This window comes from Acanthochromis polyacanthus, chromosome 21 (assembly GCF_021347895.1).
Source record: "Acanthochromis polyacanthus isolate Apoly-LR-REF ecotype Palm Island chromosome 21, KAUST_Apoly_ChrSc, whole genome shotgun sequence".
NCBI classification, from domain to species: domain Eukaryota; kingdom Metazoa; phylum Chordata; class Actinopteri; family Pomacentridae; genus Acanthochromis; species Acanthochromis polyacanthus.
In genome coordinates, this window is record NC_067133.1 from 18,834,752 (window position 1) to 18,895,699 (window position 60,948).

General features: G+C 39.6%; 2 protein-coding genes and 2 pseudogenes across 4 annotated transcripts; 2 read left to right on the forward strand and 2 right to left on the reverse strand.

Moving 5' to 3' along the window:
- The first annotated feature begins 6,607 nt into the window (after positions 1-6,607).
- LOC127530238 (myosin heavy chain, fast skeletal muscle-like) lies at positions 6,608-18,359 on the forward strand (annotated as a pseudogene).
- Positions 18,360-23,198: 4,839 nt separating this feature from the next.
- On the forward strand, positions 23,199-37,172 carry LOC110962430 (myosin heavy chain, fast skeletal muscle-like; annotated as a pseudogene).
- LOC110962417 (uncharacterized) lies at positions 36,765-44,240 on the reverse strand. 2 transcript variants are annotated; one of them, XM_022210379.2, is made up of 14 exons: positions 43,447-44,240; positions 42,946-43,089; positions 42,713-42,853; positions 42,460-42,598; positions 41,974-42,128; positions 41,408-41,557; positions 41,098-41,242; positions 40,822-40,991; positions 40,501-40,659; positions 40,127-40,280; positions 39,891-40,039; positions 39,363-39,515; positions 38,125-38,163; positions 36,765-38,032 (listed from the first exon to the last, which is right to left on the reverse strand). In XM_022210379.2, exons 1-14 carry the CDS (start codon positions 43,498-43,500, stop codon positions 37,727-37,729), a joined length of 2,058 nt encoding a protein of 685 aa, XP_022066071.2. In that variant the 5' UTR covers positions 43,501-44,240; the 3' UTR covers positions 36,765-37,726. The 2 variants fall into 2 exon arrangements, with proteins under 2 accessions (XP_022066071.2, XP_051797571.1); XM_051941611.1 differs by lacking the exons at positions 36,765-38,032; positions 38,125-38,163 and having other exon boundaries at positions 39,383-40,039.
- A 99-nt stretch (positions 44,241-44,339) lies between these two features.
- stxbp2 (syntaxin binding protein 2) lies at positions 44,340-60,173 on the reverse strand. Of its 2 annotated transcripts, none has more exons than XM_022210381.2 (19): positions 60,098-60,173; positions 56,173-56,222; positions 56,006-56,087; positions 55,365-55,441; positions 55,173-55,248; positions 54,950-55,053; positions 54,506-54,654; positions 54,335-54,419; positions 53,675-53,805; positions 51,491-51,598; positions 50,643-50,700; positions 50,487-50,552; positions 50,200-50,280; positions 48,455-48,596; positions 47,347-47,453; positions 47,161-47,259; positions 46,973-47,058; positions 45,124-45,281; positions 44,340-45,030 (listed from the first exon to the last, which is right to left on the reverse strand). In XM_022210381.2, exons 1-19 carry the CDS (start codon positions 60,132-60,134, stop codon positions 44,951-44,953), a joined length of 1,776 nt encoding a protein of 591 aa, XP_022066073.1. In that variant the 5' UTR covers positions 60,135-60,173; the 3' UTR covers positions 44,340-44,950. The 2 variants fall into 2 exon arrangements, with proteins under 2 accessions (XP_022066073.1, XP_022066072.1); XM_022210380.2 differs by having other exon boundaries at positions 45,124-45,284.
- Between the last annotated feature and the right edge of the window lie 775 nt (positions 60,174-60,948).

A 60,948-nucleotide genomic window follows, 5' to 3' on the forward strand; every position in this document is an offset into this window, starting at 1 on the left:
GTGCAGGCAAGAGAAAGAAAAGATGGCGTATTTTGGTAAGATGGTCACTCCTCTCAGTTTTTCGCCCACTAAACAATTTCTATTTAACGGCCTTCTACTACCACCTTGTGGCCAATTTGAGGTACTCCTGAGAGAAAAGGCAAATTAAGGGACAAGCTCAAAATACTTTCTAAAATGCATTATGTATAACCTGAGGTTATCTACCCGAGTTACATTTTGAAACTAGTTTTGAACCAGGTTAAAATTGGATGGTAAAGAATTCAAAATTTGCAACACATCAGAGTTGGAGATGTAAATATCAGTGTCATCAGCATAAAGGAGAACAATGTGAACATATTTGAGGCAGGTCTTTAATGAAAAAAGGAAGGTTCCTCGAGTGGGGCCTTGTGGACTACTTGTTCCCACAATTTAAACAATCAAGCTGAGTACCTTAAAAAAGGAAAAAGAAGTATTTAACCAGAGAGCATTTTCAGTGAGACCAAAAGAACAGAGGCAGTGGTTGACCATAAAAAAGGCTTTAAAAAAGAGCAATAAAAATCCCACCTATCAGCTGGCCTTATTAAAGGATGAGAAAACATCATCAGTACATTTCAGAAGAGGTAGTGGAGAAACTACATCTAAAGCCAAATTGGATTAAAGATAAAATATTGATTGAAGTTGATGTACTGCAATCATTGATTAAAGATAATTTGTAAAAATAATAGAAATTGTTCCATAACTATTTTAAACAGATGTATCTCTACCTTTGAAAACTGGGATTACTGTAGCACATTTTTATATTGGTGAAATTGAACAAATTAACGGGGACAAATTCAAGATTTGAATTTTTGAAGAAATTTTGAGTTTGTCAGTGAAACTTTTGCTGGTCGGCAGGTCCTGCTGCAGTTATTCATGAGGTGCAATTTATATTAGCACGTTGTATTTTGCAGGGTATCTGCAGGTTTCAGCAAGTCAAATTTAAGACTTTTTAAGACCTTTTTAATGCCGTCTTGAATTAAATTTAAGACTGAATTTTTTTTTTTTAAAATCCTATAAATACAAGCGATGGTTAGGGATCCCGCTGTACTAGAACCTCAATGAAACATCACACGAAAAAGATCGCCAATCCCCTCATTTGAGGTGTAGGATTGATGTTTCACCACAGTGTTCAAGATCCATAACACCTCGGATTTGAGTGTTGCTGTCCCACCAAAGATAACCGTCAGGTCAGTGCTGCTAGCACCGGCGGTAGCAGCACCGGTAGCAGCGGCTGTTGTTGTTAGCTGGGGCGCTGGACCCACACAAAAAAGAGAGATGCCCGGCGTTTGTTTTTGGCTCTCTGTCGCCATTTTATGCTTAGCGCCCTGCATGTGCGATTCGACCGCTTTAATTCCCATGGTGCCGAGTTTGAAATCCTTCTTGCAAAGAATGCACCTGGCCTCCTCGAGATTGGCAACAGGTTTCAACCAGCTTTGAAACCGACTGTCCTCCAGCCAACACTGCTTAAACTTGCACTTACCCATCCTGACTGACCGGTGACGCGAAGAAGAAAGGAAAAAAGGAGTCTGCGCGCGACTGAAATTAAACTTCCGGCGCAACTTTTACGTTATTCAAAGTCCCCCTGAGTAAAAAAAACAGACCCGACAATTTAAGACCACTGACTACTGTATTTAAGGAATTTCTAATGAATTTAAGACATTTTAATGCCTTAATTTTAGATACACGAATTTAAGACTTTTTAATACTTTTTAAGGATCCGCGGGTACCCTGTTTTGAAAAGACATTTTTATTTTCAACATAATGTAACAGTGATCACAAAAAGGATCTGCATAACTCTCTGTTAGTAACAAGAGTCAAATCCAAAAGAGATAAGGACTGATAACCAACTGTAGTAGGTACACTAACTTACTCAGTATCAGTATAGTATAGTATACTACTAGTATACTATATAGTATAAATATAAGTTTTTAGCATAGAAGGAGAACTATTAAGTTACTATTGAAGTCACCCATAGTGATAATTTCATTATGTTTGTCAAAGTAGTTGACAGTTGACAGAATACACTAGATGAGTCAGAGCAGTGGGACGCCTATAAATATTACCTATAATGAAATGTTTGTGATCATGAAGAATGACATCAATAAAAGACATTCAAAATTAACTACCTTAGGGATGACAAACTCGGTAACAAGATTTGCAAAAACATACAACCATCCCTCCTCCTCTAGAAGCAGCTATAAACAGAACATTATCATCCAGGTTTTTTAAAATTCATCACCAAAAATCCTGCTGTGTAACCATGTTTCAGAAACAGTGAGAATATTTGGTTTGTGTAGTACTGCAACTCCAAAAACCAAATCAAATTCCTTGTATGTACTCACTTGGTAATAAAGGCTTTTCTATTTCTGATTCTGATAACCCAGGCTCTGAGAAGATCCATTTCAGAGACAAGACTCCTAATGTTGAGCTGAATAACCCTCAAACCATTAGCTGATTCATTCATGCCACAAGAAGGAATGAAATGTCATATCTAGAAAATAATAATAATAATAATAATAATAATAATTATATATATATATGTGATATGTTTCATTTTGAAGAAGTTGTTCAGTTATGCTACATCCAATAGAGGAAACTCCACACCGCATTTCACAAATGAACATATTTTGGTCATTTGAGTGAACGTTAGCCTGAAGTTTCAGCTTTACAATAACAAAACAAATAATGTAGATAAATATGCACAAACTTTTGAAGGAAAAGTCAGAGAGATGATTTCCCTCAATCATCAATTAGCTTCGAAGTGGTAATGTTGTCATCTGTGTGTGAATGACATGCATGCTTAACACTCATTTTGTCTTATGATCCTGAACACTCCCCTTGTCTTCAAGGTCAAAAATGATTTGCCTCCATAGAGCAGCTTCATTGAATTTTCAAACAAAAATCTATTTTACATGAAGAACCAGCCTGTCAGGCATCACACACTTTGTGAATGTCTGGGTTTTTTGCACTTCAGAAGGCAGGAAGACTGTATTTACTCAGTGGACACCACTCATTTTTATTTCATCTTGCATGCTTTAACTGTTTTCTTTACTAAAGTAGAGGTTTGTCATCACTATTATTGCTGCTAAAGGTACTGCACAGGTGTAAACATTATTTGTTTAGCAAGAGATAGTACTTGTATATCCTAAGAAAGTACCAGAAATGTGCAGAAAGTAGTTTGAAAGACATTTTTGAAGGGAAACAACAACATACTGTAAACTGTACAATGTAATGGAAAACTACAAAACTCAACTACAAAATACTAGTCTTCTCACATCTTTTGAATCATTGCTCCCACCCTCCGTGGTGCATTAACTACAACAATAATAACAATAAAATAAAATAATAGATGCAGAACAAAAATATGAAGAACATATTAAACTCTAATTAACACATGTAGGTCAGTAGTGTGTGTGCATGAACTTTACAAATGTATTTGTTATATGTGCAGCACAGTATTGGTTTTACAGTCCTTCTTGTTACTCCTGGACGTGTGAAACCATCTGATCTATGACCTGCTGGATATTGAAAACTGAAAACTGCACTCATGGCTTTAACAAAAAGAGAACTGATGGTGTTGTCATCTGTAGCACCTTTACAACACCTTTACCTTTACCTTAAGACAATCTTTTTACTCCGGTGATGTACAGATTCGATGAAAATATAAATAAAGACAATGTTTCACTTTTTCTAAGGTTGGGGTCACCTCTGGAAAAGTCATTGAATTTCAAGTTGAAAAAAGGTAATTTAGAGTATTTTCTATGCTATTAAACACAGCGGCTGGGTCATTTATGATCATTAGACAACACAAGGGGACAGTAGCACTCATGTCTGTCCTGTCTCTGGTGTCCAACTGACCCTGAATCTGAAGAAGTCCATGATGTGGATTTATTCTGACACATGAGCCCAGCCTGGCAGATGCCTTTCCACTTTGATCAGACTTCACCACCTTACCCTTTTGAAACATATGTGCAGTCATCAGATTATTTACACATGCCCATTTTAAAATCTGATTTTGTTCCACAGTAAACGCACAACCATATATGTCAAGTTCCATCAGGTTCAAAAAATAATTTACTGTGGTATATTCAACATTTTTATAGAGAAAGCAAAATGAAGATAGGATTATTGAGTCTAGAACATACTGGTTCAAATCTGGAATCGATTTTTTTTTCCAAATGCCTCAGTCTCCTCACAGCAGTAAGGTCAACTAAAAGCTAAGAAGTGTTTGCTTCCATAGTCTAAGTAAAAGCAGGTGACATTAAATGGAAATTCTAATGCCAACAATACGGTTATGTATTTTTGTCTTTGTTCTAAAAATGAGGTGCCTTAGAAAACACAGATAGTGGCATCCATATAGCAGACTGAATCTCTCTACAGAGACATTTTTTATGCTGTTCAGTCAGAATAGATGCATACAATCTGATAATGTGTTCATCTGCTACTAAGAAAGACCAAATGACAATTTGATTTTGAGAAACCAAGATGTTGGGATCATTTCATCTTTAACGTCATTCGTGTCACAACGTCATCTTGTGATCCTTCAGAACCCACAGTCTCATTTCCAGCTCATCACATACCAATGCGGGACCCCTTGGCATCACATTAAAATGCCCTGGGTACCCTCTAGTGTCATTTTTGAAGATGCAGAGTAGACCGTCAGACCTGCAGAAGTCCCAATACATCAGACGTAGATGCCATGAGAAAGTAGCAAAATGTCGTCTGCTCCTCTTGTTTTTATTGCTCTTTTTCAGGCAAGAAGCAGTTAATCTTGTTGTCATGGGTAACCTGTACCCAAACCATGGTCTTTCCTTAAACCTAACCAAGCAGTTTGGTGCCTAAACGTAACCAACCAGAGAGTGAAGTAAAAAACAAAACATATATGCATGGTCCCATACAGGGCACAAAGCTCAATCTCCTGAGTGAGAGTTCTGTGACTTATTCCACCACCTCTCTTCCACATCCTCCCACAGCAGTTTTTTTTAACTGTAAAACTCATAAACATCTATTGGCATTTATTACTTAAGTGATACCAGTGAAAAAGGACACCTTGTGCATATATCCAGGATGCAAGCAGCTTTGGCAAAACGGTGGTATTTGACTTCTCTGAGTAAGAAGGGTGGCCCCTGACACGTCTCCTCTGGCAAGCAGTGCCTTAACTGTCCAAAGTGATTAGTAACTCCAAACCCCACTAATACATCTTTACAAGCTCAAAGGTAAAAATATAGAGCTTGTAGCTATATTTGAAATCTGAAAATTACATTTTCACCAGTTTAAACATATTGTTTGACCCATGGAAAAGGGAAATTTCAATAATCCTAGTGTCATGACCTTTGCATAGTTTGACCTTAACTGGGAGGTATGCATCTTGACCTGGAGGATAACATAAGCTGTAAGTAAAACGACATTTTTAAAAGAGGGTGTTCACACATGCAACATAGCAAATACAAAAACAGAATAAAAGCAACCACAAAGGCAATGTCAAGTGCAGTAACAATCACAGACTACTGTATTGTTTCTATCATGCATGCCAGTCAAGCTGTTTAATCCTGTGCATGCAACACACATTTCTCAAAATAAACTTGAAAGTCTCTGTCAATAAAAAGAGCCTGACAGTAAGCAGAGACTTTATCTCCTCTTTGCGTCCTATAGCTTAGGTTGTAACAGCTTTACTTATCAGTTTCATCACTAATCAGTTCTCAGAAAGAGGCTATGGACGTAAATTCTACCAGTGCTAAAAACAAATGGTGAGCAAGGCAGATTTTTATGTATTTTCAGTTGCAATGACCAATGTCCAAGCTCAAAAGCAGTGTCTTAACACATTAAAATAGACTTATGATGTACATATCAGAAAATTGTAACTGATACCAGAAACGTGTGTGTAGAAGTAAGTCTAAGAAGTTGCTATAAGCATTAAACACCAAAAAAATGTAAAGCAATCGAATTACCAACATGTTTAGATACGTGACTGATAAACATATCCTTCACTGAATGATTTCTCCCTCCCTTAGCTGTTTTCATTTTTGACTACAGTAATGCCTTGTGATCTGCTGTTAAGATGGTGAATTATACGCCACTTCTGTCAGCAGCTATGTATGTAATGTAAGTGGACGCCAGCAACTGTGAACACAGATATTGTTTCTTACTCTCAAAATTTGCATCTTCATTCTTAACTGCAATAACTAATAAGCAAATAATAAAATAAAAAAACAACACTTTTTATGTGGTTGCTATTTCTGGTTTTATCTCAGTTGGCAGCTCTCCTTATATTACATGTCTGGGGGGCCTACAGCACCCCTCCAACATTAAAAGAAAGAGCATCAGTATCAGATATCTATGACATGTGTTCCCTGCAACTATACACCAGTGACATTCAGATGCTTCTCCAATATTACAACGCAGCACTGGCTGTGATATTAAAATAAATAAAGTGTTTCAACTGAATGCTGATCTTTAAATACATGACTATATTTAATTAAACAAACACTTCACAAATTATTCTATACACTCTTGCCACGTAGTATTAGGAAAACTGTGAGCATAGCAGACATACTGTAGTTGCTACTGAGGAATTAATTAATCAAGTGTTAACCATTAAATAATTAATATCAGGAAATACCCTGATGATATAATGATGCTTTTCCAAACATCTGTAAAAAAACAAAAAATGCATTAAAACGTTTATAGATCATCTTACTGGTATGTATATATTGGAAAACTAAATATTTACAAATATTTTCTAATTTATTATTTTACAATGAAATATGCTTACATGTAACTGAGTGCTTCCTATTCTTTACTACAAATCTATAGGTTGCCTATTAAATTATCTCCGTATTTTTGTTTTTCTACATTTTTGATCCAGCAAGTAATTAAATGACAGATCATTTCTACTTTACATTTTAACTACAGGAAAATATCATGTACATGTATAAATAAAGATTGACTGTATAAGTGATGAGCATGTCACTGTCGAGCAACAAGGTGATAAACACACTCTACTTTACCAAATAGGGCAACACGCTTGTGCTGAGCATGCACTGTTGAGCACATATAAGCTGCAGTTCTAGGCGCTGACTGGAACTGACAGGCATCTGAAGCAGGTTAGTGGAGTCAGTTATTTGATGAGAATCATTTTGGTGTATATATTTCTTTCATTACTGCATTTTATTTTTGTTTAATTGATTGTTAAAGTTGAATTAACATTATATCTAAAGAACACATTTTATTTTTCTGAATGAAATATAAAACCGACAATAAAACAGTGATACTAATTTTACTTTCTTTTACAGCATCTTGGGGCTACACAAGACATCAGTCATTTTCAGCTGGCATTTGGTGAAGTAGGTGGTTTACTACAAATTAAATATTCATACAAAAATACCTGTCATGTTAATCTGCTGAAAAATATTTCAGTGAGTGATTTTGTGAAATTAGCACGGCTATATTATGTGTGAACTTCTCATATTTTCAGTCTCTACTAAAGTGCCAAAATGAGCACAGACGCAGAGATGGAGCAGTATGGCCCGGCGGCTATTTACCTCCGGAAGCCAGAAAAGGAGAGGATTGAGGCTCAAAACACACCTTTTGATGCCAAAACAGCCTTCTTTGTGACTGATCCCGAAGAACTGTATGTCAAGGGTAAACTGGTGAAAAAAGAGGGTGGCAAAGCCACTGTTGAGACAGACGGAGGAAAGGTAGGCAAAATTTGGTTTCATTGTTCCTTCTTTGGCTTATATCATCCTGTTTTTGAATCTGTTATGCATTCACATGAAATATTACCATAATGATTTAAAAAAAAACACACATATTTTCAATTCAGACTGTCACCGTAAAAGAGGATGACATCCATCCCAGGAATCCTCCAAAGTTCGATAAGATGGAGGACATGGCCATGATGACCCACCTCAACGAGCCATCTGTGTTGTATAACCTCAAAGAGCGTTTTGCATCATGGATGATCTACGTAGGTTTTACATCGCTTTAAAGAGTGCTGCGTCATACAAACATAATTGTTACTTTTATGAAAATTTTGAAGCAATGTTGATGCCCTCCCTATGACAGACCTACTCTGGGCTCTTCTGCGTCGTTGTGAATCCCTACAAGTGGCTTCCTGTGTATGATGCTGTAGTTGTGGCTGGATACAGAGGCAAAAAGAGGATTGAGGCTCCACCCCACATCTTCTCCATCTCTGACAATGCCTATCAGTTCATGCTCACTGGTAAGATCAGAATTACAAGAGCTAGAAGAAGTCAGCACAGAAATTTCACATTTAGTTGTAAGCTTATTGAAGGAACAACAAAAATAGAACTCTTGCAAAGCATGTAATTTGAATTTACTTTTATAGATCGTGAGAACCAGTCTGTCCTGATCACGTGAGTATAACACAAACTTGTATGTTAAACATTTTTATACTTCATGATCATGAAACTGAACCTTCACAATGTGTCTCTTATTCCCCAGCGGAGAATCCGGTGCTGGAAAGACTGTCAACACCAAGCGTGTCATCCAGTACTTTGCAACAATTGCAGCTCTGGGAGGCTCAAAGAAGGCTGAGGCAACACCTGGCAAGATGCAGGTAAATTTGGTTGTTTAAAAGGGAAGATTTTGTCAGAGAAAAGTTTACATTCATGTATAGCTCGTATAACTCACACCATCTCTTGCAGGGCTCCCTTGAGGACCAAATCATTGCAGCCAACCCTCTGCTGGAGGCCTATGGTAATGCCAAGACTGTGAGGAATGACAACTCTTCTCGTTTTGTAAGTTACACAAAGATTATCTTGAGATTTTCTTTTTGTTGGTGCTAAAGTACAAAACCTGATTTTGCTAATAAAATGACTCTCCAGGGTAAATTCATCAGAATTCACTTTGGCTCTTCTGGAAAGCTAGCTTCAGCTGATATTGAAACATGTAAGTTCCAACCATGGTGAGAGTATGCATTAATCTGAACTGAAACGTGGTCTTAAAGGACCAATAGTTTATAATGTAATACAGTAATCACGGAGGTTTCAGCTGAATTTTTTCCTCTTAGATCTGCTGGAGAAGTCCCGTGTCACCTTCCAGTTGTCTGCTGAGAGGAGTTACCATATCTTCTATCAGTTGATGACTGGACACAAGCCTGAGCTCCTGGGTATGTTTCAACATTATTGTGAAGTTCAAATATAAAAGATTAAAGAAAAAACATTAAACAACAATAATATGTATATCTATTGTACTCTTTCAGAGGCTCTTCTGATCACCACAAACCCCTATGACTATCCAATGATCAGTCAGGGTGAAATCACTGTCAAAAGCATCAATGATGTGGAGGAGTTCATTGCAACAGATGTAAGTCAATGATTGAGTTGAACAGCATATTTAATATAATACGAGAAAATTCAAATACTATTAATTTAAAAATTTTGCTACATTAACATTGCAGACTGCTATTGACATCTTGGGCTTCAGCGGTGAGGAGAAGTTGGGCATCTACAAGCTGACCGGTGCTGTGATGCATCATGGCAACATGAAATTCAAGCAGAAGCAGAGAGAGGAGCAGGCTGAGCCTGATGGCACTGAGGGTAATTGATAAAATAATAGAACTGACATTGTACAAGTGTCATGGCGTGGAAGGCAGGTATCAGATTAATGTATCAAAGTATGTGTATTAGGGTTATAACTTTTTTTTTCCAAAATCCAAGTCCTGCATCATGATTGGATGAACTTTTTGGTATAATTGAAGAAACCAAACTCCATTTTCAACACTCTTGTAAAAAAAGTCCCCCCGAAACAAAAAAGTATGAAATACACACCTTGTGCTAAGCACCTTGTGCTCAGTTATCACAAGGGCCATTACAAGTCAATATGACTGATAATGGATCAATGATAAGTTGTACTGCCATCATAATATACTGAAGTATCAGTTTCTATTCTTGGTTTCACTTTATAAGTCATGTCATTGGCTGTAATGTGCATTTAATACTTTTTTGTTTCGGGGGGGACTTTTTTAAAAGCATGTTGAAAATGGAGTTAGGTTTCTTCAATTATACCAAAAAGTTCATCCAAACATGATGCAGGACTTTGATTTTGGAGAAAAAGTTCAAAAAGTTATAACCCTAATGTGTATTGAGTACAGATTTTCTGTCTTTGCCTCAGAGGCTGATAAAATTGCCTATCTCATGGGCCTGAACTCAGCTGATATGCTGAAAGCTCTGTGCTACCCAAGAGTCAAGGTCGGCAATGAGATGGTCACCAAAGGTCAGACCGTCCCACAGGTAATGAAATAAAGTTTGATACCTCAAGTTTGTTTTTGAAATATTAAAATTTTGAATAAAGCATATTACTGTGATTTTCCGGTGCTAAAATGTCTTCCTCTAGGTAAACAATGCTGTCAGCGCTCTGTGCAAGTCTGTCTATGAGAAAATGTTCTTGTGGATGGTCATCCGTATCAATGAGATGCTGGACACAAAGCAGCCAAGACAGTTCTTCATTGGAGTGTTGGACATTGCTGGATTTGAGATCTTTGATGTAAGTTAATATTAAAATAAAATTAGCAGTGGGTATATATAGACACATAATACTCAAATGAATAATTATGTACTTTCATATTGTAGTTCAACAGCTTAGAGCAACTCTGCATCAACTTCACCAATGAGAAACTGCAACAGTTCTTCAACCACCACATGTTTGTCCTGGAGCAAGAGGAGTACAAGAAAGAAGGTATCGAATGGGAGTTCATTGACTTCGGTATGGACTTGGCTGCCTGCATTGAGCTTATCGAGAAGGTACGTAACCAAATATTTCTTTACTGATGCTAAAATGGTTGCTTGTGCTGCTAAACTTTCAACATGAAATGTAAATTCTTCCCAGCCATTGGGCATCTTCTCCATCCTTGAAGAGGAGTGCATGTTCCCCAAGGCCTCTGATACAACTTTCAAGAACAAGCTGCATGATCAGCATCTTGGCAAGACCAAGGCCTTTGAGAAGCCAAAGCCTGGAAAGGGCAAGGCTGAGGCTCACTTCGCTCTGGTTCACTATGCTGGTACAGTGGACTACAATATCACTGGCTGGCTGGACAAGAACAAGGACCCACTGAATGACTCAGTTGTTCAGCTGTACCAGAAGTCTTCAAACAAACTGCTGTCCTTCCTGTATGCAGCCCATGCCGGAGCTGAGGGTAAGAAAAAAGAATGCTGTACATCATTCTAGTAAAGCTACGGTATGGATACTGCAGATTAATGTACATACTGTACCAAAGACCACATGGCTTGACAAGAAATTTTCTATAAATAACAAATGTTGTTACTTTCTATTATTGCTGCAATGTTGTTGGAAATTGGTTAAATTTAATGTGTAAGCCATAGAGATCGAATGAGTAAGTGCAGTTTATCATGTCACATGAAGTGTCTTAAGTTTGTAGTTACAGGTATGAATCTGCATCTGTTACACAAGAATCATGTCTGGTAATAAATCGATTAATGCTCTGTGACGATGACTCTAATTTTCAATGTTTTGGCAAACAGAGGCTTCTGGTGGTGGTGGCAAGAAGGGTGGCAAGAAGAAGGGTGGTTCCTTCCAGACTGTGTCTGCTCTTTTCAGAGTATGTATAGTTTCATATTTTTGGGAAAACAATTGAAAATCTCATATTGAATTTATATTGACCTAACATCTCATCCTACCACTCTACAGGAGAACTTGGGCAAACTGATGACCAACTTGAGGAGCACACACCCTCACTTTGTCCGTTGTTTGATTCCCAATGAATCAAAGACGCCAGGTAAGAAGGTCACAGTCTTACTATTTGGACAAATTGCTATACTGTGATGAAAAAAAGCACAAACAAAAATATTAAATTTTACATGAAAATTTCAATCTCTCAGGCCTTATGGAAAACCATTTGGTCATCCACCAGCTGAGGTGTAATGGTGTGCTGGAGGGCATCAGAATCTGCAGGAAGGGCTTCCCCAGCAGGATCCTCTACGGTGACTTCAAGCAGAGGTGACAAAACTTTTCTGGACAAACAAATCATGATGATTTCAAATGCACTCTGATATTCAACACCAGGAAAATGGAAGAAAATATAACATAATTGTATTTGCAGATACAAAGTATTGAATGCCAGTGTCATCCCTGAGGGACAGTTCATTGACAACAAGAAAGCTGCAGAGAAGCTGTTGGGCTCCATTGATGTGGACCACACTCAGTACAAGTTTGGACACACTAAGGTACATATCGCACACCAACAGTATTGACTTTGGTCATAAACGGACCCAGTTGTATCTATGTGTACGACAACTGAGTCTGCTGATTTGACACCATAGGTGTTCTTCAAAGCTGGTCTGCTGGGTACTCTCGAGGAGATGAGAGATGAGAAACTAGCTACCCTTGTAACCATGACTCAGGCTCTCTGCAGAGGATATGTCATGCGGAAGGAGTTTGTAAAGATGATGGAGAGGAGGTAGGATTATCATAAAACATACAGAAATCTCAACAATATCAATACATACTCTGTGCTCTTTTGTTTCTTTGTGCACCTGCAAGCCCTGTGCAATTGTATACACAATTCAAATTTTTTAGGGAATCGATCTACACCATCCAGTACAACATCCGCTCGTTCATGAATGTGAAGAACTGGCCATGGATGTCTCTGTACTTCAAGATCAAGCCTCTTCTGAAGAGTGCTGAGACTGAGAAGGAGTTGCAGCAGATGAAAGAGAACTATGAGAAGATGCAGTCAGACCTGGCTGCTGCTTTGGCCAAGAAGAAGGAGCTGGAGGAGAAGATGGTTTCCCTCCTGCAGGAGAAGAATGACCTGCAACTCCAAGTGGCTTCAGTAAGTGACATGGAAAATATGTGTGATGTTCACTTAGGTGAAAAAATAACTGTATATCTGTGTGATCTTTTACAGTTAGATGTTTACTATTCTTTTTGCTGTTCTATATGAATTACTATTGATGCTGCAATTACACATAAACAATACAATGACAACAATTTTTAAATATATTTCAGTCATAGCAATACCACACAAATTTTCTTTCTGTAGGAAAGTGAAAACCTCTCTGATGCTGAGGAAAGGTGTGAGGGGCTCATTAAGAGCAAGATCCAGCTCGAGGCCAAACTCAAAGAGACAACCGAGAGACTGGAGGATGAAGAGGAAATCAATGCTGAGCTGACTGCCAAGAAGAGGAAGTTGGAGGATGAATGCTCTGAGCTGAAGAAGGACATTGATGACTTGGAGCTCACCTTGGCTAAAGTGGAGAAGGAGAAACATGCCACAGAAAACAAGGTTCACTTCATTTTGACACTGTTTTACATAGCATAGAAATATATACACATAATGGGACGCACTGTTTTACTCTTTACATGAATTTAATGACTGAGATGGATGCTAAACTCTTTTACTTAACATAATGGTAAAGAGGAATGTTAAACTTTATACTTAATTCCAGGTGAAAAACCTGACAGAAGAGATGGCCTCTCAAGATGAAGCCATTGCCAAGTTGACCAAGGAGAAGAAAGCCCTCCAAGAGGCCCATCAGCAAACACTGGATGACCTCCAGGCAGAGGAAGACAAAGTCAACACTCTGACCAAGGCCAAGACAAAGCTGGAACAGCAAGTGGACGATGTAAGTTTATATCCTGAAGGTATTAAAGCACAATGAAATTTAAGTTGGTTCTGCTGTACAAACACAAAGTGCTTTATTTTATAGCTTGAGGGCTCACTGGAGCAAGAGAAGAAGCTCCGCATGGACCTTGAGAGAGCCAAGAGGAAGCTTGAGGGAGATCTGAAACTGGCCCAGGAATCCATAATGGATCTGGAGAATGACAAGCAGCAATCTGAGGAGAAACTCAAGAAGTAGGTTTTTAGTTTGTTTTGGTTTTCACTTGTCTCTTGAACTCTCCAACAACACTATGAATTATGATGGTAACTTCCATCTTGTTCTCCACATCAAGGAAGGACTTTGAGACCAGTCAGCTCCTCAGCAAGATTGAGGATGAACAGTCCCTTGGTGCTCAGCTTCAGAAGAAGATCAAGGAACTCCAGGTATTATTATTTTACATGTATATAGGACTTGAAGAATCCAAAACAACATGTTTATGTCACTAAATCCCGTTGATGGAACCATCATCAACTGTAGGCTCGCATTGAGGAGCTGGAGGAAGAGATTGAGGCTGAGAGGGCTGCTCGGGCTAAGGTGGAGAAGCAGAGAGCTGATCTGTCCAGGGAGCTTGAGGAGATCAGTGAGAGGCTTGAGGAGGCTGGTGGAGCAACAGCTGCTCAGATTGAGATGAACAAGAAGCGCGAGGCTGAGTTCCAGAAGTTGCGTCGTGACCTTGAAGAGTCAACCCTGCAGCACGAATCTACTGCAGCAGCTCTCCGCAAGAAGCAGGCTGACAGCGTGGCAGAGCTGGGAGAGCAGATCGACAACCTTCAGCGTGTCAAGCAGAAGCTGGAGAAGGAGAAGAGCGAGTACAAGATGGAGATTGATGACCTCTCCAGCAACATGGAGGCTGTTGCTAAATCAAAGGTGAGTGATCATAAAGGTTGTAACACAGAGATGCTACTTACTCCTGAGCTGGAAGAGTTTGGCCACAATGCCAATATCACCACATAGCCCAAGGCCATTTATTGAGACTTGGTACTAAACTAAGGAATTTTCATTGCATATTGAAGAACATGTTGCAAATTTTTCAGGAAAAATACACATGCTGTTATATCTGTAGGTCGTACAATGACATAGAATATTCCAGTGGAGGTCAATGACACAAATCATTTGGCAATACTTTGCATCAAGAGGAAACTTTAGCAAAACTTGCAGAAAATAAACAAATCACTTTTTGAAACACTTTGAAGTACTGTCAGTTGATGAAGCTTGTGAAGCTTTTTCAAACTTTACAACACAAAGGGAATTGCTTAACAATGAATTAACTTCTAACTCTGAACATTTTCTTTCAGACACACTGAGATTGATGTGTTTAGTTTTGATGCCTGCTAGTAAACCCACATATTTATTTTTAACATGACTTTTGATAAACTTGTTTTCATTTTCACAGAGCAACTTGGAAAAAATGTGCAGAACTCTTGAGGACCAGTTGGGTGAGCTCAAAGCCAAAAATGATGAGAACGTTCGTCAACTGAATGACATCAATGCACAAAAGGCAAGACTTCAGACAGAGAATGGTAAGTGACTTACAATTGTAGCCAATCTGTGGGTGATTAAATCCAGGATTAATACTTTTGCGTTCATTGCAGGTGAGTTCTCTCGCCAGCTTGAGGAGAAGGAAGCTCTTGTTTCCCAGCTGACCAGAGGCAAGCAGGCCTTCACCCAGCAGATTGAGGAGCTCAAGAGGCACATTGAGGAAGAAGTGAAGGTGTGAAAAACTTATATCTCCCTTTATACCATTACAATTCAGTATAAAGTTATTAATTACACAGTTCCAGAGCGTTACTCCAAGGCATTGCTCCCTGACTTGGTGTGTTAGGGGTTCAGCTTCAACAATTTTTCTTGAAAGCATTTTGATGTAACGTACACTGGGTTTTCTGACATAGACTGTGTGTTCAACAGGCAAAGAACGCCCTGGCCCATGGTGTTCAGTCAGCTCGCCATGACTGTGATCTGCTCAGAGAGCAGTTTGAGGAGGAGCAGGAGGCCAAGGCTGAGCTGCAGAGAGGAATGTCCAAGGCCAACAGCGAGGTGGCTCAGTGGAGAAGCAAATATGAGACTGATGCTATCCAGCGCACTGAGGAGCTGGAGGAGGCCAAGTAAATAAAACCCCTTGCCTTTCCATATCAGATAAATCACCAGTTAAATCTCTTTCTTTTATACTTAAGTTTTTTTATTGTGAAAGTATGTACATATGAGCAAAGATGACTCTTTACTCACCACAGGAAAAGCTTGCCCAGCGCCTGCAGGAGGCCGAGGAATCCATTGAGGCTGTGAACTCCAAGTGTGCCTCTTTGGAGAAGACCAAGCAGAGGCTGCAGGGTGAGGTGGAGGACCTCATGATTGATGTGGAGAGAGCAAATGCTCTGGCTGCCAACCTTGATAAGAAGCAGAGGAACTTTGATAAGGTAAACTGATAATGGAAAGCAAGAAATGGACAAATAAAATGTCAGACAAAATGCAAACGTAATTATATTTTTGTGCAATCGAATACATCCAGGTGCTTTCAGAATGGAAGCAGAAGTATGAGGAGGGCCAGGCAGAACTGGAGGGAGCCCAGAAAGAGGCTCGTTCTCTCAGCACTGAGTTGTTCAAGATGAAGAACTCCTATGAGGAGGCTCTGGATCAGCTGGAGACCATGAAGAGGGAGAACAAGAATCTGCAGCGTATGCTTCCACACCTTTCTGACATATATGAATTAATATAAATCAAGACAAGTCAACAATCTATTTGTGAAATTTTTGTTTTTTTCAACTTCAGAGGAGATCTCAGATCTGACTGAGCAGATTGGTGAGACTGGAAAGAGCATCCATGAGCTGGAAAAAGCCAAGAAGACTGTTGAGACTGAGAAATCTGAAATCCAGACTGCTTTGGAAGAAGCTGAGGTAATGCATTTTCAAAACGCCAAAAATTCCACTGAATTAAATCAGGCCAGTCCTTGCCAGGACCATATCGAATTTTGTATCGTGACTTTTAATAACAGTTGTTTAAAACATTCAAAGGGCACCCTGGAGCATGAGGAATCCAAGATTCTCCGTATTCAGCTTGAGCTGAACCAGGTCAAAGGTGAGGTGGACAGGAAGCTGGCAGAGAAGGATGAGGAGATGGAACAGATCAAGAGGAACAGCCAGAGGGTGATTGACTCCATGCAGAGCAATCTTGATGCTGAGGTCAGGAGCAGGAATGATGCCCTGAGAGTCAAGAAGAAGATGGAAGGAGACCTGAATGAGATGGAGATTCAGCTGAGCCATGCCAACAGGCAGGCTGCTGAGTCCCAGAAACAACTGAGGAACGTCCAGGGACAGCTCAAGGTAAGTTTCTGTGATTGGTGGATTAAAAACAAACAATTTGAGAATAATGGAAGTTAACATTAATGGATTTTTTTGTTATCAGGATGCTCAACTGCACCTTGATGATGCTGTCAGAGGACAAGAAGACATGAAGGAGCAAGTTGCCATGGTGGAGCGCAGAAATGGTCTGATGGTGGCTGAGATTGACGAGCTGAGAGCTGCTCTGGAGCAGACCGAGAGAGGACGCAAAGTGGCTGAGCAGGAGTTGGTTGATGCTAGTGAGCGTGTCGGCCTGCTTCACTCTCAGGTTGGATTTTTTGATTTGATTAGATTTTTTAACTAAATTATTTTTACTATTTTAAATTTATAATTTATACTATATGATTTTTCTTGAACATTCAGAACACCAGTCTTCTGAACACCAAGAAGAAGTTGGAGTCTGACTTTGTCCAGGTCCAGGGTGAGGTTGATGATGCTGTTCAGGAAGCAAGAAACGCTGAGGAGAAAGCCAAAAGGCTATCACCGATGTGAGATTATGTCTATAGCTCTTCTATGTATTTATCTTTTTGGCTGTTTCCATGCAGTGATAATGTCATATTATTATAGATCATGAATTACATAGAGAACATGAAATCATTCAGGCTGCCATGATGGCTGAAGAGCTGAAGAAGGAGCAGGACACCAGCGCTCACCTGGAGAGGATGAGAAGAACCTGGAGGTCACAGTCAAGGACCTGCAGCACCGTCTGGATGAGGCTGAGAACCTGGCCATGAAGGGTGGCAAGAAGCAGCTCCAGAAACTGGAGTCCAGGGTATGTACATAAATTCTAAAAGACACAAAAATAAGACCCTGCCTTTCATTCTCAGTACTCAAATCCTTGTACAAAACTTTAACTTTTTATCATCAATAACAGGTTCGTGAGCTGGAGGCTGAAGTTGAAGGTGAGCAGAGACGTGGAGCTGATGCTGTCAAAGGAGTGCGCAAATATGAGAGGAAAGTGAAGGAGCTGAGCCTACCAGGTAACTGCAATTTCATTACAAACTAACTGAATTATTCCTTGATACCTTTTAAGTAACGATTATCTTTCTGTGCAGACTGAGGAGGACAAGAAGAACGTGAACAGACTTCAGGATCTGGTGACAAGTTGCAGCTCAAAGTCAAGGCTTACAAGAGACAGTCTGAGGAGGCTGTGAGTTAAACACTTCATGTGACATCATTTTAGTGAATTCTTTCTTGTCTTCCAACTCTGTCACTATGACCCTGCATCCTTTACAGGAGAGCAGGCCAACACTCACATGTCAGGCTCAGAAAGGTTCAGCATGAGCTGGAGGAAGCTCAGGAGCGCGCTGACATCGCTGAGTCCCAGGTCAACAAGCTGAGAGCCAAGAGCCGCGATGCTGGAAAGTAAAAGTTTTGTTCAGTTGGTTGATGACAACTTAGTTTCACAAGAATACTTAAACTGATGGCCAATATGATTCAAGCCAGACACATATGATTCACTTAACTAAAACTGACCTGGGACAATTTGTTTTTATTATTTTTATTGTTATTATTAGTAGTATTGGTACTATTAAGAATGGCTATGCAATCTGAAACAGTCTGGCTGACTCAAACTGCAACCACTAACAAGTTGCTGTTCAAGATTATGTTAGGACTTAACAGTGAGTCAGTGGCACTTGGAACAGTGAACATCCACTATTGTGGAATGACAATTGGCTTAATATAAGCTGAAAACCATTGTAGGCATTCAAGTACTCTCCTGCTGCTACTTGTTGGCTGGAGTGCTCAGTGCTCTGAGAGTCAAGCAATGGTGACAGATTAAATATGAATAGGAATCTTAATAGCACTCTAAAATTTATGACTAGTACTGTTGCCAAAGAGCTCTTTCGCAACACAGCCTGACTGATTCATTTGAAATAAAAAGGTCTCACAGGCTAGTGATAGTAATAATGTTGCTTTGTGATCTGGAGAACAAACATCACTAACTGTTTTATTTTCCATTCTTTTTTCAGTCTGATGCTGCAGAGTAGGAGACAACTCTGATGGACCACTTAACGGACTTCATAAAATATGAAAGTCTGTTGTGATTTGTATGCATTAATTAAAGAACTCTTGAGTTATACTGTCGCTGTATTTCTTCTTTCTTCCCAAGACAAGTTCAGTGCCTTGAATTGGCACACTCTAACCGAAACAATTTTAAAACCAGATTTAAGGGTTCTTGATGCCATGAAGTCATCTGTTAAAATTTTCATGTAAGATTGTACACTGAGACACAAAACGTTTGGACTTGGCTTATTGCACAACAGGCTGACAACCATTCAGTCTTCATTTATATCTTGCCATATTTATAGTGCATATAAAGGAAATTCTTTACTATTGCTTTATTTATTTATGTGGCATAACTAGGGTGACCGCCATATTAGAAAATCCTAATATGAAGGACATAGATGTAACTATACACTATATACCGCAGGCTCTGCAACCAGGGAAGGATTAATTAGCAGCAGTTCAAGGGGCTCTCGTGTTGCGGCGCCACAGGAAACACAGTGTTGCTGACCTTGGGGCAGATGCTATTTATGTGAATACTGGACACTAACTGATTGTCCATCTGTGTGCCAAGATATTTTTAGGAGCTGGGCATTGTGTACTCACAGACAACTGCAGGGGAGTGGCCACCAGCATTTGGTGTAAAGGCAGTTTCCTTTGTTTTAGCAAGACACTGGAAGTATCATATGACAGACTCAAGCTTGTCCTCTCTGTAACATGGATGTCAGTATGTTTTTATTGAAAGATGGACTGATTTAGCATGCTGTAATTATATCCTTGTAATGAAAGTAATTACAGCAGGGTTATTTCATGCGTCATTCAAAGCATATTTGTTAAGGAATTTTTTGCTACATTTATAGCAACCTGATTCAAGTGTCTACAATGAAGTCAAGTATTGTTTTACACTTATTTTAGCATGCTAATTAGAATTAGCTTGTCAGTAAAACGTGCAAAAATATTTTCAAGCATATACAGTAAGCTTTACAGTTAGGCTCACCTCTTTCACCTTTCTTTTCCTTCTTGTGTTTCCTTATCTCGTCACAAATGACCAAATTTAATAACAGACTGTTGAGTTAGCTTGTCAGTCGTTTAACACCTATGATCTTAGGTGTACAAAGTGAGCACAATGGAGATCTTCCCTGTTCTGTTAGTGCCGTTTAAATTCTAAAAGCATATGACAAGGAAAACTAAAACACAAGAAGAAAAGAGAGTGAGGCTTAAGCCGCACGCGTTGGGTTCTCTCTGTGTCACACTACCCGTCACAGAAGAATCTAGCACTCTTTTAAACTTTCTCAGGCTCCTCCTTGCCAGACATGTTTGACATTGTTATCTCAGTTTAAGGGCCTAGGGAGGGGTTCAGCTATAAGAATCTACAGACACAAGGCCATACTAAGGAGAAGGTCAGTTGGGACAGTCTGTCCCCACTTGCGCCATTCTTCACCTTCTAAAAAAGACTTTGCTCTACATAAGTGCATTATAACCTAAATATGCAAGTTAAACTAAAGTATGCAATTTACAATTAATACTAATTAATACTAACACCACATGATTAATGAAAGATAAGTTTAAGATTTTACTCATTACAATAAAAGTTTTAAAAAAAACTCAAATGCAAACATGTACTTTGAAAGTGCATGTGGATCTATTTGAGTGTATTCAGGAAAAAAAATTCTGTGTCCAAAGTACAATTTGCATTTCAAAATATTAAACAGAACTTATCAACCTTAATCTACCCTATATTTCTAATTGTGTAATTATAGTTATTGTAGTTTTTGTAGATCTCACCATGAACCCACACGTCTTCAAACTCTGTTGCATTGTATTTATGCTGTAAATTTATGCTGTAATGACAAATTAAGTTAGAATTTCCCCGTTAAGGTGTTCTGTGGAGGTTATAAATGTGCAACAGCTGTTGCATTGTGTCACCAGAGATGAAGACACAATGGATCCAATTATTCAATTAGTACAGCACATGCATACCAGCATACATTGTAATAAAGCTCCAGCTGTAGATATTAAATATATATATATATATATATATAATATATATATACACAAACATACACACATACTAAATGAACAGAGATGAAAGGGCAGATTCATACTTGCATGATATATGTAGGTGGAAAAACACTTTTTTAATCAAACAACATACTGAAATGAGCTCGCTCTGTTGTCAAATACAACGTGTTAATGTATTAAGCATACCAAGCTTCACTCAAACAAGTTGACCCAAAAAAACGACCAAGACCTTCGACCTCTTTGAATAGCATTTTAGACACATGCTTTCAGGTGACTGAAAAAAACTTAAGCCGTTTGACCTTACTTGAATAGCATGTGTGCAACACGTTTGTACAATAGCTCACCTACCTATTGAGGTCACATGGGTGACATTCTCAAGGTCATCTTTTTTTGAAGAAAGAAGGTTAAGTAAATATAAAAGGGCAATGAGACACCTTCATTCAACAATCCAGTTTTAAAATATATGTCAAAGTGTTCTTGCAAAGAACAAAAATAAAAGCACATATTTATTTTACTCCGTTTATTATAATTCAAATTTTAACTGACTCCAATCCTGGATACAGTTTTCATTCATGGTGCTATTACAGTTCTGCATCTCTAGCATCTTGTTTATTGGCATAGGACTTATTTTGGGTCTTATCCCAGCCTAGATGGCAACTGTTCGTCCACTCCATTCCAAGATGATATGTAATCTCTCCTCAGCTTTTATGGAATGGTGCTCAGCCTCAATTTTGTTTCAGACATCTGAGATGTGTGGCTTGTCCTGCACTGTATACCAGTGACATTTACATGCTTCTCCAAAACCAACAGCCTGCACCATGCTATAGTCCAGTACACTGAAAAGCATTAGGACATTTGCATTTACTATTGAAACAAATAGATGACAGACATATATGTTAATAACATACTGAAAACTCATCTTCTCTCTCTCCTCTCTCTCTCGATATATATATATATATATATATATATTATATATATAATAGATAGATGGATAGATGGATAGACAGACATAAATGCATTTATTTCCTCATGGACAAACATTTGGAATCTTCAGTATTCCCAAAACATTCCCTATAGGTTACTGTGTGATATCTGGTGGCCTACAACTGTATAGTGAAATGCTAAATTAGTAAAAGGTAAATAATAAAAATAATAACTACATATTTTAGGACTGCAAAAAAAATTAGTCAATACACAGATGCTAAAATCTTTATTTAAATCTATGGCCATGAACAGAATGTCTGACCCTATTTTACTGGTCTACCAAATCTGAAGTCTGAACTGCAACTGTACACCAGGGACATTTCCGTGCTTCTCCAAAACCAAAAGAAAGCAAGTAAAGCTTGATTTCTTTATTATTATAAAGCTTTCATGAACACAAAGTCACAAGATCTTTCACACAAACACAAAGAAAAACATATAAAGTGAGAATAAATTACAAAATGCAAATTTGTGTACTTGTTGAATAGCAAATAATAGAATATCTCAACTTTAACAACACCACTAACATCAGTGCTGCTCTTTTAAAAATCTGTGTATGCATATACATTTTAGATGTATAATGAATATGTAAGAAAATCTAAGATATGTGTAACATTAGATCTAAAAGTAATTGTTTACGCAATTAATACATTTTAAAATTATTTCAGCAGCACTGCACCTTTTGTCTATTTAGTTAAGAACACAAGGAAAAAATAGTCACTGTTACATATGTGCTTACAAGGGAGTATAATCACCATAAATGTCAATGTCACAGGATTAGCGACAACATGACAAGAATACATGACCAAACTGAGCAGGGCACACCTACTGAGGAGACAGTCCTCCCTCTATAAAAGAGACAGCTTAGGACTCTGACAATAACTGGTAGGCTTCCAACACAGGTAGGTCTATTAACTTTAGTGGCTTTGTAATGTGAACACAAATGTATTGTTGATCTGCATGCAAACAAAAATCTTTATTTAATACTTCATTAGGTTTTCATGTTTCAAAGCAGCGTGGATTTATTTTTTAAGTGCACATATTTGAAACTAATAGAAACCTCAATAATTTTGTATTCATGCTGACTATAGCATCAGTGTAACATACCTGACCATATTCCATCTTCGCTGGGGCCAAGGAGGTAAATTGTAATTTTATTTTTGGTAATATCCCAATTTCAAAACACACCACCCAGTAAGCCTACACTAACATGTTAATTGTTATTATAATAAATGCAAGAGAAATTCAGCTCATATGACTTTCTTTTCAGCCATCTAAAGTGCCCATCATGAGCACAGACGCAGAGATGGAGGCCTACGGGGGCGCAGCCATCTACCTCCGGAAACCAGAGAAAGAGAGGATTGAGGGCCCAGGCTGCTCCATTTGATGCCAAAACAGCTTTCTTTGTGACTGATACTGATGACATGTACCTCAAGGGTAAACTGATCAAAAGAGAGGGTGGCAAGCCACGGTTGAGACAGTTACAGGAAAGGTAAGGGTAACAATGTTTTAAGTCAAACTCATAACAAAATGGAGTGAGATTTTTCAAGATATTCCTCAGAGATTAATGAAGTTCTGTTTTATCTCGTTAATTTCATTAACTATAGCATGATCTCAGCAAATTAATCATTGAAATTGTGTTTCATTGTTTTATGATTCAGACTGTCACTGTAAAAGAGGATGACATCCATCCCATGAATCCTCCAAGTTGATAAAATTGAGGACATGGCCATGATGACGCCACCTCAACGAGCCTGCTGTGTTGTATAACCTCAAAGAGCGTTTTTGCGTCATGGATGATCTACGTATGTTTTCAACCTGATAATATAGTTTGCTTCTATCTGGTAAAGCCTGCGCATTCAAATCTGATGATGTTTTTGTCTTTGATACCACAGACTTACTCTGGTCTCTTCTGCGTCGTCGTGAATCCCTACAAGTGGCTTCCTGTGTGATGCTCAGGTTGTTGTGGCATACAGAGGCAAGAAGAGGATTGAGGCTCCACCCCACATCTTCTCCTCTCTGATAATGCCTATCAGTTCATGCTCACTGGTAAGATCAAAGTTACAACTGAATATAGGTGGAAAAGACAAAGAAGAATGTCAAATATAAGTTTAACTTATGCTTGTACACTTATATTTTAGATCGTGAGAACCAGTCTATCCTATTACGTGAGTAGTGAACAACCTGTCACGAAAATTACTGAAGGATTTCATGATTGTATTGCTAAGGATTTATTTCCTTTAAATCCCCAGCGGAGAATCTGGTGCTGGAAAGACTGTCAACACCAAGCGTGTCATCCAGTACTTTGCAACAATTGCAGTGGCTGAACCAAGAAAGCTGATACAGGTTCAAGAAAGATTCAGGTAGAATGACTGCTAAGCATCTTTGCCAGCACCTAATTGTTTTTGTACACAGATCATAATTCTCTGTGTAGGGCTCGCTGGAAGATCAAATCATTGCAGCCAACCCGCTGCTGGAGGCCTATGGTAATGCCAAGACTGTGAGGAATGACAACTCCTCTCGTTTCGTAAGTATTTTATATTATAGACCTTCACATAAAGTCTTATATTAATTGATATCCAGAGTTAAATTGACATTTTCTGGTGAATGTTTAGGGTAAATTCATCAGAATCCACTTTGGCTCTACTGGCAAGCTAGCCTCAGCGGATATTGAAACATGTAAGTTGTAGTTACTATCTACTTGCATTTGGGAATATTAGTACTGTAAAAATGTAATATCTTGCATTATTTTATTTTTTCTGTCTGTCAAAATACACCTAGATCTGCTGGAGAAGTCCCGTGTCACCTTCCAGTTGTCTGCTGAGAGGAGCTACCATATCTTCTATCAGCTGATGACTGGACACAAGCCTGAGCTCCTGGGTATGTTATAACAAAATAAATAAAAAGAAAATGAATAAAAGTATGTCCCCTCTAATGCATTTCCTCTGGTTTCTTCCAGAGGCTCTTCTGATCACCACCAATCCGTATGACTATCCAATGATCAGTCAGGGTGAAATCACTGTCAAAAGCATCAATGATATAGAGGAGTTCATTGCAACAGATGTAAGTCAATGATTTAGTTGGATCCTGTACTTAATATAATTGCAAGAAAACTTTCAAGTACTAATAATTTGGTCTCATTGTCATTGCAGACTGCTATTGACATCTTGGGCTTCACCGCTGAAGAGAAAATAGGCATCTACAAGCTGACCGGTGCTGTGATGCATCATGGCAACATGAAATTCAAGCAGAAGCAGCGAGAGGAGCAGGCTGAGCCTGATGGCACTGAGGGTAAATAAGACATTTATTGATATTATACCAGGGGTGGGCAAACTTTTTGGCTCAGGGGCCACATTGACTTTTGAAATTCGACAGACGGGCCAGACCAGCATCAGATGGTTGGAGATTGGGCAAACTAACATGAATTACATGTTAAAGACAATACTGACAAAGGATACTCACATTCAGTTTCAGTGGGAACAGTGTTGTTGGTCACCCTTTTTTGCCAGTGCATCAAAGTCTGGTGTCAGTTTGGTTGTGGCAATTCTCAGGATCGATCTGAGGTGTTCATCAGTTAACTGGGATCTGTAGTGTGCTTTGACCTACAGTCCTCTCCTTGTGTTTTCCCCTTCATGGATTCCATGGTCAAAAATTCCTCCGTTGTCTCAAAATGTTCATTAATCCCTCTAATAAAAATTAAAAGCTGAGTGCTAATGAATATAGCTTGAAGGACTCCGCTTTTTCGTTCAGTGAGCTGGCTAAGTCTTCGTTGATTAGTTCAACACAGCAAGTAAGTGTCCTGCTGATAAGCTATTTTTTTCAAATTTGTTTTTGCTCTCTGGACACAGCAGACCTGCTGTATCGACCATGCATTCTTTCAAAAACTCCCCTTCGGAGAAAGGCTTGCTAGCCTTTGCCATTTTGAATGCTAGCAGATAACTTGCCTTCGTGCTTGACTCTTGAATCGTAGTTTGCAGAAAAATGTATTTTGCTGAGTCTGTAAAGTGGCTGCCAGCCTCTGAGCCGTAACTGTCCGTTCCTGCGCTAACTGGTTGCTAGCGTAGTTAGCATGCTTCATAGAAAGGTACCGGCTGATATTGTATTCTTTAAAAACCGCAACGGTTTCATTGCAAAGAAGACATACAGCCTTTGAAAGGACTTCAGCGAAAAAAATATTTAGTATTCCACTCTTTCTAAAACACTCGACACTCACTGTCGACTTGTTTTTTCTGTGATCCACTCATTGCTATGGCAGGGCTCAATGCAGCTGAAAAGTAGAAGAAGAGAAAATAAACCAACAAAGGTCACTTGTGTCCGGAGCACGCCATCTAGTGGGGACAACAGAAACGTCGGGTACTGCAGGGGAAGGCCAAATGAATGTGGTCTTTACTGTAATTTCGTCAATTCTAATATTGACAAAATTATTTCGAGGGCCGGATTGAATAGCCCAACGGGCCGTATGTGGCCCGGGAGCCGTAGTTTGCCCATTCCTATATTATACCCTCATATTATGTCACATTGCTTTACATAATACCGAAGGATGCAGGTGAAAAAAATTCTGTCACCTCGTAAAGCAGAGGTTTTCTGCATCAATTTGTGCCACAATATTGTAAACCTAACACTGCTACAGCTGTGAATTAACGATTAACATAGGCATCAGTTTAGGAGGGGACGGTGGGGATGTGTCCCCCCACTTTTTGTCAAGGGTCATTTTGTCTCCAACACATTCAAATTCTTCACATGTAAGCCGTTGTAAATCCAGTTATTTTCAGTAGTATAGAAAATTCCGATGCTCCTGAACGCACCATCCGCACTCCGCGAGAGTTGCACAGACATGCAGCACACCTTCGTGAGGTTAAAAAAAACATGCAGATGCTAAATTTGCGCCGTGCCAAGTGGAAGTTCCGACCAGAGGTGTGCAGGGGCAAAATTTCGGCCCGGGAGAATTAGTACTATAGCGGCCCACAGACCCCTCTACTTGCATGAACCAATAGCTCAACAGGTTGAGCCTCCGCTTTTGGTGCAGTGGTTGTGATTTCGAGCCCAGCTTGTGGCATTTTGCCGCCGTTCTTCGACATTTTCTCAAAGTGCTGTCTTACCAAGGACACGGAAGCATATGGGAAAAGCAGGCGTGCCGCACCAATGCTAAACTTTGATCTCAAGTAGAGGGCCACAAAATATCGTCCCACTGGCCGCAGTTGGCCAGCGAGTTTGAGACCCATGATTTAAAGCATTATTATTATTATTTTATTATTATTATCATCATTATTATTTTATGACTGGAGCGGCCCAACAATAAAGCGGCCCACCGGGGATATCCCCGGTGTTCCCGATTACCCAGCACCACCCAGGGTGTGCATTTCCATCTGACAATGGCTGTGGTCTCCATCCCCCCCCCCACCCCCCACTTTTAAAAACAAACTGACGCCCTTGGCGATTAATGCAAACTAGCAGCACCTCACCAGCAAAGACAGTCTGGTTATCGACAATCAGATGTGTGAGTAGTAACATGCAATAACTATTACAGTTGAAAAGCATTAGTACCAAAATAAAAGAGTGACAAGCCGTAAATAACCAAAAGAGCGAGACAGCCAAAACAAAAGCAGTGCAAAGGGACTACCAGTTACTGCCAACAAGCATTCTATATAAAATATGATATACTTCTTCATTAATCTTGTGAATGGCAATTTTATTTATCGTGTATCTTGTGTCATATTGTTGAGATAGCTTTATTAAATCTAAAAATTTTTTGCTGTTTTAATCAGTGGCTGATAAAATCGCCTATCTCATGGGCCTGAACTCAGCTGATATGCTGAAAGCTCTGTGCTACCCAAGAGTCAAGGTTGGCAATGAGATGGTCACCAAAGGTCAGACCGTCCCACAGGTAATGAAAAAAAAACTGCTTCACCTTGTGAAATCTGAATAATATCTAAGATTTTAGAGCACTTTCCAGGTGGATAAAAATATCTCTAAAATCTTTCTTTTTAGGTCAACAATGCTGTCAGCGCTCTGTGCAAGTCCGTCTATGAGAAAATGTTCTTGTGGATGGTCATCCGTATCAATGAGATGCTGGACACAAAGCAGCCACGACAGTTCTTCATTGGAGTGTTGGACATCGCTGGATTTGAGATCTTTGATGTAAGAAATTCAAAAAATATTCAAGCAGTTTTAAAGATCAATATTATTTTGCCATGATAGTAGACATATTTCTATAATTACAGTTCAACAGCTTGGAGCAACTCTGCATCAACTTCACCAATGAGAAACTGCAACAGTTCTTCAACCACCACATGTTTGTTCTGGAGCAAGAGGAGTACAAGAAAGAAGGTATCGAATGGGAGTTCATTGACTTCGGTATGGACTTGGCTGCCTGCATTGAGCTTATTGAGAAGGTACGTAACCAAATGTTTCTTTATTGATGCTGAAATGGTTGCTTGTGCTGCTAAAATTTTACCATGAAATGTAAATTCTTCTCAGCCAATGGGCATCTTCTCCATCCTTGAAGAGGAGTGCATGTTCCCAAGGCAACAGACACTTCTTTCAAGAACAAGCTGCATGATCAGCATCTTGGCAAGACCAAGGCCTTTGAGAAGCCAAAGCCTGGAAAGGGCAAGGCTGAGGCTCACTTCTCCCTGGTTCACTATGCTGGTACAGTGGACTATAACATCACTGGCTGGCTGGACAAGAACAAGGACCCACTGAACGACTCAGTTGTTCAGCTGTACCAGAAGTCTGCAAACAAACTGCTGGCCTTCCTGTATGCATCCCATGCCTCAGCTGAAGGTAAGAAATAAGAGGGAATAGAGTGATAAGGATGTTGTACATCATCCTATTAGAGCTATTGTATGATTGACATACCAAGTGGATTGATTTGAATTTTTTTAATATATTCTGAACAATGTCATTTTCTATTCTTGGTACAACATATGGAGCAAATTGGTTGAGCTAGTGTGTAATCCATAGAGATCTAATTAGTAAGTGCAGAGAGGTACCATAAGTTACAGATAATAACTGCATCTGTTACACAGGGTTCAGGACCAGTAATGAGTTGATTACTGCTCTGTGGCAATGTTTCTAATTTTCAATGTTTTGGCAAACAGAGGCTGGTGGTGGCAAGAAGGGTGGTGGTAAGAAGAAGGGTGGTTCCTTCCAGACTGTGTCCGCTCTTTTCAGAGTATGTATAGTTTCATATTTTTGGAAAAACAATTGAAAATCTCATATTGAAGTCATCCTAATCTATTATCTCATGATACCGATCCACAGGAGAACTTGGGCAAACTGATGACCAACTTGAGGAGCACACATCCTCACTTTGTCCGTTGCTTGATTCCCAATGAATCAAAGACCCCAGGTGAGGAGGCCACAGTATTACTATTTGAATCAAACTTGACATTACAAAGGAATACTGTACTTTAAACAATGAATTTCCGTCTCTCAGGTCTTATGGAGAACTTCTTGGTCATCCACCAGTTGAGGTGTAATGGTGTGCTGGAGGGCATCAGAATCTGCAGAAAGGGCTTCCCCAGCAGAATCCTCTACGGTGACTTCAAGCAGAGGTAAACAACATTTTCAGTTTTAAAAAACAAGCTATAGTTGTCTGGAAAAACAGTGATGTCAGTGGAACCACCATATTGTTTCGCATGTATAATATGAAGTACTAAAATCTACCTTGCAGATACAAAGTATTGAATGCCAGTGTCATCCCTGAGGGACAGTTCATTGACAACAAGAAAGCTTCAGAGAAGCTGTTGGGCTCCATTGATGTGGACCACACTCAGTACAAGTTTGGACACACTAAGGTACATATCTTATACTAACAGTATTGAATTTGGTTATAATTAGAGTATATCCAGTTGTATCTATGTATACAGACATATGAGTCTGCTGATCTGACACCATAGGTGTTCTTCAAAGCTGGTCTGCTGGGTACCCTTGAGGAGATGAGAGATGAGAAACTAGCTACCCTTGTAACCATGACTCAGGCTCTCTGCAGAGGATACCAAATGAGGAAAGAGTTTGTAAAGATGATGGAGAGGAGGTAGGACTGCAATACAGTTGATACAAAACTGTCAGTGCAAAATTAGAATGTGATGTTAAACAAATCAATATATAAACACTAATTAGTTTTACGTTTGTAGAGATGCAATCTTCTCCATCCAGTACAACATCCGTTCATTCATGAATGTGAAGAACTGGCCATGGATGCATCTGTACTTCAAGATCAAGCCTCTTCTGAAGAGTGCTGAGACTGAGAAGGAGTTGCAGCAGATGAAGGAGAACTATGGGAAGATGCAGACAGATCTATCTAACGCTTTAGCCAAGAAGAAAGAGCTGGAGGAGAAGATGGTTTCCCTCCTGCAGGAGAAGAATGACCTGCAACTTCAAGTGGCTGCAGTAAGTGGCATGGAAAATTTATGTGATGTTCACTTGGCTGAAAAAATAACTGTATATCTGTGTGATCTTTTACAGTTAGATGTTTACTATCCTTTTTTGCTGTTCTATATGAATTACTATTGATGCTGCAATTACACATAAACTGACAACAATTTTTAAATATATTTCAGTCATAGCAATACCACACAAATTTTCTTTCTGTAGGAAAGTGAAAACCTCTCTGATGCTGAGGAAAGGTGTGAGGGGCTCATTAAGAGCAAGATCCAGCTCGAGGCCAAACTCAAAGAGACAACCGAGAGACTGGAGGATGAAGAGGAAATCAATGCTGAGCTGACTGCCAAGAAGAGGAAGTTGGAGGATGAATGCTCTGAGCTGAAGAAGGACATTGATGACTTGGAGCTCACCTTGGCTAAAGTGGAGAAGGAGAAACATGCCACAGAAAACAAGGTTCACTTCATTTTGACATTGTTTTACATAGCATAGAAATATATACACATAATGGACGCACTGTTTTATTCTTTACATGAATTTAATGACTGAGATGGATGCTAAACTCTTTTACTTAACATAATGGTAAAGAGGGATGTTAAACTTTACACTTAATTTCAGGTGAAAAACCTGACAGAAGAGATGGCCTCTCAAGATGAGCCATTGCCAAGCTGACCAAGGAGAAGAAAGCCCTCCAAGAGGCCCATCAGCAAACACTGGATGACCTCCAGGCAGAGGAAGACAAAGTCAACTCTCTGACCAAGGCCAAGACAAAGCTGGAACAGCAAGTGGACGATGTAAGTTTATATCTTGAAGGTATTAAAGCACAATGAAATTTAAGTTGGTTCTGCTGTACAAACACAAAGTGCTTTATTTTATAGCTTGAGGCTCACTGGAGCAAGAGAAGAAGCTCCGCATGGACCTTGAGAGAGCCAAGAGGAAGCTTGAGGGAGATCTGAAATGGCCAGGAATCCATAATGGATCTGGAGAATGACAAGCAGCAATCTGAGGAGAAACTCAAGAAGTAGGTGACAACATTAAGATATCAACATTTCTGCATTCATACATAGAAGTGCATCAAGCCTGTCAGAATGGGATCGTGTTAGGCCTAACTTTTCTTTGTTCTCAACATCAAGGAAGGACTTTGGACCAGTCAGCTCATCAGCAAATGAGGATGAACAGTCCCTTGGGTCTTCAGCTTCAGAAGAAGATCAAGGAACTCCAGGTATCATTATTTACATGTGCATTGTGCTTAAAGAATCCAAAACAACATGTTTATGTCACTAAAGCCGTTGATTGGAACCATCATCAACTGTAGGCTCGCATTGAGGAGCCTGGAGGAAGAGATTGAGGCTGAGAGGGCTGCTCGGGCTAAGGTGGAGAAGCAGAGAGCTGATCTCTCCAGGGAACTTGGAGGAGATTCAGCGAGAGGCTTGAGGAGGCTGGTGGAGCAACAGCTGCTCAGATTGAGATGAACAAGAAGCGTGAGGCGGGGTTCCAGAAGCTGCGTCGTGACCTTGAAGAAGCCACCCTTGCAGCATGAAGCTACTGCAGCAGCTCTCCGCAAGAAGCAGGCTGACAGCGTGGCAGAGCTGGGAGAGCAGATCGACAACCTCCAGCGTGTCAAGCAGAAGCTGGAGAAGGAGAAGAGCGAGTACAAGATGGAGATTGATGATCTCTCCAGCAACATGGAGGCAGTTGCCAAAGCAAAGGTATTCAATATTCTTCAGAGGAAATGACAATGAGATTTTTTCAACAATCATCATCATTTAAAGTGGAGAATAACTAGAAATACTGATCAGTAAGTTACATGTTCACCGGACTTGAGTTGTATTAATTGCGTCCCAATTACAGGCCAATCTGGAGAAAAATGTGCCGCACTCTTGAAGACCAGTTGAATGAAATCAAATCCAAAAATGATGAGAACGTTCGCCAGCTGAATGACATGAGTGCACAGAGAGCAAGACTTCAGACAGAGAATGGTGCGTATTCAAATGTGCAAAATGTATACTACTATATTAATTAGGAGAAGTTTAGGTTCAGTTTATTGATATCTTAAGATGGTTTAGCTGCTTACTATCTGTACTAATGTATTTCATATGGTCCCATTTAAAGAAAATTCACATTTCCATATATGTTATCCAGTTAATTCAAATTGTTTTACTTTAATTGTAAAACACCTTTCATTTTATTTTTAGCTCTGAAAGAAGCCACATATATCTTACTCTTATGTTTTTCTCACTTTCAGGTGAGTTTACTCGCCAGCTTGAAGAGAAGGAAGCGCTTGTTTCCCAGCTCACCAGAGGCAAACAGGCTTACACTCAACAAATTGAAGAGCTCAAGAGACACATTGAGGAAGAAGTGAAGGTACCAGACTTCATATTTGTATAACCTGCTTTATATTGCAATATCCTTATATTGCATGTATTTGGGTGTCTATTAATCAAGTTTAGTGACGTGTATACATGATGTTTCCACCATGATTGTTTTTCATAATACGTGGATGAAGCATGGCTCTACCAATGATTCAAAGCAATGAGTCAGGCAGCAATGGAAACGTCAAATTTTGTTTCTTTGTTAACAAGGTTAAACAACTCTTTCATTTGGAAATTAAGTATCTGAAGAAAAGATGTTATGTGTTTTGTGTATGTACGAAAATATTTTAACAGAGCTAATTAATTGGTTAATGCTTCTTATAATAAATTTATAGGCCAAGAATGCCCTGGCCCACGCTGTTCAGTCAGCTCGCCATGACTGTGATCTGCTCAGAGAGCAGTTTGAGGAGGAGCAGGAGGCCAAGGCTGAGCTGCAGAGAGGAATGTCCAAGGCCAACAGCGAGGTGGCTCAGTGGAGAAGCAAATATGAGACTGATGCTATCCAGCGCACTGAGGAGCTGGAGGAGGCCAAGTAAATAAAACCCCTTGCCTTTCCATATCGGATAAATCACCTGGTTAATCTGTTTGTTTTGTGAAAGTATGTCCATGTAAGAAAAGATGACTCTTTGTTCACCACAGGAAAAAGCTTGCCCAGCGCCTGCAGGAGGCCGAGGAATCCATTGAGGCTGTAAACTCCAAATGTGCCTCTTTGGAGAAGACCAAGCAGAGGCTGCAGGGTGAGGTGGAGGACCTCATGATTGATGTGGAGAGAGCAAACGCTCTGGCTGCCAACCTTGACAAGAAGCAGAGGAACTTTGATAAGGTCCGTGATTGCATTAGAAAGCAAAACCAGGTTCAACACAAGACTTCACCAATCCCAGACAAACTATTTTTACTTCTTTGTGTTTCTAGGTCCTGGCAGAATGGAAGCAGAAGTATGAGGAGGGCCAGGCAGAACTGGAGGGAGCCCAGAAGGAGGCTCGTTCTCTCAGCACTGAGTTGTTCAAGATGAAGAACTCCTATGAGGAGGCTCTGGATCACTTGGAGACCATGAAGAGGGAGAACAAGAACCTGCAACGTATGTGCATTGTTACTGGCATGAAAAGCAAATAATTAGTCATTGCTAGTTGTAAAGAGTATATGGTTAGTTATTTTTGTTGTATGAACTCTGTAGAGGAGATCTCTGATCTGACCGAACAAATTGGTGAGACTGGAAAGAGCATCCATGAGCTGGAAAAAGCCAAGAAGACTGTGGAAAGTGAGAAGGCCGAAATTCAGACTGCTCTGGAGGAAGCTGAGGTAAGACCTTTTATACTTTGCTTTGCTATTGTGACAAATATCAAATGTGTTTTGTCATCATGACCGAACTGTCATTTTGGTACTTAACTGACTTTTCTTGCAGGTACACTGGAACATGAGGAATCCAAGATTCTCCGTGTTCAGCTTGAGCTGAACCAGGTCAAAGGTGAGGTGGACAGGAAGCTGGCAGAGAAGGATGAGGAGATGGAACAGATCAAGAGGAACAGCCAGAGGGTGATTGACTCCATGCAGAGCAATCTTGATGCTGAGGTCAGGAGCAGGAATGATGCCCTGAGAGTCAAGAAGAAGATGGAAGGAGACCTGAATGAGATGGAGATTCAGCTGAGCCATGCCAACAGGCAGGCTGCTGAGGCCCAGAAACAACTGAGGAACGTCCAGGGACAGCTCAAGGTAAGTTTCTGTGATCGGTGGATTAAAAACAAACAATTTGAGAATAATGGAAGTTAACATTAATGGATTTTTTTGTTATCAGGATGCTCAACTGCACCTTGATGATGCTGTCAGAGGACAGGAAGACATGAAGGAGCAGGTTGCCATGGTGGAGCGCAGGAATGGTCTGATGATGGCTGAGATTGAAGAGCTGAGAGCCGCTCTGGAGCAGACCGAGAGAGGACGCAAAGTGGCTGAGCAGGAGTTGGTTGATGCTAGTGAGCGTGTCGGCCTGCTTCACTCTCAGGTTGGATTTTATTCATTCACAAAAAAAATCTTTCTTGAAAATACATTACAAATACTATTTTTAAACTTATATTTCTATTACATGATTTTTTAAAAAATCGTTCAGAACACCAGCCTTCTGAACACCAAGAAGAAGCTGGAGGCTGACTTTGTCCAGGTCCAGGGTGAGGTGGATGATGCTGTTCAGGAAGCAAGAAATGCTGAGGACAAAGCCAAAAAGGCTATCACTGATGTGAGATTATGTCTATAGCTCTTCTATGTATTTATCTTTTTGACTGTTTCCATGTAGTGATAATGTCACATTATCGCTACATGAATTACATGGAAATATGAACTCTTTTCAGGCTGCCATGATGGCTGAGGAGCTGAAGAAGGAGCAGGACACCAGCGCTCACCTGGAGAGGATGAAGAAGAACCTGGAGGTCACAGTCAAGGACCTGCAGCACCGTCTGGATGAGGCTGAGAACCTGGCCATGAAGGGTGGCAAGAAGCAGCTCCAGAAACTGGAGTCCAGGGTATGAACTCTGTATAAACTATAAAAAAATATATATATATCTGTATGAACATAACACTAAGTACATCTAATCCACCCTGGCTTGATTTCATTGTACTCAAATCCAAGTACAAAAATTAAACTATTTATCATCATCTTTCAGGTGCGTGAGCTTGAAGCTGAAGTTGAAGGTGAGCAGAGACGTGGAGCTGATGCTGTCAAAGGAGTGCGCAAATATGAGAGGAGAGTGAAGGAGCTGACCTACCAGGTAGCTGTAATTTTATTAAAAGCTATTATAATTACTCCCCAATTCTGCTGTAACACTTTTAAGTAACAGTCCTTTTTCTGTGCAGACTGAGGAGGACAAGAAGAACGTGGCCAGACTTCAGGATCTGGTGGACAAGCTGCAGCTCAAAGTCAAGGCTTACAAGAGACAGGCTGAAGAGGCTGTACGTCAACTACACACATACACAGGGTGTCCCCAAAAATTGACATCATTTGAGATGTCCATATTGGAGTGACTACATGGTCAGGAGAAATGATACTTAATAGGATTTATTTTGGACGTAAAATGCTTTATTCTACAAATTTCAAATGAAAAATTCTGGGAGATGGTAATTTTATAATGTTCCAAAGTTATTACAAATGTTCAATATACGCGCCGCTTGTGACGTGGCAAATATCAAGTCGGTAGTCGAGGTCCTGCCACACTCGCTGCAGCATGGCGTGTGTAACATTCTCCAGAGCCTCAGTGATTCTGTTTTTGAGTTCTTCTACACGTGGGAAGTGGTGGGATATAGACCAGTCCTTTCACAAAACCCCACAGAAAGAAATCGCACAGCGTTAGGTCAGGTGAGCGTGGGGGCCATTTTGAATAGCACGTTTTTTTTTTTTTGTTTTTTTTTAGCAAAAACAGCAAACAAATTTGAAACAAATTATTAGGTGATGACATGATGTCAATTTTTTGGGGGCACCCTGTGTATATGTATACAATATTGTTCAAAAGTTTGGGATCACCCAGGCAAATTTTAATCATCAGTTAGCCTTTCAACAAGATTAGCTAACACAATGTACCATCAGGACACAGGAGTGATGGTTGCTAGAAATGTTCCTCAGTACCCCTATGTAGATATTCCATTAAAAAAAAATCTGCCGTTTCCAGCTAGAATAGTCATTTACCACATTAACAATGTCTGGACTGTATTTCTGATTAATTTAATGTTATCTTCATTGAAAAAATGAAGATAACAGGGTATTTTTTCTTTCAAAAATAAGGACATTTCTAAGTGACCGCAAACATTTGAATGGTAGTGCATATATATCAGTTACAGCTAGATCCATAATGTCACCATTAAGAGACCTGTAACTAGGTCAGTATAACTGTAATCTCTTCACAGGAGGAGCAGGCCAACACCCACATGTCCAGGCTCAGAAAGGTTCAGCATGAGCTGGAGGAAGCTCAGGAGCGTGCTGACATCGCTGAGTCCCAGGTCAATAAGCTGAGAGCCAAGAGCCGCGATGCTGGAAAGGTAACGTTTTATTTTCTTTGGCAGTATCATATATTAATTATATGCACATACTTCCTCTAAAAAGCCATGATTTATAAGTTCTAATGTCATATATACAAGGACAATACCCTTAATGATTTCTGAAATAAACGCCCAGCGACAGAGCAATATTCCCCAAACTTTAACTCAAGTATTATCATTGCATGACAGATTGCTTTCCTTTGTCATCGGTACATACTGCATGCAATTGTATTCCTACAATAAATCTCTACAAACACTAACTCAATGTACACTTGTTTTCTCTTACTTTCAGGGAAGTGACTCTGCTGAATAAGACACAAGATCCAGTGGAGGCAATTAAGAGCTCATACAATATGAGCCCTTGAATATTTTCTTCTGTAAATCTTAAATAAATGCTATACATTTCTGAAGTGTTATGCTTTCTCTTAACTTGCATTCATGTTCAACCTTGTACAAGCAAGTTATCTTTGACAACAATACATGAAACTGTTAGAATCATTAGTGTGAATACTGCACATGTAATTGTGATCAAATATTTTCTATCACTAGCCATAGTCAGTTTGTGGTGTATTTTTTTTTTGCCACGGTTTCACGCATTTGCCAGACTTGTGGGTTCAATTCCAGATAAACAACAATTGCTGTCTTTGGAGAAGCAGCTAAAACGGTTTCACCTTTTACTTTATGCAATGCGTTTACATTTGAAAAAGCAAAGCAATGAGTTATCACCCACAACACTGAGGTCAGAACGTAACAGACAATGATATGAAACGTTTAACTAGCAAAGGAAAAAATCCTCAACAAAAACCCAATAAAAACAGAATAATCTTTTGTTCTACTCTAGCAAGAACTTCTAATTACTGAGTATATGAAAACTACCAATGTAATTTTATTTTAATATAATTTTTAAAAGTTCAGTCCTCTATTTTCCTAGCCAGTTACCAACAATCTCACATTAATCAATTATTTTCTTCAATATATCATTCACAATGCGGCATACTTGACTAATGTTTGTTGCCACTGTTTTTCTTATCTTTTTTTTTTTGTTGGGAGATGATTGACTTGAGTGGGTCTTCCTGGGACTTGCATGGCTTGGAGAGCACTGCCTGGAATTCACATCTTCTCTTGGGACAAGGTTTAGGTCAAAGGACAGCTGTCTGCCAGGCACTGGGCTCAGAGGGATCACAAGGTTTTCTCCTGGGGCTCCAAGAGTTAAGAAGACTTCTGGGTATGGAAGTGGCTGATGGGCATATTTCGGCACCTTTAACAGATACGAGAGTCAAATAAGTGCTGGCGTCAACTCTTTTCTAATAAATTTGCACAATTAGCTCAAAATGTTGTGGCACAGCTTACCATTTGTGGTGTAAAGCTCATTGACACCCTCAGTGTCACCTGTAAAAAAATAAAAAAAAAGCAATATGTCTCACCCAGTTTTTAAGTGACTCCTGAAGCGGTGGACAACAAGCTACAGATGAGGTCACAGACTTGATGTTAAAGTCATTTAAAGCAAGAGTGGCAGTATTTTTTTTTTTGACATCATTGGGCAAAAGTCTCATACTAACCTTTCAGCGTATCATAAGTAGTCTGAGAGGAAACTAGACCATTCCCACTTGGCATTGTTTAACAATCTAGCCCAGGGGTGTCAAACTCAGTTCCTGGAGGGCCACTATCCTGCATGTTTTAGATGTTTCCCTCTTCCAACACACCTGATTCAGATGATCAGGATCGTTATTAGGCTGCTACAGAGCTGGATGATAATCTGATCATTTGAATGAGGTGTGTTGGAAGAGGGAAACATCTAAAACATGCAGAATAGTGGCCCTCCAGGAACGGAGTTTGACACCCCTGATCTAGCCCATAATGGGCGACATTAGCCAATCACAGGGCTTTTCACCTAGGTAGTGTCTACAGATACGGACCCGTACCCGTACCCTGTGGCCTATGGATACGGCACTTTCCATTTGCCAATCAGATACACGAGATCTGGTCACGTGACTCCCGGTAGACGCTAGAGGTACGGACCCGTAGCATCGGTACTACAGGTACGGACCCTAAACCTGACCCTAACACTAACCCTAACCCTAACCTTTGCTTACCTTTCAACAGTTTGCAGTGGTTAGCAGCTTCTTGACTCGCGAGACTCGCGTACGGGTCCGTATCTGTCTGGCAAATGGAAAGTGCCGTATCCGTAGGGCACATGCTACGGGTCCGTATCTGTAGACACTACCTTTCACCTAGAGCAGGTAAGCCAGTATAAAAAGCAACCAAGTCCACAGTGAGTGCAGGTTGTGGTGGTGCAATGGATAAGATGGAGGACTTGAAAGAGCAGGGTATTTGATATGCAAGAGGGGAAGGATTGGCATTTTTCAGATTTTTGTTTCCTGCAGCTTTAAGGCAGAAGAAGGCAAGATGGCTGCCTTCTAGATGAAACTCATACATGGGGTTCAGAGAAAGAACCTCACATTCCCCTGTAACTAAAACCTATAATTGAGGAAACAATGATTGTATTTTATATATTATATTGTTTCTTTTCCTCACAGTACAGCTCTAATAAAATTAAACCACAGTTCCATTAAAGGTGAACAACTTACCTGTGCTGAAGAATTTAACTTTTCATATTCCGTCTCAGGGGTGAATGAAGCAGATTTGGGTATGGTCCTGGTGGAGTCAGATTCTGGGCTGGAACAGTTTTTCCTTGATGTTGTTGGTGTACACTCAGCCACTGTGATATGAGGTGGAGAGGCCTTATAGAAGAAACATCCAAACAAGGTTGTTGAGCTGTTGAGCATTTCATCACAAGAGCTGTTTGATTATGTTTTCCTCAATTGTATTTTCTCTTTAAATAAAATATTGATGGCATTAATATTCTCTGGCTCAAGAACAGAAAATTGTATCTACATTTGGAACCATAAAAGTGCTCAATCTAATCAGCATACTATAGGAGAAAGCTGGGGTCCAAGCATGATGTTTCTGCCATGTTTTCTTCTTGAGTTCCACTGTCTTGAGTGGATTCACTTTGTAGAAGTGCAACATAGAAATGACACTAAAAAACATTTAGCAACATTTGTCAGTATACTTGATGTTCACGTAATCAGTGACTTAGATGTTGAGTAACTTACTGGGGTTTCAGCCTTTCTATTTGGACTATTTCTATTTCCTTCAGAATTTCCACCTATCCCAGGCAAGCCAGGAAGTGCAACACGCTGATCGTCAAGCCGTCGTGCCTGACTGGAGGCGATGGCTTTGAAGAACGCATCAGCATCTGCACCTGTTACAGACAGTCATGAGTTATTTCTGTCAACTCAGAGAAATAAAACACTCACTTGACCTTATGTGTCCTTTGTGGCTTTCTGACCTGTGGTTTCATTTCTTAAAGCACTTCCATTGTGTGTGGGCGTGGCAGGTGTACTTCTACTGGGTTGTAAAGAGCAGCGTTGCTCTTCCATACGTCCACGTTGTGCATGACTCATAATTTTCAGGAATTGCTCCTGATCAGCCGCAGTCGGCTCCTAAAATGATTTAAAGAAATCAAATCAATGTTAAGTGGGATCACCAGTCACAAACAGCCTAGCAACGACCACATTTTGCCTTTAAAACACTGTAGAGGACAAGCCTCTCTGTCCATCACTGATACGGTTTTAATGGTTTCCTAAAAAAATGTATGAATTTCAGGACAGGAAAAGTATTGATAAAACTATAAACTGAGTAATGGGCAGCATGACATCTGACCTGAGGAGGCTGGTTGTCTCTGGCAACGTTAAAAGAAGCAGACCTCTGGGGAGGTTCACCAAATGTGTCTGAACTGTGGTCTTTTTGCTGAGCTGAAGAGGTTCCCATATTCTGGAAAATATGTGACGCAGAACATCTCTGTTCATCCATCCTTGAGCCCTGTAGGAGAAAAAAAGAATTAACTGCTGTAATATTTAATGAAAGCAGGTTGATGTATTCTTAAACATAAATATATGTGAACACATTGTAGAACAAAATAACAACAACTGTCAACAGCACTTTTGACAATGATGAAATGGACAGAGCATGTATGGGGCCAACCTGGACTTTGGAAACCATGTAACACAAGTAGTTTGCATCCTTGTCAGCAGCAGTTGATGTGGTACCTCCGTTCTTTATCCCTGGTAATGTAGGAAGAGAAACTCGTTGGTCATCAAGCCGTCGGCTCTGAGAGTTAGCCAGCAAGCTAAAAAACCTTTCTGAATCCGGGCCTGGAATGGTGGAAAATTGAAACATTAGCTTTATGATCAAATATATACTCAACTATCATCATTGAAAAAAAACATTGCAGATGCAAAGAAACCGCTTTATTCTAACCTTGGGACACTGTGCTTTGACTGGACTGGTGTTTAGGTGTGGACTGGGGAGTAACATTTAAGACACATCGCTGTTCATCCATTCGGCCTCGCTGGGTTTTACTCATTATGGTCAAAAATTCGTCTTGGTCAGCTGAACTCAAGACCTAGAAGAGAACAGCATATATTGAGGTTTATGAATAAATAATTAGAAACAAAATTTTTCCATCAAAAGGAAATAGGAACATGCTTTTTGTTATAAATGGGGATGTTTTTTTTAATACAGTTTACCCTCTGGGATTAAAAATGCTGGCAATGACATGAACACCCACTTTTTTCAGAGATGTGTTCTCTTTATTCTTCGGTTGTTCTACGTCTGAGTTGGCTGAAAGGTCTATACCAGATGTAGAAATATCCTTTTTTGGGGTCTTAGGAGTTCGGATTAGAGGTAGTGAACACCGCTGGTCGTCCATTCTGGAACCCTGAAAACACATTAGGCCAGCATGTTTAATCTATAGGCACATTTCTTTCAGGTTTTACGAAACAAGAATGTCTTTTTAACATTCTTGGCTCTAGAATGATACACTGTCAGCTGGACTCATTTTTAACATGACATATCCCAGCCCTTAAAATCTGTGAAAAACTGCCATTTCCATGAAATTAATCTTAAAGCGATGAATAAAGCAAAGGAAATAGTGAAACTACTTGCTGTAAATGTATTGTTGTTTAACTTTTTCTGGAATTCTATCAATTATATATTTTCTGTAATATTTTGCGAACATTCTAAGATTATTTTAGAATAACATTTCAAGCTTGAGTCAGAGTCTCGACAGTATTTTTGGTATCTTAACACCAATTGATCGGAGCATTTTCTTCTTTGGAAAAAGAAAGTACTAACTTGCACTTTGGAAACCATGTAACATAGGTAGCTTGACTCTCCAGGGGAAGTGCTATTGTCTTTATTTAATCCTGGTAATGTTGGAAGAGACACTCGCTGGTCGTCAAGCCGTTGGCTCTGAGTGTTTGCCAAGAGGTTGAAGAACGTATCAGGATCTGAAACCAAAAAAAATAAACAAAACACATAACTAAAACAGTTGAGCAATACAATGTACTATTAAAAAAAACCCTCCTTTGCACCTGGATCTGTCAGAAAGAAATAGGAAATAGGAAATTTGAAGATGAAAAGGAAATTCAATTAATTCAATTCAGTCAGATTTATTAGCATAAAAGTTTCAAGAAACAACTCTAGAACTGGTCCACCTTTTCAGACAGTGCACAATAATACCAATTTACACATTCATACAATATAAAGATTAATAGATAACAGCTAAATACTCTGTATGAACTATACTACTTGTCTCTGTGTGGATGCGTCATTATTCACCTGTGTTTATATCAGTGTGTTTCGGTGAGCAAGGGGCGCTTCTGCTCGGGTCCAGGGTGCAGCGCTGGTCATCCATCCGTCCACGCTGGCCATGGCTGATCATATTCATGAACTTCTGTTGTTCTTCAGCTGATTCTGACTTTTTTGGATAAATGAGGAAGAACAGCATTTAGCAACACAATATCAATCAAGTCAGCAGAGGAAATCTGTAACAGTCACAGCCACCAAAATGTCACGGTTGGACAGAGCAGACCTTTATGGAATTGGAGCGGTCACGCCGAGAAGGAACTTCCAACTGGTTTCCTGCCAAATAAAGCTTCCTGTCTCTATCTGGTGTACTCTCAATCACAGAGATCTGAGGCGCCGAGCCGTGATGGTTGGTACTTCCAGGATCCTGAGAAAACAAGTCGCATTTTGGAGCAGAATTCAGTCATTTGCTCGTCACACCACTTTGCCCTCAGCCCTTTACAATCTCTAGTCTAGTACCTGGTAGTTAAATGGAGGCAATGATGCCTTTACATCAAGGTGTTGTGTAGTATTGACAGGTTTCAAAACGCAGCGCTGTTCATCCATTCGTCCACGCTGTGAGTAATTCAGTATGCTCAGAATTTGCTCTTGTTCTGGGGATTCCTGTGGAACATTTGATAAAAGGATGAGCAAACAATAAGAACTATAACAACTTGCATTTTATAGTTTGAATCGGTTTTCCTAAATTATTCTGGCTCATTTTCAGATGTAAATCTTAACAGGAAAATGTGTTACTCATATAAATAAAATCCTTTTTGCTATATTACATCATGAAAAAATGAAATAATTCACCTGCCATGGAGAAGCATTAATACAATAACATATTTACTTCACTTGAACACTGTGAAGAATTATGATATAATTCTGTATAAAATAACAAAAAATACACAACTTTTAATACTATACAGTTAGAACCAAATAGCAGAACTTAATACCAGTGTCAAGCTACAAACGTCCTACCCGCTCGATGTCAGTAGCCTCTGAGTTTGGGTCCTCTCCAGCAGATGCCATCATTTAAAATTCTACAAAAAAGCCAAATAGTCCCTCACTGAAAATGACAAAAATTACAAAACAGCGTTACACAAAAGTACTTCCTTTAATTGGAGAAGATTCCATTCAACACTTCTTCAGTGGAACCGTTTATGTGACGGTAATGATGATCCTGATTGATGCCACTCCAAATGTGAACTGGATATGACAAGGAGGAAGGGTTTTAAATAGTTTATGAGCATTAACCCACTGCCATTAAGACCCTAGCCAGTGCCCCGCTCTTAATATCACCATCGGTAATCCCAGATGAAAACATAATCCTCAGCATGGCGAGGGATGATCTTTTTCCACTGGTAGGTGTACGAGTTTTCCCTTTTAACCTAACACTTTACTTAAAGTTCATGTTTGCATTCTAATGCCCCACAATGTAATTCTATGGTGCAAGAGCTTATGCCCTGGTTGAGATACATTTAACAGCAGGATACACAGTATTTTTTCTCTGTAGCGGAAGCATTTCAACTCCAACTTGGGATGGAAATAATACAAGAAAACAGCATGAATAATAAAGTGATGATGACTTACTCACAATACGGAAAGAAATGATCCTTAAAATATGGAAAAATAAAGTTTCTGTATAGTGCATAGGGGAAAGGTGACCTCTCTGAAGGAAATCTGAGTATTCCTATCAAAGCAATGACATTAGGAGAGTACATCAGAGATGGTTTAAAAAGCTGATATCTCCATTATGATTTTAAATCATTATGGACAACCATGAGATATGTTTGAAAGTTGTTGCAATGATTTCATCACACAGGTGAAAAAAATCTGAAGTCAATGTGAAGGACAGGCACAAGACAAAAATGTTAAAGTAAATATGTTTAGTTTATTGCTTATTTTTATCAACAAATAAACAAATACCCACCACATTTGCTCCCAGCAATATATTAAAGTAAAAGTTAAATGTGCAAGATTTCATTACAGCAGTTGTTTCATCTGAGATGAAATTTCTCAGATAAGGAAAAAAGAAGTACCTAGAGAAAAACTTTTTATGCACTTAACAATACTGACTATATGATAAATATTTCTACTGACTTGAAATCGACTACAGCTTACCTAAATAAGATATTTGATGTGAGATGATCTCGTTTTGTGAGTGACACAATTGTTCAGTACATAATTTGGCAAATCTAATGCATACCGTTGTAACAAAAATAGGAATTTGAATAGTACAATAATCACAGTATCAATAATGTCTAATTAAATATTTTTAAAACATTTGCAATCACAGCAGTGTACAGGACCCAATTCACAACAAAAAGAACAGCAAAAAAAAAAAGAAAAAAAAAGAATCACAAATATTTCCTTCCATGGCTACGTCTCTTCATGTTTCACTTCAGACTTTGAACAGAATACCATTCATCTAAAGTGGAATTAAATCCTTCTTCCAGTGTGCTTTTCCCTGCTCTGGGTCTATCTAACAATCAGGATTCGGAACTTGGTCCAGAGTCTTCAGATCATTGAGGAAGCTAGTTGGAGTCAGAACGTGAGATGAACCTGGCAAGGCAAAAATGATATGTGTGACTTAAAAAAAAAAAAAAAACAATAAATATGATCTTGCAAACAACCTCTTCAACAGCAATTTCTTACCAATCAGCACTTCCCATTTCCCATCGGTGGCTCGGGTGACTTCATAAGCTGAACGCATCTCTGAGTGTGCCACCCCACCAATCACAAAAATAATCAGCCGAGGCCCAGTGCGATATTCTGGTGGAGATTTATTTTTGTGCCAGTGTCCAAAACGTGCACTGCTGTAAAAGAATCAAATTAAAAGAATGAACAAAAGTAACTATTACACTCAACAAAAGTATAAACGCAACACTTTTGTTTTTGCTCCCATTTTTTATGAGATGAACTCACAGATCTAAAACTTTTCCCACATACACAATATCACCATTTCTCTCAAATATTGTTCACAAATCTGTATAAATCTGTGATAGTGAGCACTTCTCCTTTACTGAGATAATCCATCCCACCTCACAGGTGTGCCATATCAAGATGCTGATTAGACACCATGATTAGTGCACAGGTGTGCCTTAGACTGTCCACAATAAAAGGACACTCTGAAAGGTGCAGTTTTATCACAGCACAATGCCACAGATGTTGCAAGATTTGAGGGAGCGTGCAATTGGCATGCTGACAGCAGGAATGTCAACCAGAGCTGTTGCTCGTGTATTGAATGTTCATTTCTCTACCATAAGCCGTCTCCAAAGGTGTTTCAGAGAATTTGGCAGCACATCCAACCAGCCTCACAACCGCAGACCACGTGTAACCACACCAGCCCAGGACCCCCACATCCAGCATGTTCACCTCCAAGATCGTCTGAGACCAGCCACTCGGACAGCTGGGGATTATTGTGGGCAGTCTAAGGCACACCTGTGCACTAATCATGGTGTCTAATCAGCATCTTGATATGGAACACCTGTGAGGTGGGATGGATTATCTCAGCAAAGGAGAAGTGCTCACTATCACAGATTTAGACAGATTTGTGAACAATATTTGAGAGAAATGGTGATATTGTGTATGTGGAAAAAGTTTTAGATCTTTGATTTCATCTCATAAAAAATGGGAGCAAAAACAAAAGTGTTGCGTTTATATTTTTTTGAGTGTACTTAAACTAAGGCCTATTGTGAGCAGTCAGTTCTATATAATGATGATACTTTGTTGATAGCAAATAGTGAAAAAGATAACAACAGTCTCAGAATGCTTATTTTGGATACAGTATTGTCATGAAATTGATCCTAATGAGAAAATGTGAATCTTGGAAAATCTTGAAAATAAAGTTGTGGCAGTATCGTGCCACAGAAAACCAAAACAGAAGAACACAATTCTTGTATCAATGTGGTTTCAATCAGTTGTATAGGGTTTGTTGGTACGCTAATCAGTTTCATAATGTTTAAAGACAGGTCAAATTAAACCCTCTACTATTTCCTGCCGTGTCCGATTTTATATAGCCCATATTACAGTGTTACTATTAATGACTACTCATCTTTAATTCTGCACTTTGCTTAAAAGGAAGCAGACGCGCATTGTGCATTATACAGATTATGAAAGAACCCAGGTCTATAAAAGTGCTTTTAATAAACACCACCATCACCGAGGTAGGAATGCCCGGGGGGGATTACAGAGTATTCAAAGAAAAACTGACTTGATTTCACCTCTTCAACTCCAGTTCACTTTGTCAAAAGCCAACATCCAACTCATTTACAGGGATAAAAGCCTGACAATGTTATCTGGCAGCCTCCCCACTTAATATTTTTGTTATTTTAAACACCAAAACAAAAAGGCAAAATGATGCACAAATGCTCAAACTATTACTTCCCTGGAACACCAGACCAAATACTTTTTAAAAAATGATTTTACTTTATCTACGTACATATGAACTCTGATAAGTCACAGTATGTATTTCAAAAATTTGTTTTCAGCTTCTAGAACCCACCTGACTGCGGTCTGAGTGGTGTTGATGGGAGCAGGATCAGCGATGAATGGCCACTGCTGTTTGTCCAACTTGTCGTCTATGACGTTCTGTGATTCAGATAGACAGATGGTGTAAAACAAAAATTTAAGAAAACTAAAATAAATGGATGTACCACCAACATCTGAAATTTCCCTTAGACAATATTATACCTCCATGACATCCTTGATGATGGGTGTCCATCTGGAGAGGTCATATGTGCTCCCTGTGCGCTCCTTTCGCTCTGGCAGTGTTTTCCCAGCATTTCTGCCCTATCAAACAACATGACAAATACTGACAGAATAAATGTACAGTTCCTGAACACTGAGACTGGAACCAAACTGCGTCGAAAACTTTACCCCAGCTATGATGTTACAGCCCAGGTTCTCCAGATTGGTGATAATGTTGCTTTCAGCCTGAATGTTCGCGTGTTGGATGAGCTTGGCAAGGTTCTCCTCCGTGATGCCTACATGGAAAACCAAACTTTTAAAGCAAACATTGTGAAGACTACAATAACATTTGATCACCTGCTAGTCACTCAATGACAAAGCCTGGTTAGTCTGCTCCAATGAACCACAACCATAGATTGTATATATAATGGACGTAGCATCTGGCTCCAGAATTCAAGCCAATCCGTAAGTGTCAAAAACTTGCAATATCACGCCGTCCGCTAGGGTTGGCTCCAAAAAGCTTTTGCTCCATAGGCCCCAATTCATTTTTGGAAAAAATAAAATTTGATAGACTGATTTTCTACAGCTCAGGATTTTTTCCCCGTTAGTTTTCATGGTCAAACTGAGAGATCAGGTGGCCGATCTTAAAATAAATCAATACTGAATTTTAAATGAATCGCTAAAGTTGGCGGAGCCAGGGGGCGTGGCTATACTTGATAGACAGCAACAGAAGCCTCTGCGGTAAAATGTGGGCGGGATAAGAGAGTCCTCAGCCAATCCTGCCCCTAGTTGCTCTCCGGTCCAGTCTGTTTGATGACGCTTTTTACGTCACTGGCTCCAAAAAAATCCAAAACGGCGACCAGGAAGTAGCAAAATCCGGGCTTCATTTTCTCGGCGTTGAAACCAACGGGTGACGTCACGGTTAGTTTACGCCTGACCACAACATCAATACCATCTTCCTAATTTCGTGTAGACCCTCCTTGTGCTGAAAAATATCTCTGGATTTGAGCTGTTTCAGTGCATACAATGGATCCTCGATCAGACTGGGGTATGGAGGGTTCAGAACGATGTTTAGGTATGCGTGAAAACAACCTCCATGTAAATTCCATGACCCAAGGTTTCCCACCAATGCTTTAGATTCTAATGACATGATCAGTGTCACTAAGCTAACCTACTAGTGGTTTAAAAAATTGTGGCTGTTTAGTGTATTTGTAATGAACTGTCACAGACGAATATTCTTTTAAAACGTTGATTTTCAAAAAGGCAAACAGTAGAAAGCGTTGCGACATGGACACACCTTTCTTCTTGTGGAATATGTACAGCAGGATGATGCGGATTTTGTCGTAGGCTTCAAGTTCATTGTTGAGGAGAACAGGAACAATGCTCTTCATGGCATCTTTTAGAGGTTCCCCATCTGGAGTTGCTCCCATTACCAGGTCCTGTGGAAGAAAAACAATAAAAAGAAGAAGAAAGCCCCGGTTATCTATTAGCTTCTATTGAAATCTCAGTCATCAACTCAAATCAGCTGACAGACAACTCATGGAGCAATTGACAGAGTTTTTTGCTTCTCTGCTTTATTCCACTTCTTTTCTTACTGTATTTGGACTTTTATGACCTGCAATTTGACAATCATTCTGACCCTTTCACTAAACTACTTAAAGACTGATGCTGGCGTTACATGCCATCAAATTGATCTCGATAATTTAAAAATATTTACTTATACTTTTTTTTCCCACCAAACAGAAAAAGAGGATTTCAGTAAAACAAACCGTCCCAGATTGCACAGGAAACCTTGAAATCTATTAAATATGTCAAAAATAATGTCAAATATTGGCCACTTAAGTTGGGCTTTTATACTTAAATCTAGCGTCGGGATTTTCCTTTAATGAAATCCTGGCAACTGAGATCTCCCTAAAAAAACACCACTTTACTAAGCCTTATGACAAATATGGTCTAAGCCTTGTTAAGGCCAATTAAAAGCAACCATTTTGTGAACAAGTGAAAGATGATTTTGTTTACAACATTACACGCATGCATTTGTACTGGGAAGCCCAAACAATGTACAACATTTAAACAAATGACAGCTGACAGAGAACTGTTGCCGTTTGGATGGCGCGGTCCTTCTTAGAGCCAAAACATGCCGACTGGATTAAAGAGGCAGCTTTCAGACATGCTGACAATCCATTAGTGCGGTTGAGTGATTTAGTCACACACAAAGGCCCCATTAACACTTTCATCTCATAATGTTACAACCATGCATTGCTTATCATTTCAAATGTGCTTATGACTCATCGGATACGGGACTAAATGTGGCAGAATACATCCCCTCAGGGAGACAAAGCATGTCTGGCCCATAAAAACAACACACTGGCATTTGGCGCTGGTTTTGACTATGGCATTATCCCAGCTTTCTACATTACCAAGTAGTAAATGTGCGCTATTAAATGCCTTTACACTTACAGTAATGACATAATGGCTTCTTCTGCATTTCTGTAGATGTGGATGTTGATGTCTAGTCCCAAGCCTCTTATGCAATATTACGATTATGATTCTCCATTAAATATCACCAGACTGGGCCAGAAGCATTTAAGCATAACCCAGAGCAGCTATAAATAAAGATGCCATCACGTCAAGGTCGCTTAGTGTGCAGAGCGATTCCATGTCAGACATTCTCTCTAAGGTACTTAGTGGGACATTTTAGTTGATCCTCTGACATAAAAGCTACAAGCTAACAGCCTGTTTTGCCAAAAATGCATGAGCAGACCATTGGGTTCGATAGCCCACAGTGCCTTTCTCTTGGCGGATAAAGAAAACATCATCATGTTTCTATTTATACCAGCAACTGTTGTCGTACATGACAACAGCCAACAACAAAACTGGATTTCCACAGTACAGTCACAAGCAACCAACATTATTATTTTTTTATTCAACAAAGGAGCTGTTTGTTGTTATAAAAATATTGTTTGTGTGCAAATACATTTTGCTGACGCTGTTAATAAAAGATTAATATCAGTTTTAATTTCACTCCACGAGGATACTGACCTGTTCCACTTCACAAAGTTTATCCAGAGAGGCCTTGAATTTCTTCATACAAGCCTCAGCTAGATGCAAATGAGTGGAGTACTGTGAAGGAAAATAGATATTTATTGTTATATATCTGTGTTTTTATCTAGAATAAAAACACACAACCCATTTTCAAAGCAATTCAGAGACAAAAACCGATGATCATCAACTTAAATGTAGCTGAACTGATCATAGTCCTATCTCCACAATACAGAAATTACTAAAAAAAAAAAGGTTAAAAGTTTTCTTGTCTTCATCTCACTCACCATGCTCAGATCCTTCTGATACTGTGGCATCTTTTTTAACATCTGAGACAGATCTTTAATGTTGGCCTGAAATGCAAAAATATTTTGACCAAAATTGCAACATCAAAAAACATCGGTAATAACTGAAGGAGAATGGGCAATGTGCTTAACACTCACGTTGTCTGTGCACATTCTCTTGCTCTCACAAAAAGTGCGAAGAAGCTCCGTCACTTTCCTGCAACGTGTTTAGAAAATCATTAGCCACAAGATTTAATTAGTGTAATATTAATTTGCAACAAAACAGTTTTATTTAACACAGACACAGTGGTAGGGAAAAAAACTTTTCAGACACCTTTAGTGTACCTTTGGTTGCACTTTGAAACAAATCTTTTGAAAATGCACTACAGACTTTCAATGGGGCTCATGTCTGGGGATTGAGCTGACCACTCTAAGACCTGGATACTGGTGGGCGGAAGGGGGGGTGGCGTGGGTGGGTGGGTGGGTGCGTGGGCGGGTGGTCATGGGGGAGGTGGGGCAGCGTGTGGGTCTGCTATGGCCCGTTCTGCTGCGCAGGCCTTGGGGCTTTTGGGTGTGGCTTTTTTTTTTTTGGGGGGGGGACCCTCCTTGAGCTGGAGGAGACAGCTCCTCCTTTGGTGGAGGTTTTCATGCATGCCAGATCCACCACACATGATAGGTTAATTTGCCATGAGGGCAGGTGATGGTCACAGTCACAAAGAAGAAAAAAATTGCATGAAGCTTAAGTAATGACACCATGGCTGGTTGGTGTCATTTTTGAGCAGATATGCAGACAAAAAAAAAAGAAAGAAGAAAAAAATGAATTCATTAATATCCAAAACATGGTATTAAGGTAAATGAATCTTTCAATTATAATAAACAATACCTAACTGAGGTGCTTTTTTTCCCCCAAATAGCATCACAAAAGAAGGCAAAAGAAATTGTCCATAATTTGTTGGAAGGACTAAGAATGCAGTACTCTCATGGAGATGTAGTTGTAACAAACTTACTTAGTGACATCTGCGATGTGCATGTGCCTGAGCTGAACCCAGAGGTCATCATCTTCGTTGAGTAACACTTCTCTCTCTTTTGAATCCCCAATGCCGGTTGTCTGATACCTACACATTGAAAAAGCACACACAAACAAATGATTATGAAGAAGTGGTATACCTGATATGATCCTGCCTCAGTTCCTGCTCTCTCATCCATGTCACCTCTCTGTCATTTTCCCCTCCTGTCTCTCTCACAGTCGCTCGCCCACTGTCTGCCTGTACTCAGCCGGCTGATTGCTGCATGGGCATCAGCTGCAGTCAATCAGATAACGTCACTCACCTGTTCCCCTCTGCTATATAAGCTCTCTTCTTCCCCTCAGTCTCTGCCAGATCATTGCCTTCGTCACATGTTGCCACAGCCTCTGTCCCCTGCAAGACTTTCCTCTTATGGACTACTTCTGCTTTTGGACTTTGGTGCCTTTTCCCCTTCGTGGATTACCCCCCCTTGGACTTTGTTGTTTAGATTATCCTCAGTTTGTTTGGCTCCCTTGATTATTAGTTTCCTCTGTTGTGTGAGTACCACCCCTTAGTTTTGTTATATTAAGCATTTGGTTCCTTAGCCTTAGTTTCTTTGGTTTTTGCCCTGTCTCCCCAGTTCTGGGGCCTCACTTATAAAACATTGCATAGGATCCATACTAAAAGTTTGCGTACGCCAAAAATCTGAAACGGGCGTATGCCCTTTGCCCCTGATTTATAAAAGTGTGCGTAAGCACAGCTGCACGCAATTTCCCCTTTATAATTACACACCAGCTAGAAGATTGCGCAGGTGGCTCCACCTCACATCCCGTCCACATTTTACCATGAATGGTCAATGCAAAGTAACTCATGAATGTATCTGTATACAAATAAGCTGCTGATCCGCGGCATTTTACGCAGTGCCAGCCTGCAGTCTTTTCGCCTACACTGCTGTGCGTCAGAATGAATGAATCATGTGTTGACCCAGGCCACCCTGCCACTAAATTTGTTATGATCATGTCCGATGTACAAATAATTTGCACACTGATTGAATGTACATTTTTTTCGGTTCACATAGACAAATTCATTTTCACTCGGAGCCCTTACAGCAGCATGAGTGCAGTCAGTTACGCCGATTACGGGGGGCGTGGTTGTGGTGTGACGCATTTGGGCCTGTGGACCTGTGAAGGGCTGATTAATGGTTGGATGCTCATCCCATTCGGCCGCATATGGATAAATAAACAAAATTATTTACCTTTTTTTGCCTTTTAACTGTGATAGTTGCAGTGAAGAGTGACAGGAAATGGGGAGAAGAGTAGGGGGAAGACATGCATAAAAGGGCCACAGACAGGAATTGAACCCAGGCCGCTGCGTCGGAGACCAGCCCCTGCAAATGGATCACGTGCTTAACCCGATGAGCTATACGAGCGCCGAGTGATCAGTAAACAAAACTAATGAAGACCAGCGCACCGGCCCTTCGGTCAAACGACCAAATGAAACACCGTTCAATCCGCCCCTGTTGATATATGAACATAGTTCTGCAAACACAGTCGTAGGCCGAATGGCACACTATATGAACATCTACAACAATGAGGGTTTATGATTGTCAAGCTCTACATGTCTAATATGTGATAACAATAAAGGTTTTAGATCAATCTGGTTTCAATTCACCACTTCACCCTCCGGCACTGCCGTTCCCTCTGTCTCCAAAATGTGCTTAAGCAAGCATCAAAGTTGGCGCACCGGTGCGCACATTCTCACGCCAAGTTTGTTTTTAAAAATCACAACGTACACAGCGTACGCCACTTTCTACGCAAAGGTTGTGATTTACGCCACTTTCTAGCCCTGTTTTGTGCGTAAGCAAGAATCAAGCATCAAGGTTGGTGCACCGGTGCGCACATTCTCACACCAAGTTTGTTTTTATAAATCACAACCTTTGCGTAGAAAGTGGCGTACGCCACTTTCTAGCCCTGTTTTGTGCGTACGCAAGCTTTATAAATGAGCCCCCTGGTCATGGTTATTGTAGAGTTTTGCTGAATAAAAACCCTTTTCATTATCACTACTTAGCTTGTCTGTTTGTCTGCGCTTGGGTTCTCCACCCCCACAATCGTAACAATACCGAAGACGGCACATAAACCTGACAAACAAATGAACAGCAGTCAATGTTAAAGCAAAATGTGTCCTCACATATAGATGTCCTGTTTGATATCTAGCAAGTCATAAGCCATTGCTTGGAAGGTCAGCTCATGTAGAATCGGTGAAATTGGGTCAAACCCACGATCAACAATCAGCAGCTGAGTTCGTGCCTTGTCTGGACCCTGAAACCAAAGAAAATTAATGATATCAGTCAGTACTAACTAGACTTATTTACTTCATAATTATGATCTTGTCTACAACACACAAACTATACAGCTCTTCAAAGTTTTTGTCAATCTGTCATGCAGTGAATTTCTTATCAGCTTTTACAGCTGTTCAGTATCACCACCTGATGCAGCATTTCAGCAAACTTGCAATGTTAGGTCCAGTCAAAAGAAATGCAGAGAAGTGTTAGGCAGCACAGCATGTTTATACACTTTCAATGTGTGGGGGCAAAAATAGAGAACAGTAATACATGCCTGTCAAGACCCATCTCAGGAGGAAGGAAATGTCAACTAAGAAAGACAGAAAACAAGAAGGGGAAAAAGGACAGGCCCAGCAAAGTGTGAGAAAACAAACAACATGAAATAAAACCCAGAAACCACAGAAATATTCCCAACCTATAAAGGCCAAGAGCTGCAGAAGTTTAGTCGCTTATATAGAAAAGGGCAGAAAAAAGCAAATTTTTGTGTGAATATTTGAATTGCTAACCTCTCCCATGCTTGGATTGTCAGCTTTGTGAGCTGTCAGGCGCCGGTAGACCTCCTCAGCCAATCTTGCATTCTCCTCAGGTCCCCTAACAGGCAGAACGGTGTACGACTTTGAATGAGAAAGTAAACTCAGTGGCTGATGTCAATGTACTTTCAAAGCAGGCTTCCGTACTTGCGGTAACGAACTGCAGGGTACTCCTTAAGCGTGTCGCACAGAGTCGCAATCTGCTCTGCCAGATTTTCTATCATTTTGTCTTTGTTTTCATTTGGCTTCAAACCGTAGAAGGAGTAGAGGGACGTTGGGTCATCCAGGGAGAACACCTGCAGGGATAAGACGGATTCAGGTTTTACCTGCCATGACAAATACTTTCACATTTATTAACATTAACTGTAAAACTTGCTGTGTGTAAAGTAAAAGGTATCAAGTGTAGTAATAAATCCATGAAGAAGTGGGACTGTATATTTCCTAAATGTTTTGTTTTATTCTTAAGGATCTCAATAGCCACATTTTAGCTGTAGCAGAAAGCAACTGAAACAAAACTGTAAACAAAAGTGACTGAAACTTCCGAGGCCAAAAAGTCTATTTGGATTAAATAAAAAGGAGAAAAATCCTCACCTGAGACTCACAAGGTAGGAAAGCAATGTTGACCTCTTTTAAAGTCTTCGCAACCTTGGCAACTCTGGATCTCCCAATCTCAGTGAAAAGTTCATCTGGACACGCTTTGGAAGCATACAAATGCAATGGCTATTTTAAAATTACTCTGTATATTTTGTAACTTGAAGAGTTTTAATAAAGTTATAAACATGTTGCCTGTATTTCTGCTTGTTTCCAATCTTACGTTCAGTGAAGAAGATGTGCGCTGCTTTGTAAGTGAAGCCCACGTCTTTGAAGTCATTGATAAGTGCACGAACTGACTGTAGTTGAGGAAATATTTACATTTAAAAGATTAGAAAACAAGATAAACCTTACGGAACACTGATTATCTTAATATTTAAAAAATAAGAACTTTGAGGAAAAGACAACAGCTAACCTTCTGCACAGGTGCAATAAAATAAATGGCCTCCAAACTGCAGATGCGCTCTCTGCGCTTATCGATGTCTTCCACAACTGAAAAGCAGAAAAGAGGGGAATGTAACATTGATCTGACTTGACCACTGTCGTGTGCAGCAGCAAATAAAACAACGTTATCATTGCGTACGATGAAATAGAGTGAAATAAAACACCAGCTCCAGATCAAATTTAGAAAATGCTAGAATAAATAACAACCTGAAAGGGCATTTTTTTCCTTTAACTACAGCTCCTCTTACAGCATACGCATTTATAAAACAAATCATTTAAAAAAAACTATTGTAAGGTAAAAGCAAGTAGCCTGGTTATTCATGTCAGCAGAAGATGGGTTATTGAAATATGAATCCTGCTTTGCATGAAGTACATCTTCATTTTAATACGATCAGTGTCTAATCATTTACGAGAACAATAGGTATGGTAGTATGTACCCTTACGCAGACCTAAGGTAGGGAAGAGGATGAGTATTTTTTGCATGTCCACAGCAACACTATAATTCATTTAAAATAAAACAAAATTTCTCTCTGAGCATATCCCATAACTATCCCTGTCAAATACAAAGTCTGATCCTTATGAAGCAAGACCAATAATTATCCGCCTACTTACTGGTCACCCCCATTGCCAAAATATCAGACATCTTGCAGCATGAGGACAGAATTCGCATGCCCATGTGATCCACAATAAGGACCTAAAGAAAGATACAAGATCAACAGGGGTTAGAAACCTTGCGAGAAAACATCGGGGATTTTCTTCTCTTATTGTGTAACTGTTACCTTCCATTCTCCATCCTTTTTAACACTCTTAATGACACCATTTAGGATTTCTGTAGATGAAAGGAAAAATATTCACATATGATTAAAGAATGATCCCTTACCTCTGAGGAAACAAATGGAGCTTTGCATAAACATGTTGCAATTTTAGCAATATGTTTCATATAGCAATAACTACAGCGATATTTGTAAAACAAAGGAAACTATATTTTAAGTTATAATCTATGCAGATCAAGTAGTGTGCTTTAATTAAGAGAGTGGCTAAGTTTTCCTCGGCTTTAAGTTTAAATTACTGTAAGGTGAAATAAGGATGACAAATACTAAACTGGTAAAGTTTTAGTGTTTAAAACTAGGAAGTATCATATTTAGCTCTTGCACTTACAAAGTCACTTGGGTGCAACTTCCTGATGTTATACTGAGGAGATTATGAAGATCAGACAAAAGCATAGTTGTTCCAGTGACTTCATAGACACAACAGCTGAGGCGTGGTACTTACTGCAGCTGAAACAAACTGCAAAACTTATGGCCTCCTGTTGTGTTTTACAGTGCCCAAATATCCTCAATCCAAAAACACTTCAAAGTAGAAGACCTACTTCATACAGAATAAGCAATTATATTTAGCATGGCTGTTGCTTAAGCCATTATTTTCTCCAAAACAACTGGGCGGCTTTCCACTTTAGCAAGACATTTTCCTTGTGGAAATCCTGACCCATGCCTTAAATCCCGTAGCACTTCACTGTCAGTTTCTTTTAATAGTGCATAGAAGGAAGGAGCGCGGGATGGGACGCAAAATTGAAGAACTACACCAATGTGATATCATGTTCATCACACCACTTCCTTGTTTGACTTTAATAAAAACACAGCAGTGAATCTGTAAGACACAAGACAGAGCCTTACATCAATATGTAACTTGGTGAGTGGCATAATTAGCTGGGAATGTCACAAGCTAAAGTAAGCACTTAAAGTAGCACTCAAAGTCAGAACTTAAAGAAAATCATTAGTGCTCTTTATTCTCAATTAACTATTATTGCTATCACTATGCTAGGAATTGTAACAAAATACTATTTGATTTCTGGTTGACGACTGGTCAAAGAAAAAAAAGGAAAAATGAACAGCTAATTTTTCCAGCAAGGATTTTCCAATAACGATTTTGCCTAAAGTAAAAAAAAAATCCTTCCGTGTGCAAAATTGCTCTGAGGCTTGTTTTACTTCTAACAGAATGCTGTATTAGGATTTATATGACTTTAGTTTGTCACTTCTCAGAATTTACCACTAATCATAACAGATTTTGACATTCTCAACAGTGACATGGAAGAGGCTCTACACACTATCACCAAAAAGGAAACCCAGCCTCTGTGGACAATGATGCTTTCAGGCATCAGAATAAAAACATTTTTAAAAAAATCACTATGTTTTCCTTTTCCAGACTGCTTAAGCGGATTTATTACCTCCGCCAGGAGGTTATGTAATCATCGGAGTTTGTTTGTCCGTTTGTCTGTTAACAGCATAACTCAAAAAGTCATGGACGGATTTTCACCAAATTTTTTACAGAATGTCCAGAAGAGCAAAAGTAACAATCAATTAGATTTTGGAGGTGATCCGGATCACCGTCTGGATCCAGGATTTTTTTGAAGGACTCTGTACAATTGAGAGATGGCCGCCAGGTGAAAATCCGTCCATGACTTTTTGAGTTATGCTGTTAACAGACAAACAGACAAACAGACAAACAGATGGCCTGGTGGAGGTCTGCGCTCTCCAAGTGCTTTTCTAGTTTTCAAATTTCAAAAGAAGTGATTCAAGAACTCTAAAACTTACAGAAATAAATAGATAATAGGCTCACTACAAGCAAACAGCAAGTCATTGTTGTCTGATCTCTGATGTAGACAAGGTCTGAGGTACCTGTTTTACCAGAGCACACCTGATGATTTCAGCACTTCTGAGTGAGGGAGTGTGTTCACATTTCAATTCTACACTACAGTTGTACTGGACAAAAGCTAAATTTACAATCTCCGACATCTGCTGACCACTGACAGCGAAATACTGGTGTCAGCTAATTATCTTTAAGTTGTAAACAGATGAACCACTTACTTCCAATCCTTAACAGATTATAGAATACAGTCCATGTGTTAAATTAGCATTACCATTACATAATATTTGTGAGATTTGTGAATATGCAATGCATAAGTTTCAGGAGTGATGCAGTAGATACATCCCCCTCAGTACTTAGAATACGTACATTTCCTCCTCATTACAAAGTAGGTTGTGCTATGTGGGAAACAAGGGAAATGCACACAGCAAAGCCACCTACCTCATGTATATACAATAACACTATATGTATTGTTAATATCTGTATTTATTCTGATCACCAGCACAATTTGCACTAAACTTTGGTCAACTTTCAACATCCTCTTCTATAGTTGTACACAGCACTATAAAACATATTGTACTTTTAGCCTGATACCTTTGTTTAGAAGCATGTGTGTTTTTTGTGCAAGCACTTTGAGAGCAAAGAATAAAAAGTCAGACTCTTTGTATGTGTATACCTACTTGGTCAGGCAAGCAGATTATGACGTAAACATTATTAATTAGAAAATTGTAGTACAACAAACTAACAAAGGAAGGGGTAGAAGTGATACCAGCAGTGTAAGTGAGAGCTTGCATGGAGAAACGGTGAGTGTAATGCCGTGTGGTGCAAGTTGAATAATCAGTTATCAACGTAACAAGAAGGAAGTTTAAGAATAAGTACTGGCACATCGGGCTAATATGAAATGAAATGAGAACAGTTGATCTACAGGAGGAGGAGTATTCCAAAGCAACACAGAATGCCTGTTTGCATGTTTCTCCAGGTACTCTGGCTTCCTCCCACAGTCCAAAAACATGCTGAGGTCAACTGGTAACTCTAAATTGTTGGTAAGTGTGAATACGACTGTGATTGTATCTGTGTGTCCCCTTTGCCCCAAGTCAGCTTTGATAAGCCCCCTGCGACCCTAATGAGGATTAAGCAGTGTATAGATAATAGATTGATGGATATTAGCAATTGTAAAATTATCAAGCTAAACTAGAAAAGGTAAGAGGTAATAAAGGCAATGCCACTGAAGTATTCAAGTAATGCTGTACATTATAATGATCACTGAATAGTCCACTGCAATTGCCTGAATCATATGTTTTTGTTTTATTTCACAAACATTAATTTCTACAATAAGATGATGGAGAAAAGGCACACGTTGAAGCATTAATTTCTTCAGTGTTTAGTACTCAGTAAACCCAACAGCCTCACATCCCAACCCCCAATGTTTAATTAATCATAACCGGCGCCCAAGAGCCGTCACATTGATACATCTTATATTGCTTTAGAAAAAACTATCAAAACATTGGTCTATAACGTTATTGAAGACACTTATTAGTAAGCCAAAACAACACACAGGGGTTAAAAACTTTCTGTAAGAAAACTTGTGACTGAGTTGATGATTAATTACGGTTTACAGCGAAAATGTCCCAGCTGATTGAGTCCATCTCAAGTGACGGAACTTCCTTTAAGTTGAGCTAGCTAGCGTTAGCCAACAACCTGGACTTACCACAACATTTCCACCTGCTAACGTCACAACTTCTTATTCTTACGTTTGGCCAACGCCACAAAAACAGAAAATTACTTCTCGACAAATACTGCCACCAACTCAACACAACAATGTCACACTGTACCCACGACTTGTCAAGCTACATCACTGACGCAGGTAATGTTTGTACTTCAATTAGGAGTGAAGCAGGAAGAAACATTTGGTGGACCGACGTCCCCAACGCGGTTTATAGAGTGATAAGTTAAGCATCGGTGTATTAAGTTGCTACGAGGTGAGCTCAAACATGTCGCCTGTGTGTTTTAGTCACAATAAATTTCTGAAATAAGATAATTAGCGACGAACGTGTCACTTACTTTCTCCAACTACCGCCTTCAGTCCACTCGGTGCCATCTTGACGGCAGGCTGCTGGATGATCGGTCACTTCCTTGGTTCACACATAGGTAACATATTGCCCCCTACTGTCAGATACTAGTACTGCAACAACCTCATACGCTATTTTTTTTTGTGTGTGTTGTAACCACGCACTGTATGTTTGTAGCAAAAAGCAGTCATGTGTGAAGCATGTTAAACTACATCACTTGTGATTTATTTTAGCTTTAAACACTGATTGTAGTAGGCCAGTGTAAGTACACTAACTTATCACTTCGTCATATATATATATATATATATATATATATATACATACATATTTTTTAAAAGAATTTTGTAGTTTGAATCAGACTCTTAAAATGAATGACAGCTATGAAACTGAGACAGCTGCAGGAAGGAAATACACAGTCTTTTGTGAGTGACTCATGAGACTCTGAAACATCCAACTTGTCACTCTACACTGCCAAATATACTTGAGGGTATCATCTGGTGAGCCTTGGGAAAAACATTTCAGCACTTCAACACTTGGATGAAAAGTTCAGCAGTTGGTTGGTTGTTGCAGGGACACGTCCAAAACATAAGAGAGTCTGGACAAAGCAAGTACAGTCCTAAAAGATCTTAGATAGCTGGGCTGCTCTGAGGAAGCTCCTGATATGTCACAATCAAAATGGTTTATGAACTTGTAATCTTAAGGATGTGGGAACAAGTGCTACCTCTTAAAACTAATTGTAACTATAAAGTGTGGGCATCCAAACTAGAGGTGTTAAAAAGGGAATGAGTGAGGGAGTACAATGGAAAGTCCAGTTCAAATCAGCAATGCCCCAGTAATAAGGTG

Excerpts from the sequence above, each read along its gene's own strand:
- LOC110962417 (XM_022210379.2), bottom strand. The coding sequence starts at position 43,500 with ATGATGGCATCTGCTGGAGAGGACCCAAACTCAGAGGCTACTGACATC. Across the intron at positions 40,040-40,126 it reads TTTAAGAAATGAAACCACAG|GTGCAGATGCTGATGCGTTC; the intron begins GTCAGAAAGCCA and ends TGTCTGTAACAG. Across the intron at positions 39,516-39,890 it reads ATAGAAAGGCTGAAACCCCA|GCCTCTCCACCTCATATCAC; the intron begins GTAAGTTACTCA and ends TTCTTCTATAAG.
- stxbp2 (XM_022210380.2), bottom strand. The coding sequence starts at position 60,134 with ATGGCACCGAGTGGACTGAAGGCGGTAGTTGGAGAAA. Across the intron at positions 56,223-60,097 it reads GAAGGCGGTAGTTGGAGAAA|AAATCCTAAATGGTGTCATT; the intron begins GTAAGTGACACG and ends TTTCATCTACAG. Across the intron at positions 50,701-51,490 it reads CACATCGCAGATGTCACTAA|GAAAGTGACGGAGCTTCTTC; the intron begins GTAAGTTTGTTA and ends AACACGTTGCAG.